The sequence below is a fragment of the Pinus tabuliformis genome, chromosome 6 (assembly GCF_031772625.1).
Source record: "Pinus tabuliformis cultivar Carrire ecotype Pingquan chromosome 6, CPIR1, whole genome shotgun sequence".
NCBI lineage: Eukaryota > Viridiplantae > Streptophyta > Pinopsida > Pinales > Pinaceae > Pinus > Pinus tabuliformis.
In genome coordinates, this window is record NC_142292.1 from 1,083,454,519 (window position 1) to 1,083,526,607 (window position 72,089).

General features: G+C 37.2%; 1 pseudogene; it reads left to right on the forward strand.

Annotated features, from left to right (window-relative positions):
* The first annotated feature begins 10,991 nt into the window (after positions 1-10,991).
* Positions 10,992-57,821, forward strand: LOC149262683 (subtilisin-like protease SBT3; annotated as a pseudogene).
* Positions 57,822-72,089: the final 14,268 nt, after the last annotated feature.

Here is a 72,089-nt window from a genome sequence, read left to right on the forward strand (position 1 = left end):
CAAAGTCTCTCGGACTAACAGAGGCAAAGGCAATCTGAAATGAGGACCAATCATAGAAACAGAAGAAGCCTTCATGAGTCAGAGAAAAAAAAACCAACACAAAATACGGTGATGGACCTAGAAAGAGGCTTAAGCATTGAAGTGAGGATTCTGCACCAAGGGAGAACCTTTGATTACTATAGGAGGAAGGGCTAGAGCACATGGTTCTTGCTCAAGAAAACTATCTAGTTCTGCTACCCAGAGATACCACCACTCTCGCCATCACCATCGCTCAGAGAAAAAGGAAAAGGATCATATGCTTAAATAATTTAAAAAGGAAAATCCACCCATAGTCAATGGGGATGTGAAGAAGGCAAAACACGTTGAAGCATGGCTGCTAGGGATGAAGAAGCTATTTAGAATACATGATGATTCCGAGAATATGAAATCCATAGTCACCTCTTACAACTTAACAAGAAAATTCAACATACAGTGGGAGGATATGAAGAATACTAGAGCCATTACCGAGAAGGAGTTGGCATGGGAGGAGTTTTAGAAGCTCTTTAGAGAGAAATAACTGTCTGAATGCTACTATGACAATAAGGAAAAAGAGTTTTATGAACTCAAAATGGGTCACATGACCAGTAATGAATATGTCACCAATTGTTTGGGACTATTGAGGTATGTACCATATCTCAAGGATGATAAGGTTAAAATTTAGAGGTTCATCAGTGGGTTTCATATGGTATTCCAAGATAAAACTGAATTATTTGAACCATAAACCCTGAAGGACGTGATCAAGAAGTTAGAAATGATCAAGAAAGGAGTAGGAATGAGATTAAAAGTAATTGGCCAATCAAAACCACTTCTGGATGAAATAGGAATTGGTCCAGAAAGAACCTAGAAAGGAAAGAGGGGAACCACCCAGCTCAGAAAAGACAATCTCAGCTAAAGGCCTATGTTGTCGTTAAGAGAAATGTGTAGCAATCAGTGTCAGCATAACCTAAGATTGAAGGCCATGAACCACTCAAGTGTTGGAATTGTGGTGGGAACCACAAGGGAAGAAACTGTCTACATCAGTAGTATATCGGGCCCAAGATCTAGAGTGCTAAGGAGGAAATCACGGTGGGTGAATTATCCCGAAGTATGCCAAGGGTTTATGAAACATTGGATAACCACCAAGAAGACTGCCAGGAATACATCATTGAGATGGAAGGTAAGCAACAAGAACAAGTTGTTTCTATTTTGATTTATTTGGGTTCTAATTATAGCTATGTCAGCCTAGAGCTTGTCGAAAAGTGTGGATTAGATAAGGAATTTCATAAATAACCTTGGTTGGTTCAATTTGCAATGGGGACAAGGAAAAAAATCAATCATTTGGTGAACTCATGTGCATTTTAACTCAATGGCATGCTCGCAATACCCCAATTGAATTTGCTACCATTGGGTGGGTATGGCATAGTACTGGGCATGGACTAGTTGTATATTCACATTACCAAGGTAGATTTCTATGAAAAGGAAATAGAATGCTTGGACGAGCAAGGAATAAAAGGCATGTTGTAAGGAAAGAAAAATCCCATATCAGTGAGGTTGATTACTTCTATGCAAGCCAAACACAGCAATAGGAAGTGATGTACATTATTTATAGTATAATTTTCCAAGAATGAAGGAGACAATAGTGAAACAGAAGATGAGGAAGTTGAATTGCTTCAAAGGTATCTTGTTTTGCAATACTATGAGGATGTCTTTTCAGTGGAGATTCTCGGATTACCTCCTCATAGAGAGATAGATTTTTCTATCAAGATGGTACCTGGAACAACATTAGCATCTAAGGCTCCATATAGAATGAGCACCCTAGATTTGGTTAAGCTAAAACAGCAGCTGAAGGAAATTCTTGACAAAGGATACATAAGGCCAAGTGTGTCTCCTTGGGGAGCATTGGTATTGGTTGTAAAGAAGAAATATGGAAACTTGAGACTATGCATTGATTACATATAATTGGACAAGGTAACCATCAAGAATAAGTACCCTTTACCAAGAATTGATGATCTCTTTGACCATTTCAGGGGAGCAACAATCTTCTCCAAAATTGACTTGAGGTCAGGCTACCATCAAGTAAGAATCAAGGAGGAGGACATTCGCAAGACTGCTTTCAGAACAAGGAATAATGAATTCGTAGTGGTACCCTTAGGAATTACTATGTCCCTGTCACGTTCATGTTCCTAATGAATGGGGTCTTATGATTGTACTTGGAAAAGTTTGTCATTGTATTTGGTGATGACATATTGGTTTATTCAAAAACAAAAGGAGAACATGAACAACACCTAGAATTCATGTTACAATTTTTTAGAGAACATAAGCTCTATGCAAAGCTTAGTAAGTGTAACTTCTTCTAGTCACAAGTACACTATTTAGGGCACATCCTCTACAAGGAAGGTGTATCAGTTGATCCTAATAAGATGAAATCCATAAGGGAGTGGCCAACTCCAAAGAAACGGATGAGATCAAATCTTTCATGGGATTGGAAGGATATTACAGGAAATTTATTAAGAATTTTTCCAAAATAGGATATCTCATTACAACTTTACAGATAAAAGGGAAAAGATTCGTGTGGACTGCATAATGTGGAGAAATCTTTGAAAATTTAAGGGTAAGAGTGTTTCATTTCCCAGGCCAGGGGTTTTATATGGTCCAAGTTCAGGTTAAGGGTGTTTCATTTCCTGGGCCATGGGTTTATTCTACGTAGTGCTGGTACATGTGTATGCATGAAACTATTACAATTCTGTAAATAGCTGCCATTTATATATCCTTGCTTTTGTGAGTGACAATGTCCTTTATTTTGATCTTCATCAATGTTTCCAAATTTCAAGCCATGTAACAAGATTTCTAATGTCACATGACTCAAACATAATGTATATGCGAATCAAATCTCGCTATAAGAGAAGATGTCAAATCTCACTATAAGAGAAGATGTGAATGTCACAATAGTAAAAAATGATGTAAATAGCAATCTAGACAGTTTATTGTATATATATATATATATATATATATATATATATATATATATATATATATATATATATATATATATATATATATATATATATATATATATATATATATATATATATATATATAATTTTATAATTAAATCATTTATTATAATATATAAATTTAAATTTAAAATCATTGTTTTAATATATTGCAACTAAATATTTAGATATTAAATATAAATTCAATTTGGGTGGCAATCAAAGCATCTAGGATCATTTGATAAAGGAGCCGACATACCACCAATTAATGAATCAATATATGTCTATGATGAACACATTAAGGACATCTTCCAATTGCAAATCGAAACTAGTGGTTTTGATATGAAAAGAAAAAGCACAAACATTGTAGTTCATACTAGAGGGTGTTTTAGGTACACCAACAAATTATATCCAACCATTCTACATACACCCAGTCAAGAGTCAAAATCCAGCACCCTAGTAATCGTTGATGCTCACAATAAAAAAAATTAAGCATCAGACCATCAAATGGGAAGGTCTCAGCTTTCCTGAAAACTGGGTAGTAGATCTACCTCAATTGATAAAATTTCAAAGCATCACGGCTGCTCAGATACAAGAAGGACCAGCTAAAGCTACTCTATCCTTCCCTAGAAGATTGACTTTGGATTGCAAAAGAATACAAGAAGCCTATCAAGCCACGAAATACCATATAAACTCAGATCATATTTCATGTCAGCCATCTACTTCCACATTTGTAAATACTCCATCTATAAGCTTCTCACATGTTGATTTATTTGAACTCACTCAGTTATTACATCTTTCTACTCCCGAAGTAAAATGTCATGTCTGCCAAACAATAGTTTGATTACAATCTCTCGTAGATCTTGTTCTCCACAAAAATCATAATCCCAAGACTGGAGAGGCCCCTTCTACTGTTACTACAAATTCATGTCCAAATCCAAACTCCTCTGACATTCCATTTCGTCATGACATTGTCCTAATGATTCATGAATTACTCACTCTCAAGATTGAAGACCCCTATCTCACTGAAATGTTTAGCAAGATGAGACCATCTGGGATTCCAAAATATGGCTTGGGATATCTTGAAAGACTAGATAGTTTCATTCAATATTTAATATTTCAAAATCTTATTCCACCAGATTGCAAAAAGCCATCAATCCCATAAATGTACAAATTCTTCTCCCTCATGGATGGGTGTCCCAAACATAAGATTAATAGATACTGGATGAAGAACATGCTAAATTGGGATCTCTATACACATCCTGAATCCAAAGAATTTAGTCGCGGCACATCTGTTGATGAAAATATGCTCTTTATTTGGAATGGAAAATGTACATGGAAGAAACAAACTCATGGATTTCTTTTTATGTCTATAAGAAATTAAAGGAACAACCAAAAGTACATATGGCAAATGCAAAACTTCATCTGCACAAAAACATTTATGGACAACTTGTGATGGAAGCAAGTTAGAAACAAATACCACATTCCCTCCATACAAGGGAATCATGCTAGGAGAGTCTAGCAACTTAACCAAGGCCATTCCTTTAGTATTAAAATATTATTCATCCCTAGGAATAGATGGAAGGATCCAGAAGACTAGTGAACAAATAAACTGGACAAATGCATCAATTAAAGGGCTAGAGATGAATATGGTAAAAACTTTTGAACAAAAGGAATGTTTTGACTCACTATCCGTCGATGCACATAGTGTGAATAAAACTTTGAATAATGTCAACTTTTCAGTTTCTGTATTAAAAGGTTTTGTCAAAGAATCAACAACACAAATTGAAAGCATGGAGAGAAAGGTAGTTTAAGAGTTGGAATCTACTCAAACTCTTATGGGTAAACTATCTGAAAAATTTGAGCAACTTGCAATATCTCCCAAAGATAATGATATCCCTACCTCCATGTTGTTTAGCCACCATGTACCCATTCAACATGCCACAAAACCTATAGAAAGGTTTTCGTTCCTATTTCCTCAAGAAAAACCAAAGCAACACACTAGCACCAAAGAATCTTTTAGTGAATCTTATCCTCATTTTACAGGGACCATGACCAAAGAAGAAGAGTCAGGATCCTTAGGACAACATCTTTTGCCTATATATGAACCTATGTCTAGCCAATTCACTAGATGTCCACCTCCTAGCCTCAATGGCAAGGGAAACATGCCAAAAATGCATACCTTTCAGTCTGGATCTTATAAAGAATGGAATATTGATGGCTTGAGTGCTGGTCAAATCAATGAAATGATTGACTAGATGTACACTAAACATAAGCTTATGTGTATGAGAGGAAAATCTGAAATTGAATCCTACAAAACACTCATCCAGTGCTTTACAGGTACCTTACAGAGATGGTGGGAAGTAGAATCTTCCCCTAAATTACTTGTAAAAATGCAAGCATAATTTGTTAGGGATGAAGCTGGAGATGTTATCCACAATGAAAATGGTGACCCAAAAACTAATATGGTTGTAGAATTAACCTCCTTTATCCTAAAACATTAGTGTGGAGCAACAATAGATATTGCAAATAAACATGATATTATCCTAATGAATCTGAAATGTAATAAAATGTCACAATATGAAAATTTCCACAGAGATTGGACACAAATAATTTACAAAGTAAAATAAAGTCAGAATGACTTCCGGAAACAAGTATATTAGCAGCATTACCCTTCGAATTTGTTGAAGACATCTAGCAACAAGAAGTGTTCCAAACATCTTTTGAAAACTACACATGGGGAGAGATATATTGCAACATAACAAAAGCCTTGGTAGGACTTTGCACCAGCATGGAAGTCAATAATTCCTTACAAAAGATGTCCAAACTACCTGACAGCAAATCCATCTGTAGTAAATATGGATTGATTATTGATGATCCACTTGTACAAAGAAGAAAACAAAGAAAAACCTGAAAGAAAGCTCATAAACAGTTGGCTAAAAGTCATCATCATAAGTCAAATAGGCACAAGAAAGGATCATATAAATTAGTGCCTAGAACAAACTACTATGAGCCCAAAGATATTCATCTTAAGTCTTAAAGAAAAAATATGATTACCTGTTGGTTATGTGGACAGACTAGACATACTACAAACAAATGTCCTCAAGGAAGAGAGTCAAGGAAAAATAGAGGCAAAAAGAAAAAGAATATGCCTCTAGAAGACCTAGAATCCACTTCAAGGAAGAAGTACGCCTAATGAAGTAAAATTGTTGCAGTTCATCAAAATAATATGATTCAGGGTTATCTAAGTCTGAACATAGTGAAGAACAGGGGAATGTCCAATAGTGCAATTGCATAGGTACTGATGAGTGCAACTACACCCCTTTTGAGACAGACTTAGACTTTAGCTCAGAAATAGAAACAGAAAAGACAGCAGCCAAAGAGAAAGTTTGTATGGCACACACTATTGATGATGATGAATCAAAAGTTCTAGTAGGAATCAAGATGCTTGCAGAAGGAGAAATGAAAGAAAAACTTCTAGAAACTTTTTTGAAATTCAGACATGGAGATCTTGGTAATACCTCAAAAGGTAATATTTATAAAGCACATTTAGTTGATGCTTCTAATGATAAAAATACAAAATATTTTCAAAGAAATCAACAGCATACAAAACCAATTTCTTTGACACTAGGAGAAGTTAGTCATGAGATTCATCATTTAAAAAAGAAGTAGTTGAGCTGAAAGAAAAAATCTCTCAGATAGAAAAGGGAAAATGGAAAGAACAAGCAGAAAATCATAATGTAGAGATTTTTAAAGATATGAAAAATAGTGGCATAGGGTTTGGCAATATGAATATCATGACCATTCAGTATCAACGACACCATGTACTATTAAATGTTAATATACAAGGAGAAAACTTCACTCTCGGAACATTAATAAATTCGGGTGCAGACATAAATGTTTTAAACAAAAAAGTGATCCCAACCAAATATTGGACACCTCCTGCATATAGGCAAGTCACTGGGGTAGGTACACATGATTTTCAATACGAAGTCTCCATTGAAACCCTTTGTTTTTCAAGAATTAAGTTTGCAGTCGGAAATATTCCAATTGACTATATTTTAGGCAATATTTTTCTTGTTGTTGTTGAACCACATGGATTGGCCAGATTACAAGATGGAAAATCTGGCTATTTTATATATGTCCCTGATAACGAAGGTTTCTTACAAACCGTCACATTGCCTTTTATTTCAACACCAAGAATATCCGCCATGGTTCAGACTATGCAGGAAGTTAATTTGACAGAAAGAAAATAGGGAGAATTAAAAGACTTCAAGTCCTCTCTCAAAATAAAAGAACAGCTACGGTCCCCAAAGGTACAACAAAAAATCTCAAAGCTGAGAGAGAAATTAGAAAAGGATTCTTGTTCTGAAAACACAAATTCTTTCTAGAATAGAAAGCAAGGCAGAGTTTCATTGATGTTCAAACAAGAATATGATGGAAAATCATGCAAGAGGCGAGCCATAACTATGAACAGTGAGTACTGAACTATGTGCCAAAAAGAAATCTCAGATATCTTAAAAAGAGGATTGATCATAGAATTGAGTAGTCCTTGGAACCGCTATGGGTTCTATGTAAATAAACACTCAAAACAGATTAGAGGTGTTCCCAGATTACTAAAAAACTACAAACCTCTAAATTTTGTACTAGCAGATCCTAGTCCCCACAAAGGAAGCCTAATAAGCCGAATAGCAGGAGCTAAAGTTTTCTCCAAATTTGATATGAAATATGGGTTTTTGCAAGTTGCGGTAAAAGAAGAAGATAGATTCAAAACTACCTTCAGCATTCCTGTTGGTCATTATGGGTGGAAAGTTATGCCCTTTGGCCTAAAACATGCACCATCCAAATTTCAAAAGTTCATGGACCATGTTTTCAAAAAATACTTTGATTGGTTCATTATACATATTGATGACATGTTAACCTTCTCTAAATCTGTATAAAAGAATATTTCAAACTTGTACAAATTTTTACACAGGAAGTCAAGAGAAGTGGGCTCATACTAAGTAAGAACAAAATTGATTTGTTTGAGACAAAGATCAAATTCCTGGAACTACTATTGAGGATGGACAAATCACATTACAAATGCATGCACTTGAATTTGTTGATAAAAGTTCAAATATGATCACAGATAAAAAAACAATTGTAGATATTTCTAAGCTATTTGAATTGCATCAACAATTTCTATGAAGGGTGTTCCCATGACAGAAAATTGTTAAATCAAAGATTGAAAAAAGATCCAACACCTTGGACTTCAGAACATACCAATTCCATAAAAAAAAAAAAATCTAAGGTAAAAATTTACCTATTCTCTACCTTGTAGATGAGGATTTGCCAAAAATTGTAGAAAGTGACGGCAACAACATTGGATGGGGAGGTATTCTCAAGCAAACTAAAGAAGGAGAAGAAAATGTTATACAGTTTGCTTCAGGCACATGGAACCAAGCAGAACAAAACTATTCTACAATTGAAAAAGAGGTAAAAGATACATGGAATTATATAGAAAAATTTGACATCACCCTCATACATAAAAAGTTTCTTCTTGGGACTGATGCTTCTGCTTTAAATAAAGTGTTAGAAAAGGACATCAAAAATCCTAGAGAATCCAAGTTTTCCAAATGGCAAGCTTTGTTTGCAAAATTTTGATTTTGATGTCGAGCATATAAAGGGAGAAAGGAACAGTTTGCCATATTTTTTGCGTGAGGAGTATCGAAAAAAAGAAAATCATCTAATGGTTATTGTTACTAAATGGGACCATAAAACACAACAAGAGGAACTTAGAAATATCTCAGACAACACCTCATGGCCAATCTATGTTGAAAAATGGAAACCCACTTGGTAATTAATAAACACCAAAGCTATGGATGCAAATCTATAGCCTCATCAGGACTTACAACACCTTGTACCAGAAAGAAAGATTTACCCTAAGTCCAGCACTTGGATACATGATATGGTGTATAAGAATTCAATGATGTATTATGATCTTGTAGACAAAGCATTAAGGGAAATTTTTCATGATATCAAAGACAGAGTTTGCAAAGCGCCAGGTATCCTCTAGAGTGCATGTTAATTTAAGGTGTAGTGTCTAGTAAATGCACAAACAGTCTATCTTTAATTGAAGTTTCTCTAAATATCTATCATTGTAATTCATCTTTTGAGATCAATAAAAGAGAGAAGTTTCTCAAAATGTTTCACATGAGTTTATGTTCTGTTATGCTATTTTAAATATTCTGTGAGAGGAGAGGTTCATCTGAGGTTCGTCGGAGGTTCACCGAGGATCGAGAGGCGTTTTGCTCATGTTGGCAAGAGGTCGTTGAAGAGAATTATTGCTTGAAGATCGAGAGATTCATGTATGGGTTCATGTAAGGTTCTTGTATTCATCACAGAAGACATAGAAATTACACAAAAAGCTTCATTTTCTCCTTCAAAAAAAGCCCCTACTACAAATTGGTATCAAAACCATTATAATATATCAAATACACTATAAAATTAAACATTTTTTATTAATATTTATTAATTTTAAAAACAATTTCCTAAAAATGATATTTTCCTTTTATATATTTTTATTTAAACCTAAAACAGTTTTCTACATTACTTTATTTTATTTAGTTTTCTCTTTCACTGACCATTTTTATTGGATTTGTTTTTTATTTTTCTTTCTCTCTCATCCTTTAATATGTGGTGTGTTTAAAATGATACTTGAGTTTAATTTTATTCTAAATTTGGAATATTTGAATGTGGAATTAGAAAATAAATCATTCACTTTGTGAATAAGTTTTTAATATTTATAATTTATAATTAATTCTAGTTTAAATTGAGTTAATGGGAAAGTATCGATTTAACGTGCAGTACAATAGTGGCAAATTCTAAAAGTGGCCATAGGTTTGTGAAAAGCTTCCGTTAAACAAAAATAGGATTGTTATGTAGCCTTATCAAACATGATGGCATAGGGAAGGGAAGGGAAGGGTGTTACAAAAATCGACAAACATGTGGCCAGGTATTCAGATATTTAGAAAGCGGCTAACAACTACCCCGGGAATTCATTTTCTAAACGAGTTGTTTAGGTTTCCGTCACAATAGGAAGTTGCATCATCTTTCTTCATAAAGCATGTGTGGGATAGCAGGATTAGTGCCGCCGATGGTTCCCCCTAAATACCTATTCCATGTTAACTATATCTCCTAATTCTCTGCTCTCCAAATGAAAGGGTGAATGGCCATCGACTGTTCCCCTAAATACCACTTCCACGTTCATTAAATTTCCCAATTTTTTGCTCCGTAAGTTATCTTATGTATTTTTGGTTTGGGCGCATCTCTGCCAACTAAAAATCCATGGATCCATCCAATCCATTCATGACTCTTGAATGTCTTGGTGCTTTTCGTGTTATTTACAGACCATCCATTCTTTATTCTTGAATGTCCTCTTGCTTTTGTTTACTTTTGAATTTGGCGAATTCTTATTTGGACGAGGGCAGGACTGATTCAAGTGTATCAATTATGATGAAAACAATACACGTAAAGTTGATGCTATGTTTCATATCAGCGGTGTCCACAGTAGCAGTAGCAGCAGCAGTCGAGGACGATGGGATGATTTACATAATTCACATGGATAAATCTAAAATGCCCCCTTCGTTTTCCTACCGCGAGGAATGGTATCAGTCTACAGTCTCCTCTATCACAAAAGGAAGAGAAGTGTACAAACAAATGAATGAATCGTTATTGTATGTTTATGATAAAGTAATGCACGGCTTTCGTTCTAAGCTGAAGTAGTCGGAGGTGGATGCACTGCAAACAATGCCAGGGTACGTCGATAATTACCCATACAGCAAGGGTAAGTTGGATACCACCGGCTCAATCAAATTTCTGGGGCTCAAAGGCAAATCAGGCATATGGCCCCACGCAGAATTGGGCAACAGATCAGATATTATAATTTAAATTTTGGACACAGGCATCTAGCCAGAGAGTGAAAGCTTTAAAGATAATGAAATGAGTGACATTCCTGCCAAGTGGAAAGGCCAATGCCAGCCAGGCATTGCCTTTAACTCCTCCCTGCCCATTATTTTAACAAAGGATTCCTGGCACAATACGGTTCTCTCAATACTAGTGTGGATTACGATTCGGCTGGAGACTATGAAGGCCACGGCTCACATATCTCCTCGACGGCTGCTGGAAACTTCGTTGACAATGCCAATTTTTTCGGGTATGCAGAAGGCACAGCCAAGGTTGTCGCACCGTGGGCTCGCATGGTCATGTAAAAGGTAGCTTGGTTCAACGACATCATAAACGAAGACGTTTTGGCAGTGATAAAGAGCACCATATTCGATGGATTCGACATCTTGTCTCTTTCGATGACTTTGGTCCCTTCGGATTTCTACAAAAACGTGATGGATATAGGAGCCTTTGCAGCGGCAAAAAAAGGCGTGCTTTTGTCGTATTCAGCACACAACACCAGACCGTACAACTATACTATACAAAATGGCGGTGGGATTCAACACTATTCACAGGGCTGTTATCACGAAAGTTAAGCTATGGAATAGACAAATTGTTGGAGGTACTACACACCTAGGACTTTCATTACTGGCACATGTGGACACTTAGTTAGAGCATGGGACTACATGCAAGATCCTTTTTGCATGATTTACTCTCTGATTTGCTCCTCCTTTCACTCCGCAACTGGCTAGTTCTTCTGCATGATTTACTCCCTGATTTTCTCCTCCTTTCACTCCACCACTGGCTAGTTCTTCTACATGATTTACTCCTTGATCTTCTCCTCCTTTCACTCCAAAATTGGCTAGTTCTCACTAGAACTTGTTGTAGGTGTTGAGTCCTCTCATTGATCACCACTATGGCACATTACCTTGGGATCTTCACCCAGTAATGCTATATCATGAGCATTGTAACCTATTTTCTGAATCAATCATTCTTTTTGTTCTTTCGATTCTTTTAGTGTTTTTGCTCTGCAAAGTTGTGTGTTCAACCTTTACTAGCTAGATTCATCTGTGCAGGTTTTCTAATATATTTACATGGTATCAGATCCCACAGGGTGCTAGATAAAAGGCGCACTAGTGCTTTATTTTGCAGGTATTACAACATGGAGGTCGAAGATCAACAGAAAAATGTAGTTTCTCAAAGCATCGATCCTAACACTGTAAAACTATCATGAATGGAAGGGCCAAATGGCTCGATACCTTCATCAAAAAGGGTTGTACAGGATTACCATGGCTGCAGATGTGGAACCCACTTTAGCCATAGAGAAATCCAAGAAACTCAACCGCATGGATGAGGCCCATGGATCCATATGCATGTGCATCTCCCCAGAGTTGCAGTTTCATCTATCTACCTGCAATACTTCCAATGAGATTTGAAAAAAGGTTGAAGAACTCTACAGGAAATAGGATGAGATGAAAGAACATCTGCTTGAAGTGGAGCTGCTCTCATTGGATCCATAGAACTATGACAAAATTCAAGACTTCTTCACCAAATATAATGATTTATTGTTGCAACTCAAGGGTTGTGGAATTGACAAATCCAAGGAGGAGAGTCACCAAGTTCTCTCTATTATATCAAAGCTTGGACCTGCATACTCCATCTCTGTGTCTACATTTCATTCTGTAAGGCTCAAAATAGGTAAATCCTACACTATGCCTTCTCTCAAAGAGTTCATGGAGTCCCTCACTTTTGAGCAAGATAAACTCATTGGCATGGGGAAAATCAAACCTCCAAAAGCGCATGCACTTGCTATACATGATGGAAACCACAATAAAAATCACATATTTGATTCAAATCAAAAAAATAAGCAGCAAAAATAGAAGGGAAAAGTGCATTCCCATCCAAAGAAGGAAGGGTACACCAAGCCCTTCAATGACTCCTTCCGCTCCAGAAATGAGAAAGGGAAGAAAGGAGACAAATGCACCTACTATCACCAAGGATTCCATCCGGAATCCTCCTGCATGAAGAAAAAAATTGACCAAATGGAAAAAATCCTTTAGAAGCACAACCTTGGGGACCACATCACTTAGGGCGCCAAGAAGAAAACTGAGGATCCGCCACATGGGAAAGGTAACAATTTTCATGCTTTAGTTGCAATTAACTCTTCCCCTGATGCATGGATTATAGAATTTGGTGCATCACATCATATGGCTGTTGTAAAGGAAGTCTATTCCTCTTTGGATGCGTGCAAAGGACTTCCCATCCTCATGGGAGATGACTGACCTATTGAGGTCACTTGAAAAGGTAGAGTGGAACTTTTACATGGAAGCTTTGAAGATGTGCTTCATGTTCCAAAACTTTCAGTAGACCTGCTTTCAGTTTATCAGATCACTCATTCCGACACTGGAAAGAGAGTGGAATTCACTCCAGATGCAGTGAACATATATGACCTACATAGCAGCTCCAAAATTGCAACGGGTGAGGTAAACAATGGAGCTAGACTGTGTACATTTTCTGAATTTATTGAATCTGAATCCTCCTTATTGCTTACACATGCTGATGATAGTAGTAGGGTTTGGCATGAGAGGTTTGGTCACTTAAATTACAGGTATATGCAGTAGCTAAGCATGCATGAGATGTTGGAAGGTTTGCCAATTATCAGTTTCTCCAAAGGAGTTTGTGAAGGGTGTGTCTTTGGCAAACATCCTAGAGAAAAGTTTGACACCAGCAAGACTCACAGAGCATCCTCTCCTCTAGATCTAATCCATAGTGATCTCATGGGGCCTTTTCCTCATCCTTCCATCAACAAAGCAAGGTATGTCTTCCATTTATTGATGATTTCTCATGGTATACTTGGGTGTATCTTGTCAAGGCCAAATCTGAAGTTTTTGCGCACTTTAAAGATTTCAAAGCACTAGTTGAGACACAGTGAGAGAGAATGATCAAAGCCCTCCATATAGACAACGGGGGGGGAATATGTTAACACAACATTTCAGAACCTTTTCCTTGAGTCTAGCATACAGTTGTATCACACAGTTCTATACACTCCGCAGCAGAATAGAGTTGCTGAGAGAAAGAATTGATCTATAAAGGAGATGGCTTCCTGCATGCTGCATGCTAAGTCACTACCTCATAAGATATGGGCTGAAGCAATTAATTGCATTAACTACATCCGGAATAGATCTCCTCATAGGTCTATCAAGGATCAAAACCCATTTGAGGCTTGGAGCGGCACTAAACCGGAGGTCACCCACTTCCGTGTTTTCGGATCCTGAGCATGGGCCAAGATCCCCTCTGAAAAGAGGAAAGCTCTTGATCCACAGAGCATTGAGTGCATCTTTGTTGGATACCCTGATGGTGTGAAGGGATATCGACTCTTGATTTCCTCTATAGCTAAGCTCATCATTGAGCAAAGTGTCAAATTTGAGGAAAGTCTCTCGCATGCACCTCAATTGTTGCATGCAAACACCTTTTATCTACCTCATGTCCGAGATGATGACTCAATACACTCAAATGCAGATACATAGCATGCAGTTGTTGAGGTAGAGCATGTAGATGCATAGACAGAGTCTTCAGATACAAATCTAGTGCATGCATATGATGATCCACATCCAAGCCCAGATTGGGCTTCCAGCAATGAATCAACTTCCCTTGTCATAAATCAGAGAACAAGGAGCTTGAGTGAGATATATGCACAATAACACCCAACTGCTAGAAATGGTCTTGTGGGGGATAATTCTGATCCTTTGAGGACTAGCTTAAAGTTTTTTGAGCCTCCTCTTGCCCTTACTGCCACTAAATCAATGCCATCCTAGCATTGTCATTTGGTTCAGTCTTTTGATCTGTAATCTTATGTTAAGGCTGTTGGGCATCCCTCTTGGGAGTTCGCCATAGAGGAGGAGTATAACTCCCTCCTCAAGAACCAGACCTGGGATCTGGTCCCTCTTCCTTTAGGTAGGAAACTTGTACGATGTAAATGGGTCTACAGGACCAAGAGAGCTGTAGATGGGCAAATCACCAAACAGAAAGCCAAGCTAATAGCCAAAGGCTTCCAGCAAGTGCATGGCATTGATTATGATGAGACATTTGCTCCAGTAGCAAAGACGGATTCCATATGCCTTGCACTTTCCATTGCAGCTGCCCAAGGGTGGGAAGTACATCAAATGGATGTGAAGAATGGAAGTACGGAATGGAGAAGATCCTAAGGGTGGAGAATGCTTGGTTTACAGGTACCTGAGTTGGGTTGATGGAAGGGGCCATGTCGTCACAAGTCCACTTGTGGTTCTATTCTGTTAGTAAAGAATATTAGTATGCAGTCTTCATAGTTTTAGCTTTAGATTCCTAGACCTATATTGTGGATAATATTATTTTTGTATGCAACAGGAATCAACATCGGCATCAGCAGGAAATAAATTATGCATTACTTCTATTACTTTGAATAACTTCAATTGCATTATAATGCATATTTTTTTGTATTTGATTTTTTACATATGTTATACTTATATGTAGTTTTTGGTGATAGTTTATATTACTATATTGACTAATCTGGTTTATTATATGTGAAAATGGTTCTCTATATTTCTCACAAGAATACTGGCGATTATGTTGTATATACGTAATATGGCCCATCATGCTATACATATGTAATATATGGCCCATCAATATTATATATTTATCTTTTTTCAGGATGAGAAAAAAAAAACACAAACAAACAAACAAAAAAACAAAAAAAAACAAAAAAAAATAAAAAAAAAAATAAAAAAAACAAACAAACAAACAAACAAAACAAACAAAAAAAACAAAACAAAACAAAACAAAACAAAAACAAAACAAAACAACAACAAAACAACAACAATAACAAAAACAAAACATAAATAACAAAAACAATAACAAAAACAAAACATAAATAACAAAAACAAAAACAAAACAAAACAAAACAAAAACAAAACAAAACAAAACAAAACAAAAACAAAACAAAAACAAAAACAAAAACAAAACAAAAAATAACAACAACTTTACATTCTTAGACGAGGGGTTTTATATGACGAAAAGCTCACAGTAACGGTGTTTCATCGCCCGAGCGTTGGCTTTATTCTCTGTCATACTGGTATAGTGTATGCATGAAACTATTCTGAATCAGTAAATTTATGCTTTTTATATGTACTGACTGCTTTTATAAGTGGCAGTGTAATAAGATTTTTAATATCACATTGGTGAAAAATGATGTTTAAATGTCGATGTCACTATAAGAAAAAATAGATGAGTTTATTTATTGTATATTGTTTATGAAAAATGACGTAAATGCCGATGTCACTCTAAGAATAGAATAGATTAGTTTTTTTTTTCTATACGCTTATCTGCCTATATCAATCACATTGGTAAATATGGTTGTGCTAGTAGATAGAGTGAATAAATTTAATAAGATTTTTAATGTCGCATGGGTCCAAAAAAATAATAATGTAAAGGTTAATGTCATTCATAGTTACACCAGTACCGTATTGGAGAGCACGTATCTGAAGCTCCCCGACTCCTGGGAGCTTGGGAGCTGATCGAAAATGCTCCAAAACGGCTAGGAGCTTCAACAGGTACTTTGGAGCTTTTCGAGAGCTTCACTACAACCAATTTTTTATGTTTTGGGAGCTTCACTGCAATGAATAAGTGCAAACATAGGTGTATTTGACATTTCCAGCTTGGGTGTGAATTGTGTGAAGGAAAGGGTATGTCGTTGGGTTTAAATTTGGATATGGTTCTGGAACTAAGAGAAACAACTTGTTTATGGAAAACCCTTCTATCCAAATGAAGATGAGGCCTCTAGCCAATCCTAATCTTTGTCATTGGAAAGTTATTCATTCTGCTCATGTACCCCGATGGTGGATGGATATAAAAGAATTTAGGAGGATTGTTGGCCACTGGAAAAACCATCATTATCGCCCAAGATGAATGGACAAAAGATGAAATACTAAAGAAAAAAAATAGTTGAAATTATGAAATATAAATATTATTAAAAAACAATTTTTAATTTAATTTTCATATTTATTTAAGTATAAAATATATATTAACTTGGAAATTTATAATTTTATCATACAGAGTCTTTTTAAAATAACATTGGATTTAAAATCTATTATTATAATTTTTTAATTACTATTAATATATATTTTATTTTTTCTTATCTCTATTATAATTAGGTGTAATATATATAATATTGGTGAGGCTACATCAAAGGCAGAGAATTGAACCAATGACTTAACATATAGCGTTGCAAGAAATCACCAAATAATCAAGTAATAACAATCTTTTTTCAGGGTTGGGAGTTCTGCATGTTTCTTTGCTCGGAAAGAATTTGATTGAGAAATTGTTGATGGATTAATATTTTGATTTTTTTTGGCAATGTTTCAAAATTCAATCTTTTACCTGTTTCTTTGCAAAATGAAATTTGATTAGCAAATTTTAGATGGAAATAAATAATATATATATATATATATATATATATATATATATATATATATATATATATATTAAATTTTAATATATTATATTATTGCCGCTCCCAATTTGACATTTCCTGTAAATTTAGGCAATACTTCTAGCCCTGCCAAATACTCGAGAAAGAATATTCAAAGTAACTCGTACATAAAACTTCTACAACATAAATGTCATTACAAGAAAAGTTAAAAAGAACATAACAATGTCAGATTTAATCCTTTTATTATGTATATATTAATAATGTAAATGTCAAAGGTTATTAGAAGAGAAGAACATAGCCGATGAGTGTATATATATAAAAAAAGCTTTAACGAATTTAGTAAATAAAAATATATATTTACTTTAAAAAAATTATAATTAATTTTTTATTTTTATTATAATATATAAATTTAAAATAATTATTTTAAAATATAGAGGAGGCAAGTGTTATCGTTAGGGTTTCGTTATTCTATCACCGAAAAGACGAATGGAAGATAAGCACCCTCTCTTCCTAGTTGAAGGATTATGATTTATTTATTTATTTATTTACTTTTAAGTTAACTTGATAGTAATTTCTCGTATATATATATATATATATATATATATATATATATATATATATATATATATCCAACTTCTAATTAATTAATTTTATTTTATTTTTATTATTATTATTATTTTATTTTTTTAAATCACTTATTTATTTATTTATTATTATCATTATTATTATTATTTTTCAATATTAGTACCTTTTATAACCATCTACTTTCTTAATTAATTTATATATATTAGTATTAATTTATTTGTATTTATTTATTTAAGTTACGTCGTTCCAATATTTTTATTAATTCTAACTAAATTTTATCTTAACAACCTATTATTATAATTTTTAGTTAAAAAATAATACTAATAATAATAATAATAATTAATAAATATATAAACAAATTACCTTTTTAACCAACCATTAACACCAATTAAAATTATTTTATTTATTTATATATTTTTATTGGTCACCTAATTTAACTAATTTCTATTAAATTAAAATAAATAAATAAATAAAAATTTGACCTTGGTCTTAAATTCAAAATTAGCGTTTGGAGACTCTGCTCAGGCTATTTAACATGCTAAGCTGGATCTGTTTCTTCAACTTGGATCTGTTTCTTCAACTTGTCCTGACGATGAACCACGTCTACAAATGAAATTTTATGTGATTTACGGTGAAGAATCTCTCATAAATTTGATATAGATCACGGCTCAATTCAACAATAATCAACCCTCTTAACTAAAACATTTTTTTATTTAAAAAAAATTAAAAACGATCTTTATTTTCCTTTTATATTTTCTAAATTCAACTCGAAAAAATTATCAATATTAATACCTTATATTTTATTATTATTATAAAAAAATTCCTCATAAACAAAAAAATTAGCTGTTTTTAAATATTATTTTATTTTCTTTAGTTTTCTTTTTCCTTGGCTATTTTTATTGTGTTTTATTTTGTTTTTTCTCTTCTCTTAATTTATAGGGTGTACCTTTCGGCATTTTTTTATATTTAAGATAATTTTAACATCTAGGTTTTCTATTCATGACTTTCTTTACTTTTCTTTTTCCTTGGCTATTTTTATTGTGTTTTATTTTGTTTTTTCTCTTCTCTTAATTTATAGGGTGTACCTTTCGGCATTTTTTTATATTTAAGATAATTTTAACATCTAGGTTTTCTATTCATGACTTTGATAAAGAAAATAATGTAATGTTGTTTTTTATATTGATATTTTTTATATTTAAGATAATTTTAACATCTAGGTTTTTTATTCATGACATTGATAAAGTAAATAATGTAATGTTGTTTTTTATATTGATATCTAAAATGATATTTGAATTTAATTTAAATGTAAATTTAAAATAATTCAATATCTATTTATAAAATAATTTATTGATTTTGTAAATGGATTTTTAATAATTGAAATTTGTAATCAAATTAAAAATAATCTAAGTTAATTATTATATATCTTTGAAAATGATTTTTAGTTTTATTATTTTTATGTTAAAAAAATAATATATTTAATATTTCTAAATATATTTTTAATTATTTTAAATATTTATATTTGAAAGTATATGATAAATACAATAGCATTTTATGTATATAAATTATTGCTGTACAACATTTACATTAATGACGGAAAAAAAACATTAATCATATCATATCTCGAAATAGTATGGGTATTTCATTTATTATACAAGTCTAACATGCTACCTTCTTATCAATGGAATGGTTATTGTGCCCATAGAATATGAAATACTATCTTTGCACATTACACTAATATTAATGCTGAGAAATAGATTTTTTTTTTTAATTATAGAAAATAAAAAAATTAGACAAGTTAAGACTTTTACAATATAAAAGAAATAAATTAAAAATGGAAATTTTAAATATAATCATAACAAAAAGAATTAAAGATACACTTTTAATGAAACGATTTTTTTATTGTTAGTTTATTTAAAATACAAAAAAACACTTTAAGAAATTGTGATATCCTTTAAAATTGTTTATCTAAAAATATTTTTTTTTATAATTATATATAAATGCATATCTAAATTATCAATTAACATATTTTATAAATGTGTATCACCTAAAATTTTATCACTAATAAAAGGAATTTAAATTAGATACTATTCAATTACATATTATTCACCTAAATGGTTTATTATTCTCATGGAATATAAAATATTATTGTTACGCGTTACACTAATTCTAATTGAGGAAATACGGATTATTTATTATAAAAATAGATGAAATTAGATGGATTCAGACTTTCAATTAATTAATTTATTAATATATATGTATATAAGAAATGATATGGTAAGGTGTGGTATAATATGAAATGGTAATGGAAATTCTAGAGTTCATAATAGGGTTAATTACATAATTTTTTAATTTTTTTTTTAATGTGGAACTGATTAGTGTTAAATGTTTTACTAAAATTTAGACAAACATATAATTTTAAATGTTTTATATATGTTTTCCATAAAATATGTGTTTTAGATATATATGGTATGTTTTATGTGGTGATAACAATGATGAAGATGATTATAATGACAATTACAATAATAATGATAATAATAAAAATTAATAGTTTTTTCATTAAACTTAAGACAATGCCAATGATAATGATGACATTGATGATGATAATAACTATGATAGCAATTATATTGATGTTGATGAAATGGTTATGATAATAGATCCAATAATACAAGAGAAACTTACAAAATTGAATCAATACAATATTCAAGGTCAACTATAACTCTAGATCTTTTGGGATTAGTTCTTTAATGTGTCCATATCCACAAGCAGGTGCTATGTGAATCCACGAAAATGTGTCCCACTTTTTAGTGAAATGTGGCAATGAAAATTTAACATCTTATATATATTGGTAAATATGACATTTAATTTATTTTTTTTCAAAATAGTTTTTCAAAATTTCACTTTAGTATATATTTTATCTTTCTATTTTTTTTTTAAATATTAACAAAATAAATTATGTTCCCAACAACTCATTCACTCTTCAAAGTTTAAATTATCCAACAACAACAAAAATTATACTAGCTTGAGTGTGATGTTCATATGGATCCCAAATCTACAATCTAAATTTCATCATGGGTACTAGATCTATTAGAGGTTGAAAAGAACTTATGTTTCATGAATGGTGGATATTCATCTTGTCAATTCAGGTCAATAGTTTAGAATCTGTCGTAAGGCCTATAAAAAATAAAATGTTAATGAATGGTAGATATTCACCTCATTGATTTAGATTAATAGTTTGAAAAGCTTAATGAGGAGTAAGATTCATTTGAGGGTTGGAAAGAGAATTAAGTGTTGTGAATAGTTGATCATAACGCTACTAAATTATTTCCATGGCTTAGAATTTACCATATGGAATGAGCAAAATGGTAAAAATAATAAAATTAACCTTCACAAATGATCAAGCTGTAACCAAAATATTAGATAAAATAATGCACAAAACTTCATATGGAAATCACCCACAAGTAATAAAGGTAGCAATGTCACAAAAGGAGAATATATACCATAGAGAATTTGGTATCTCCACATATACCAAGATTCCATGAGTCCCTCAAGGACTAGATCCCTTGTAACAATTAAAACATACCATATATATTGCCATGAAAGCAAAGGGAATCAACATATGCACAAATTTTCAATTTATGGAGCATCACATATAGTTAAGTCCCACATGAAGCTATGGTTCACCAAATAAATGTAGGAGAAGCCACCTTGCCTCTTCATTACACATGAAAAGCTTAAGTGAAAATATATCTACTAAAAAAGTGAAGATCTTGAAGCCACCACCTATTATTACAAATTGGATTTGGAGCCTAATACCTTTGAAGTTGCAACCCTTGATTAAAATCAAGTGTTGACATTAACTAGGTAAGTTGTATCCACAACCCAACATTCATGTTTCACTTTACTTTTAGTCTTTCATAGTCCATCATGCCAAAGGGTACTCAACTTCCTCTTCAGCATCCTCCTCCTAATATACTAGTTATCATTGAAACATAAGTAATGCATATTCCATTAATCCACTACCCTTCATAGATGAATCCACAAAGTTTACAACTCATGAATTCAATTCCTCCACCTCTCACTAATTAAGTAGGATCATATATGGTTGATTTCTACAAGGATAAGGAAGGAACCCTTACTAGGAATCTGAGTTTATGTAGCATGCCATCCTAGGTACTTATGATTTCATTGAGCATGTAGATACTATACCCAATTATATAACCCTTTCACATGGTCTATCATGTTTATAGATTGAAAAACTAAAAAAATTCAATCCATCTCCACCATGCTAGAAACCCTTTCTAAAAAATATATTGTTCTTCCCAAAACTATAAAGGAACAAGTATTTGAGCCTAAATAATGAGCAAAAAATACCATGTTACAAATATTTTTGTACAACCAAGGTATTAGCCAATTCCCACCTACCCTTCTCAAGACCAACAACTTTTCTAAGTGGGTCCAAAACTCCATACCCTTGTTTACCCTTACTCTAGGAAGTGATGATGGTTCCATAGTAGATTAAAGCATGTTTTCCATCTTGATCTCTTTCATGACTACCCAACCCCATCTTTTAGGTATGTCAAGGCCATTTCCATACACATGATGCATTACCTAGCTAAATTTAAGTTTGATAGGTTGTTACTCTACCCCTTCATACTTAATATACATGTTCATTTTCTATTTGAGGTTCTCTTTATCTCACATAACGATAGAAAATTTCCAATATGGAAATCCCACTATGTTCATTGACTAGCTTCCATGGTTTGAAAATGGAGAAGTAAGATCATCCATGTTTAATTTCATAAACAAATTCATGCCCATTTCATTCATAGTTATTATAGGGAAGAATCCCAAAAGGACGCCGAAGGAAATCTAGCTCCATGTACAATTGGGCGCTAGTCATTTTTGGGTGAATATTTTAATTTGATCAAGGTGTACATGATTGAATATGTTCCCTAAATACTTGATAAGATCCTCACTCTATTATTTTTGCATAAGTATATGTTCTATAGTTGGTGGAAATTGATGAAATTCATTTCTTAGTATACAAGAAGAAGAACTGCATTAACTATCCCATTTTTATCGGGGGTTATGATTTTTCAAAATAATAAAGGTGGGATGGAGGTTACCTACACTTAGACAAAATTATATTTTCCTCATACTAATCCCTAGAAGTATGACCCTCATTCCACCACCTCAATATAAAATGGAAAGAAGAAGCTAGATCTAGTTGATCATGAGAAGAGACCCTTGCAAGAGATTTTGGTTGACATGCACTCTTGGTTGTAGGTAAAGGAAAACTTGGAATATAATGTAGATAATTCTAATGAAATTTTTAACTCCTTCCCCAGTCCTCTATTTGATAGGCCAGAGGCATTGCCATATTACACATTTTCCAAGTTTGAGAATGTTTCAGTCATTAAGGTAAAATTCAAACTCACTACCTTAATTGAGAAAACTTGGATGAAGGAGATATTTGAGGATAAATTTAGCAAGTAGAAGTTTAAGGCATGACATGGTAGAGGATGAGGTTATACCTTTGTGCTGAAAAGATATATTATGGATAGAATTCCGAGGATCCAAAATTCTCCAAAATATATGCCACAGAAAAAAGGACAAGGAAGATAAGGAGGAGAGGGAAGGGAATAAGTGGCATAGATGATTCCCATGATGTGGTGCACTCAAAATTCATAGTTTGGATAGGAATATTTACCTACAACAACAACACTACCTGTCCTTGGAGAGGCCTAGAAATATGGGAAAGTTATGTCCATGTTGAAATACATGTGATTCTAGGGCACTGGAGGACTAGGAAAAGTTAATAAAGTTTGTATTCAAAACCACATTATGGAGGAGTAACCCAAAGGCCTGGACTTAGGAGTTTATCCCAATGGACCAATTATTGAAAAAGGGATTTATAGTCCACATTTTCATATAGTAGATAAAACAATGGAGGTAAATAAATTGGTTGAGTATCTAGTCCAAGGGATCCATTCTAAAATCCTAAAATAACCACTTTTCCTCAACAATAACAAAAAATAACATAATCAGGCTTGTAGGATTGTAATTTGCCCAACCTCCTACTCAATGATGCCATACCTCATCAACCTTGAATTCATATGATTTTGTATAGGAAGAGAACTTAGTTTTTAGATATAAATGTGGAATTATATAATGTCAATTGTATACTTATAATTCATAATAAACGTAATGGTACTAGCATTTAGCAGTGATTTGGGCATCTTAATAGATATCAAAATTAATAGATGTAAGAAATATAAGTGCAATGGAATTATCACGAGTTTACATATGACAGTAGAAAACCCCCAATTCTAGGGTTTTCATCCATTATAAAACAGTAGCGCGTGTCATAAGATAACCATGGAACACACATATAAACAAATCAACATAATTCTAATCAAGAACACTTATATTTGAAAGATAATCTAACAAGCTATGGGCTCTCCACATTCCACCCTGTCATAGACCACATGGTTCATTAATTTCAACCATGGGTCATCCCCAAGTTGGGATTGAAACTCCACAGGAAACATTAAACCAATAATAACTTAATCTTCGTGACCAAGCTGCCAACTCAATAGTCATGTTGCTCTAGGGCTACGGGCACCCTCTCGGCCATAACTGCTAAGGTGTCATCCCAACATCCATGTTGCTCCAAAACTATTCAGGAACCCCAAAGGGGCTTCACTCAATGAGCCTCTGACATATCATGTGCATGCGTGACATATTAAACAATACCCTTAATTTGACTAAATATTGGATAATACCTCTAAAAATCACATTATTTAACCCCCTACCAATACTAACCCAAATTTAAAAACCCCTACTTTCACTAGATATTATAGGTATCCATTTTCTCATTAACATTTTGAATACCCCTTTATATTTTTATGTTGACTTTGGGTTCAATTTTTTATACCTGCCAATATAAAAACCCTATACCCCTTGTATATCCCCTAATATATTATGTCATTTTTTCCTCAATAAATATCCCACAATATGAACCGACGTGGTATGTTATTTATCCTCTAGTGAAGCCCTCATGAGGCACCCTCCATGTCATCCTCCTTCAAATAATGCTCGTCCCAATCATAATCCATAGAGATCATGAATGAATAATAATCCCCCTTATCTATAGGCAAGTATGTACATACACACACACACACATATATACTCCCTACACTGTACAACCTATCCACCATGTGGCACACTAAAGCCACGTGGGCCTCAGTGTCCACCTATCACCACCAACTATCATCAATATTGTTTCCCATGTATATGGAGTTTCATGCCTCCAATAATCTTACCATGGAGTGGTATTGTAGCTTACCTGTTTCATATTATTTTATTATATAGAAAATATGTACACCAGTTACAATATGTACAATCTTGTTCATCTGGCCATATGATCAAAAAAGGCATATAAGCCTGGGAATATTGGCCCCAAAATATACCTAACATAAATTGTTGAGATTGCAACAAGATGATGGACCTTAGTGAAAAGAGTCGCCTTCACTAAGTGGGCCCGCAGGCAAATTATGGTGCAAGTTCTATTTTTTATCCCAATAGGGATGATCACAGTATGAGTGATCACAGTGTGGGTGATCACACTATGAGTGATCAAAGTCTATTTTTGGACTGGTTGTCAAAAATAGAAAAGTCAAATATTATTGTCTCATAATAATATTTGGACTATAAACTTGATCTTATTCTCTTGGAGCACTTCAGTTTGAGCTACAGATGTGGCCCATGCAGCTGTCAGAAGGAAGTACGCTTTTCTTATGAGTCAGTTGAGTTGTTGCATGCATGACTTCAGTTAGAACTCAATCAGTTGAGTTTGGTGGAGTTGATTGTGGAGTTGATGGAGTTGTGTTCAGTTTGACTCTGTTAAACTAGTTGTAGTCAGTCTAACTGCAAATATACTAATGATGAGTTGTTAAACTAATTATTAACTCATAATACAACTATAGAATACATCAGTTAACTCAGTTGCATGTCAATGCATGTTCAGTTCACCAGGGACAGGTGTTAGAGAATCAGATTGCTATCAGTTGTGACTATAGTTGTGCATCAGATCTTGCACAATCAAGGGATTGAGTATGCCAATGAGTTTGCTCATGTATTTGCCCAGTATTATAGCCTATGATCACGTCTTACACAGTGTGAGTGATTCTTTGGATGTGAAATACGAGTTTGGTAAACCATTCTCATTCATTCTTCAGCAGGTATTGAGCAGTGGAGGCAGGCAAGCAATGGAATAGATTTGGAGATCAGATCATAGTTGTATTGTGTGTAACAGGTGGAGCTGGTACTGGATTGCTTGTGATAAGCATTGTACTTTGTAATGTTACATGTTCTCAATCATTAATATATAGATAGTGTGGCGTTTTTAGCGAGATGCTTTCCCAGGGTTACATACTGTGTTAATGAGTGAATGCTCTTGATGTTTTATTGTTATTGATGCTGCTATATTGATGATCAACATAGAGGAGCTTATGTATTGTGTATGTATTCTGCAATAGTACATGATCAGGATAATCTATGTTGAATATGTGTTAAATTATTCAAAATTTCTACATAAATACATAAGCTCGCAAGCCTACCAAAAATGTCTCTAACTCACCAGCCTATATGAAGGTATACAAATTTACATCAGAAACTGGTGGGGGTATTACATTCCTTCCCCCCTTATTTTATGCACTGTCCTTAGTGCAACATATATACATGTATATACAGTACATTAGTGAAAAGGTTAAGGGTACTTTACCAAGAAACGATATAGACATAGGATTAAAAGGGAGATTCAGAAGAGTGGTAATGAGAGGAGGACTTAGCAACAGCTTCTAGTAGGAAACACTGAAGAGAAGAGAAGAGAAAGGGATTGGCTCTCAATCCCTGGAGGCTATAGGTTAAGTTGCTAGTCTGTGGAGCCTTGTAACAACTTGGGGTTCCTAGAGGTTGTGGGTTGATATAGGATCCCTGGAGCGTTATAACAGCTTGGGTCCCTAGAGTTTATGGGTTGAGATAGAGGTCTTTGGGGCCTTGTAACAGCTTGGGTCCTTGGAGGCTGTGGGTTGGGATGAAATCTCTGGAGCCTTGGGAAGATACCATCCTAGAGAAGAAGCAGAGGAAACTTGGAATGAAGACCTACGGTTATTTCCTTAATGGTATAGTGGTTTATGGACTCCCTATAAGGGGTTGAATCACTATGTGTGCACTTAGGAGTGAGGTTGGGTATCTCTGGACTCTCAGTGTCGAATAAGAAAGTCATTTTCAGTTGGGGGATTGAGGAAGGAAGACTTATGGATTCCGTGGAAATTGGTGTGTTGGTCCCAAAAGCAGGCAACCCCCCCAGACTCTTGAATATAACTTGGGGGTGATGGCTACAAGTAAGTGTGGGTGCACCTCTCCATGGTTGGGTGGAGAGTCCTTGTCCTAGACCTAGTTGCCCTGCAAGCTCCAAGATAAGTATCTATGTATGTCATTTATCTTCCAATGAATCATGTTGCTTGTTGTAGATAATGGTTCTAGATTCAAGAACTGCATTATGTTGATTATTCTTGCATATGTGGTACATCTCTGTGGAGATGATCATTAGCAATCATTCCACACATTTTTTTTCATCTTTTACACACATTCATCTATATATTCAGTTCATACATACATATATATATATACATATATATATATATATATATATATATATATATATATATATATATATATATATAGATATAGATATATATATGGGCCCTGACCCAGGTTCAACAATAGTTAGCCAAGAAAATCCCTACAATACTGGCCCTTTCGGCATCAACTCACGGAGCGTGGACCGAAGTCTCACCTGAAGCAGTATGGGGGGATGCAGGAGCCAAGTTTCCACACCCTGAGATGGTCATGATGTCGTTCTATACTTCCTGATCCTGCCTTCGTACAGATCAATAAGCTTCTAGGGCTTATCGATGTTCATTCTCTCGCATCCTTTAGTACCTCCGCGATGGTACCCAACTGATATTCGCGTAACCCTAACCCGAGTTCCAAGCACTTACGTGCCTATATGACTACGTTACTATATAAGTTCCCACGTTATCTTAAGTGTTGCCTAATCTACCATGCATTTACAGTTACCTTTGTGTAATCCTTTACTCTTGCTTGCGAACATTTAACATATATATTTGAATACATTAGCGCATTAAATAAGCATTATAATGTAAACCTAGATCGTATCATAATATAATCAGATGCATTAAATATAGATAAAATACACAGTGATATGTAAAATACTTCTCTTTATTGATATCTCAAGTTCAGTATAGATTCGATCCACCCTGCACACATAGCTACAGGGGTTCACCCACTTAGTTGTGGACTTCCACCCTAGGCTTCTCCACACTCAGCTGCAGAGCCTCTACCTATGCTAAGACTCGAAAACACTTATAATTTCTTACCCAAAATCCTTCTTACTATTACTACTCCTCTCTTAGACTCTTCTAAGACTCCCTTTTTATACAATTTCATGGTTCGCGGACCATTGGTATATATTTACAGCTGACATGAGACTTCACAAAACAAGGACAGACAACCCTTTGACCTCTTCATGCTCAAAATTCGAAGGCTTTACATCTTTATTAAAAAAATTGGGCCTTCTGCCCCAAAACATGGGCTTTTAGCCCCAAAACTGGCTCTTGGGGGAACCCATTCCCAACAGGCCCCCAACACAAACATGGTGACTCACCCTCGAGTCACTCTGCTAGCATGGAGATATTGACGTGAAGACCCCCCAGCTTGACCTGTACGACTGCTACCTTGCACGTTGCACTGTGTGACCGCCTGCTTTATTTCCTCGACCAACTGCTCTGTTGTTGGCCCTGCACTGTCAACCTGAAGCTTCTGCTAAGTCTCCTGCAGACTATCCAGCTTGCCTTCAAAGAAGGTGATGATCAAGTAGGCCTCGTCCAACCAAGGCTTCAAGTGCGCCTTCAGTACTGCCTCTTTGTGTTGAGCTGCATCTACCTTCTCCTTCAATGCCTTGGCCTCCTGCAACTTCGCGAGTCTCTGTGTGAGGGAAATATTATGCACTATCCCTTTTACCTCATCATAGCATTGTTGCAGCTCTCGCACCTTTGTTTCTAGCCTCTGCACAATGGGGTGTCCTTGTAGGCTAGTTAGTACTTCGAATGACTATTTAAAAAGCATTGTGCAGACTGCCACTACACTTTCTACTGTCGCTATTGCCTCTATTATAGCAATCGCGTGATACTTCTTCACTTTCGGTGGAGTCGAAGGTTGGGCCCTCAACTGCAATTATGAAATTTGGAGGTTCATCTCCAACTGAACATTTGCCAATTCTATGCCAGCGTCGCACACCCCCATAGCGAGTTTGTGAACACACATCTACCGGCTCATCAACAATAATGGTCAACTTCAGGACCATTCGGCATGCTTCCTCCATTGCCTTAATCATGTGTTGATTCGTGTTAGTGATTTCCATCATGGATGCAAGGGCAGAGTCTCATTGCACACCCATCTGAGTATTGTTGATCTTATGCTCGCTAATCACCTGAAAAGAATGTTGTTCTTGGGCCCTCAACTCCACGATCACCCCATCCTACAGTAGGTGGAGTGCCTCAATAGGAAGCGCTGCCAAGTTTAGCCCTACTCCCTTGAGTGCAATGACAGTGGGCCTGTTAGCTTCAATCTTTGTCATCAGTGCTCCATCTGGAAGCACTATGGTTCAAGAGTCCTTTGCACACAGAATCCTGGTGGCTTCTGAAGTACCAATGTCCAAATTGATGGATATTGTGCCAATATATGTTGCTCGAATCTACAACTCTCACAGATTCACCTGAATGGCCCCCAACGCCTACTGCGACTACTGCTCAAACTGCTACAGCAGTTCCGCGGTGACATCCCACACTTTATCCCCAATGTCATTCAAATCCCCCTCTATTAGGTTGATCAAGTCCATGGACATCTTGTTGGCCTTGGAACTCTTCTGTGGCCCTACATTTTCTTGTCCCCTTGGACACTTGATACAGAATGGAGGTGTATGCGGGTCCTCTCCTCCCTGTTCTATTGGATCGTCCTCTTCTTCCTCTTCTTCTGGGGAGGGCAACTTCTCTTTGTCGGATTCATGCTCCTCTCCTCCTATTTGTCCACCTGTCTCTTGTGTGGAAGTGTGGTCTGCCTTAGACTTATCCTCAACCTCCTTTCTCCTTTTCTCAAGCAGCTGCTCCATCTTGAGTTTGGCTTCATGTTGAGATTGCAACAAGATGATGGAGCTTAGTGAAAAGAGTCACCTTCACTAAGTGGGCCCGCATGCAAATTATGGCGCAAGTTCTATTTTTGATCCCAGCAGGGATGATCACAGTATGGGTGATCACAGTATGAGTGATCACAATATGAGTGATCACAGTGTGGGTGACCACAGTGTGGGTGACCACAGTATGAGTGATCACAGTATGAGTGATCAAAGTCTATTTTTAGACTGGCTGTCAAAAATAGAAAAGTCAAATATTATTGTCTCATAATAATATATGGACTATGAACTTGATCTTATTCTCTTGGAGCACTTCAGTTTGAGCTACATATGTGGCCCATGCAGCTGTCAGAAGGAAGTATGCTTTTCTTATGAGTCAGTTGAGTTGTTGCATGCATGACTTCAGTTAGAACTCAATCAGTTGAGTTTGGTGGAGTTGATTGTGGAGTTGATGGAGTTGTGTTCAGTTTGACTCTGTTAAACTAGTTGTAGTTAGTCTAACTGCAAATAGACTAATGATGAGTTGTTAAACTAATTATTAACTCATAATGCAACTATAGAATACATCAGTTAACTCAGTTGCATGTCAGTGCATGTTCAGTTCAGCAGGGACAGGTGTTAGAGAACCAGATTGCTATCAGTTGTGACTATAGTTCTGCATCAGATCTTGCACAATCAAGGGATTGAGTATGCCAATGAGTTTGATCATGTATTTTCCCAGTAATATAGCCTTTTCCCACATCCAACACAGTGTGAGTGATTCTTTGCAGGTGAAATACGAGTTTGGTAAACCATTCTCATCAATTCTTGAGCAGGTATTGAGCAGTGGAGGCAGGCAATCAGTGGAATAGATTTGGAGATCAAATCTTAGCTGTATTGTGTGTAATAGGTGGAGCTGGTACTAGATTGCTTGTGATAAGCATTGTACTTTGTAATGTTACATGGTCTCAATCATTAATATACAGATAGTTGGGGTTTTTAGCGAGATGCTTTCCCTGGGTTACATACTGTGTTAATGTGTGAATGCTCTTGATGTTTTATTATTATTGATGCTGCTATATTGATGATCAACGTAGAGGAGCTTATGTATTGTGTATGTATTCCACAATAGTACATGATCAGGATAATCTCTGTTGAATATGTGTTAAATTATTCAAATTTTCTACACTTCATCCTTCTTCTGTTGTGCGACTGTCTTGCTGGATCCCATCGTTAAGTCTGAGGCAGTGTGCCATTCTGTTGGACAATTGTTAATAACTACTTGAATCGCATCATCCGTAGCTAATTAAGGCAAGTCATGCCGCTTCTGCTCGGGGTACTTCCACACCCTTATGGATACATGGTGGAAATCAACCTTAAATTCCACGTATAGCTGCAATTTATCAAAGACAGTAGGCAACAATTGTAGCTTATGGTTGATGGCCATGTGCACGTTCATCTCCATCAATATCCAAAAGATCTTGCTGTCCTTGATCTGCTGAGGATCCTTAGTCGCCCATAGCGAAGCGTACTTCGTGGCCTCAGGCAGGTCCAACACAACCGAGGGAAATTGGTTGTCTTTGGGTAGCTCCCAGGCTACCAGCACGATGGACAGCAAGAGCCACCCATAGTGCAAGGTCTTGTTGAGATCCTACGCCTCGCAGCAGTTCGCAAGGAACTCACCGCAGAGGTAGTGGGCCTAATTAAAATGAGCTGCCTCTAAGGATTGGGCTGCCAGAGCTACGATAGGCGCTAGTACTTTGACACTTCTGCATGACCTTCCCTGCCAGTATTTGTGTGGCCACTTTGACCGCAGGGTCGGAAATACTTGTAATCGCATAGCCACGCGACTTCTTTACTAATTCGAACTTCTTCTTCATGGCCTTCGCGAGGGCTAATTTGCGGTGGCCTCATGATTCTATGGATCAGTCTATCAATGATGGGTATTGTCTCCTCCAGCCACAGACACCCATCATGTACCAAGCACAGTAGTTGCTTGATTACCAGAAAGGTAATAGGTGTGCAATTGTAGTGTGACACCCATAGCAAGTTGAGCAAGCCTACCTTATCCACTCCTTTCAGCTACTTCCATGGTTCCAACACAGTCACCCCGATGGTCTTATGGAGGACGCGGTGCATCAGTTGGTCTATTGCCAAGTGAGGGAATCGCTCGGTATCAGCTAAGTCCTAGTCCTCCAATTTCAACAATGGAATCCGTGTCAAGCATGGTCCTTCAAAAACAAACTTATCTGGTTGCAGAGGTGTGTATAAGGTGACCTTGTTAATGTCCTTAGGCACCTTGGCCTTGCCCCTATGCAAAGGGATGTACTCAAGTAATTTAGTGATGGGGTCATACTCCTCAACTTCAACATCCTACCTGTCTATCCCAAGATCCTCATGGTCCATTGGGATATCCTCAATTTCTTCCCCCTCCGGTTCTAGGTTAATGGTTTTTCCGTTTTCCTGAGCAGTGGGCTTGTCCTTCAGTGGGTTTTTCCTAGGTGACATGCGCACCAGTGGTGTCGTGGCATACTTTCCTTTCTTGCCTTTCACGCCTTCCTAGGTCTAGGTTAGCCTTGGTCTAGGAAACCCTGGCGACTTGGGTATCTCTACAACCTCTGGAGCAGTTCCCTTTACTTCCATAACAACCTCTGGCATAGCCCCTTCGACTGTCACTGCTTCCTCAATACCTACGATTTATACTAGTGTCGACATGATGCTATTCAACGGTTCTTGTGTCTCCTTTGGTAATTTCTCAAATGCTGAACTCGCTATCAGAGCTTTAAAGAATTCACGGTGCATACATGTCTGAGAGCTCAACAACTCAATACTCAAAATGCCAAGTGTTCTTCATTGGGCAATCACATGTAACTTATAGACCATTTTGAATTCAAATCGGACTGTTCCCCTCAAAATCAATTCATTAATGCTAGATTGGCAGCAGATTTTCAAGGATCTTGCCCATAAATTTCGTCTGAAATGCCACACCCCCACTCCATTTGGCCTTTTTTTCGTCATAAAATCATGAACAGTGACTTTAACAATCACGTTTTGGCTGACCTATGTAGTTTTATCCTCATTCTATGTAGTTTCTTCATCGCGTAGTTCCCCGACCGGGCAGTGTAGTTTATAGTCCACACCTCCTTTCATTTGCCTAGAGTGTTAACATTGTTCTTCCTTCATATAGTCACCTAGTTGGATTACCAATGTATGGCTTCAATTGACTACCATTCACTTTTCCTGGGAAGGGCTCCCCATTTAACTTAACCAATTGAACTGCTCCACCATCAGTAATCTCTTTGATGACATAGGGCCTGAGCCAGTGAATCCTAAATTTTCCTGGAAATTTATCAAACTTGCTCTCATATAGAAAAACCATATCATTTACCTTGAAGGTGCGTAGTTTAATGTGTTGATCATGCCATGCCTTTTCGCACTCCTTTTGAACTTGTTGAAGAAATACAGCTAGAAATCAATCCTCCTCAAGCTCTGTTAGCTGCATGAGCCTCTCTTCCAAGGCTCCGCGATCCGCCATTCCTGTGAGTGTTGCTATGCATAGACTAGGTACAATGTATTCCATTGGCATCACAGCTTCTACGCCATACACAAGTCTGAAAGGCGTTTGCCTAGTCAACTTCTTGCAAGTCGTTCTGTAGGCCCATAGCACCACTAGTATGCGCATATCCCAGTCACTTCTCTGAGCATTACAGACCTTTATCAGTGCATTCTCTAGTATTTTATTGAATTCTTCTGCTATCCCCATTGGCCTACGAGTGATAAGGCATGCTCTTCTGATGATACACTTGAAATTCTTCCATCAATGCATTGATTGTTTCATTAAGGAAGTGCGTACCACGATCGCTCATCAAGATATTTGGACAACCAAATCTCTTCAATACGTATTGAAGAAGAAAATTCGCTACTGTCGAGCCAGTATAGTCCTTCAAAAGTTGCACCTCTACCCATCTAGTCAAGTACTTGTCGCAGTGATGATGTACCGCGCACCTGTTATCTTTCCTAAAGGCTGAATTGGTCCCACAAAGTCAATCGCCCATTTCTCGAACAATTGTAATGTCACATGCAGTGTCAACGTAATTTCATACCTTCATGATGGCCTACCAGTCCTTTGGCATGTATCACATGCCCTACAATATGCTTTCACGTCCTTATGCATAGTTGGCCACCACAATCTAGCATGCAAAACCTTATGCATTGTCGCTTTTCCTACATAATGTCCTCCTACAGCTCCTCCAAGAGCCTTTGCGAGGATGCTGCTTCGCTCAAAGTCAAGTACATAGCATCACAATATTTTTTCAAACCTCATTTTGTACAGATTTCGTGCAATGATGGAAACGCCTGTTGCACGCACTATTAACTCCTTCTTCTGTTGGCTCGTATACACTTCCGGAGCAGTCCTCGTTGTTAGGAATTGTATGATATCCTCAAAGTGATTGTCCGTGATTCGTACTGAAAAGCGCTGCATGTCAGGCAGTCCTTCCTCCAAATTAGTGGGCTCCTCTCCAGTTTCGATGTACGACAGATGATCTGGTCCCACGTTCAATCGTCCATGCTTCACAATAACTTCAAAATCATACTCATGGAATAATAAAAACCATCTGTAGATCTTCCCCCCCAACACATGCTTATTATCTAGGTATTTTAACGTAGAATGATCCCTATAAATCTTAAAATGTCCACCCAGCAAATAGTGCCTGAAATTTTGGAGCACATATACCATGGCTAGTCCTTCGTGCTCTGTAATGGAATAGTTATTCTCAGCCTTGGATAGCTTCCTACTCAAGCATGCTATAGGATGGTCTAATTCCCCCTCGTCCTCCTGTGTCAGCACATCCCCTAGCACAATACATGAGGCGTCCACATGCACATGAAATTCCTTCTTCCAGTCTGGAAAGACTACGATTGGCGCGGTGACCATTTTCTCTTTCAGCACATCCAAGCTCTTCTAGCATTCATCATTCCAATAGAACGTAGCATCCTTTTTCAACAACTTCTCCATGTGTGCAATGATCTGGGCATAGCTCTTGATGAACTTCCTATAGTATCCAATATGCCCCAAGGTCGCGCGCAGTTGTTTCACATTCCTTGTTTCCTCCAAGTTGATTATCACCATCATCTTCGTGGGGTCTACCATCAATCCTTGTCTGCACACCACATGGCCTAGAAGGATCCCAAAAGGGACACAAAACAAACAATTCTTTAGATTGAGTGCAATCTAGTACCTTCGACACGTATCTAACATTAAGCGCAAACTTGCACATGACGCTTGACCAATCCAAACATTGTCCAATCATCAAAGTACACTTCCAAGAACTCATGAATGAAGTCTTTGAATGCCGCAATGACTATGCACGAAAAGAGGATCTAATCCAAGGGATCCATTCTAAAATCCTCAAATTAACCACTTTTCCTCAAAAATAACTAAAAATAACATAAGTAGGCTTCTAGGATTGTAATTTGCCCAACCTCCTACTCAGTGATGCCATATCTCCTCAACCTTTAATTCATATGATTTTGTATAGGTAGACAACTTGGTTTTCATAGATATAAATGTGGAATTATATAATGTCAATTGTATACTTATAATTCATAATAAATGCAATGGTACTAGCATTTAGCAGTGATTTTGGCATCTTAATAGATATCAAAATAAATAGACATAAGAAATATAAGTGCAGCGGAATTATCATGAATTTATATATGACAGTACAAAACCCGCAATTCTAGGGTTTTCATCCATTATAAAACAATAGCGCATGTCATAAGATAACCATGGCACATACATATAAAAAAATCAACATAATTCTGATCAAGAACACTTATATTTGAAAGATAATCTAACAAGCTATGGGCTCTCTACATTCCACCCTATCATACACTACATGGTTCATTAATTTCAACAATGGGTCATCCTCAAGTTGGGGTTGAAACTCCACAAAAAACATTAAACCAATAATAACATAATCTTCGTGAGCAAGCTCCCAACTCAATGTCATGTTGCTCTAGGGCTCCGGGCACCCTCTAGGCCATAACTGCTAAAATGTCATCCCAACATCCATGTTGCTCCAAAACTATTCAGGCACCCCACAGGGGATTCACTCAATCAACCTCTGACATATCATGTGCATTCGTGACATATTAAACAATAACCTTAATTTGACTAAATATTGGAAAATACCTCTAAAAATCACATTATTTAACCCCCTACCAATACTAAACCAGCACACCTTCCCAATTTAAAAACCCCTACTTTCACTAAATATTATAGGTATCCATTTTTCATTAATATTTTGAATACCCCTTTATATTTTTTCGTTGACTTTGAGCTCAATTTTTTATACCTCTGAGTATAAAAACTCTATACCTGCTATATATCCCCTCATATATTATGTCATTTTTTCCTCAATAAATATCCCACAATATGAATCAACGTGGTATGGTATTTATCCCCCAGCAAAGCCCTCGTGAGGCACCCTCCATGTCATAATAGAAAGAGCTCCAAGTTGGTATCAGAACCGAAACTCAGGGCTCACCAACTGTCACCCAAGACAAAATTCCAAACTATCATCCTCCTTCAAATAATGCTCGTCCCAATGATAATACATATAGATCATGAATGAACAATAATCCCCCGTATCTATAGGCAAGTATGTACACACACACACACACACACATATACTCCCCACAATGTACAACCTATCCACCATGTCGCACACTGAAGCCACGTGGGCCTCGGTGTCCACCTATCACCACCAACTGCCATCAATATTGTTGCCCATGTCTGTGGATTTTCATGTCTCCAATACTCTTACCATGGAGTGGTATTGTAGCCAACTTGTTTCATATTATTTTATTATATAGAAAATATGTACACCAGTTACAATATGTACAATCTTTTCCATTTGACCATATGATCAAAAACAACATATAAGCCTGGGCATATTGGCCCCAAAATATATCTAACATAATCAGAAGCCTGCCAAAAATATCTCTAGAAAACCAGCCTAATATGAAGGTATACAAATTTTCATCAAAAACTAGTGGGGGTAATAGATTCCTTCCCCCCTTATTTTATTTATTGTCCTTAATGTCGCATATATACATGTAAATACAGTACATCAATGAAAAATTTGAGGGTACTTTCCCAAGAAAAGATAGAGACACATAATTGAAAGGGATATTCATAAGAGTGGTAATGAGAGGAGGACTCAAAAAGGGCTTCTAGCAGGAAACGATGAAGAGAAGAGAAGATAAGCAGATTGGCTCTTGATCCCTGGAGGCTGTAGGTTGAGTAGCTAGTCTCTGGAGCCCTGTAACAGCTTTGGGTTCCTGTAGCTTATGGGTTGATATAGGATCCCTGGTCCCTAGAGGTTATGGGTTGAGACAGATGTCTTTGGGACCTTGTAACATCTTGGGTCCCTAGAGGCTATGGGTTGGGATGAAATCTCTGAAGCCTTGTAATAAATTTGGTCCCTTGGAGGCTGTGGGTTGAGATAGTAGAATTTGGAGCCCTGTAACTAATTGGGAAGATACCATCCTAGAGAAGAAGCAGAGGAAACCTGGAACAAAGACATGTGGCTATTTCCCTAATGGTACAATGGGTTCTAGACTCCCTAGAAGGGGTGGAATCACTATGTGTGCACTCGGGAGTGACGTTAGATTTCTCTCAACTCTTAGTGTCGACCAAGAAATTCGTTTTTAGTTGGGGGTATTGAGGAAGGAAGACCTATGGAGTCCCTAATTCAGTGGAAATTGGTGTGTTGGTCCTAGAAGCAAGCAACCCCCCATACCCTTGAATCTAACTTGGGGGTGATTGTTGTAAGTAAGTGTGGGTGCACCTCTTTGCGGTTGGGTGGAGAGTCCTTGTCCTAGACCTAGTTTCCCTACAAGTTCCAAGATAAGTATCTTTGTATGTCATTCATCTTCCAATGATTCATGTTGCTTGTTGTAGATAATGGTTCTGGATTCAAGAACTGCATTGTGTTGATTATGCTTGCATATGTGGTACATCTCTATGGGGATGATCATTAATAATCATTCCACACACATTTGCTTATATATATATATATATATATGAATGTGTGTAAAAGCTGAAAGAAAAAATGTGTGGAATTATTGCTAATGATAATCACAGAACATCTGATGCATAATAGGCATAACAAACCGCATGATAACAAATGTTAAGCCACAACACTGACTTGAGCCTGGATCTACATACATGTTTAATAGTGTGGAATTAGCACATAAATAACTTATTAAGGAATATATATAACTCATCACATGCCAGGGACGAGTTGTGAGAGCTTGGATTAACACTTGAAAAATAGTGGGTTTTGATACCCCTATTATTAATATGAAGATTAAATGGAAGACCCTCTACAATAGTAGGGTTTTTATTTTCTTATATGTCATTTTTTGTCATCTTACAAGTTACTGTGTTACATGGAAAATGATGCATTAATGTCAAGCGGAGTTTTCCCCTAGGACCATTCGAGCTACCAGTTTTGCATGAATATCCTTCAGCCTAGCATTTTCAACAGGTTGGATACATCTTGTTGGCATCATAGGGTGGTTTTCAAGGCATCCAAAGGCTCTTCATACCACCACGAAGTTGTTTTCAGGCTTGACACGGAGTCTGGCACCGTCGGTGTGTGGGAAGAGAGGTAGGAACCTCTCAGGGGTCTGCACAAAGCCCATGGTAGGAAAGAGACTCAGGAGCAGCTATGCCACCATTGGTGGAATTCCCTCCCATTGGGAAGGGAAGACTCACGGGCCAGGAACCCATTGGAAAATCTATATCCCAATAGTAGCAGTGATAATATCATTGACAACCCTAAGTAACTAAGGGTATCGTCATTAAATCGTGAAACATGGCTGGGAGTCTACCATATTCTTAAGATGGATCTATAGTCAGTAATATTAGCTTAGAGAAGCATGTGCGGCAATAGAGCTGGTATTCAGGGAGGTTGCAGAGCTCTCTGTCTAAGATATTGTGTGATGCAGAGTTGAGGTCCCTTGACTGAGTCATGGAAGGAATGAGTGATATGTATATGCATGTGCTTGAGGATTATGTAAATTGAAAGTTAATAAAATGAGTTTTTATGGTTCTTTAAGTTGAATTCATACACATATAAAACATGAATTTAACTCATAAATTGTAGAAAATTGCAAAGAATAAAACCATAATAGTAACCACAAAACAAAAAGTGATGGAGTTCACCCCTCTTGGGCTATGTCTCCTAGTCCAACTTCCAATGTTTGGCCCTCTCTCATTATGCTCATAAAATGGTGATTACAATGATTTAAAGTGCTAAAATGGCTTCAAAACCTACTCCACCAACTTTCAAGCTATCAAAAACCCATATCTAGCCTCTTTTTGCTCCCAAAAACACCAAAAACTGAGAAAGTTATGAGCTTCCCACATTTTGCTGCTAGTTGACCCACAAATTTGCCAAGTCCATCCAATTGTCCTACAATTTCACCCCATTTTTCACTAACGCGGCCACAAATTGGTGTACCTCCAGTGCAAATTACGGGACTATTAATTTCTCCCTTAACTCTTGTGTGTGTCAGTGGTCACACGGGTGCTCCATGTGACCTGAGGTTGGCCCCCACAGTCTATCTCCTCTCCGTATCGGCCCTTGGTCTCGATGCTATGGTCGCATGGTTTTTTTTAAGGTTCGGGAGGGGGAGGGCTAAGCCTTGGCCCCCGGTCCCACCCCTAACCCTTGTGGGTGTGGTGATCGAGGCTAGGGCTAACCCTCTACCCTTTTACCATACCTCCGCCACTTTAATTTTAAATACCATATACATGGGTCCTTTAAACAAGGACTACCCATGGTGCAATGGTGATGGCGGTGTTTAGTTTCCAAGAGGATCTATTTTCGAACCCCATGGAGTTTAATTCAACCTACCAAAAGTTTTTAGTGGCCACTGAGGTGCCATTTGGAAGCCTCTCACTGGGTCATGTGGCGATCTCTAGTTGGTCCACATAACCAACACCAAATTGACAAATAAGACACTGCCAACTTAGCACCACTACAAACTTGACAAGTGGCACAATGTCATTGGCTCTTTTTGAAGCCCAATTATTTTCCAAATTTTTGGCCCAGTAAGCATACCACGTCAACAGTATAGACTACTAACTCGGCAACCCTGCACAAAATTTTGCATGTTTTCCAAATCGATCAGAACTCATTTCTAGAAGCATATGACATTTGTTTTCTGCAAAATGAGTTGTGCCAGATTTAGAAGGATGAGATCTATCCAGTCATTCCATTTTCGAGCCATTCCAACAACTTTCATTTTTTAGCATATTTTTTATCCAATGGATCACTCCTCCCAACTGGAAGCTTTTGGACCCAAAAATCTCTTTATTACTGAACAATTAGATGAGGGTACAACCCTCTCACCCTTCCAGTCTCAACCCATTAGAATTTGACTGAATTCAACAATTTGAGTTTTTCATGAAAACTACTCTTTTTCCTTGATTTTGGAGACCCTGTCTTGTTGTTGTAGATACTATCTTGCTGGAATTTCCCAGAATTTACAGAATAACAAATTATCCTTGAAGGAACAAACATATTCCTTCCTCGGTCGTCAATCAAAGGAAACTTAAACAACTTGAAATTCTTCTCACCTCGAACACTGTCGACATGATGATGTTTAGCTTGTCTTGCCTTGTACTTGGCTTGACTCTTGACCAAGTGTTTTCGCCATTGCCATGCACCATTTTGGAGCCCCAAAGAATAACTTGTGGAAGCTATGCCTTCTCTTTCAAATTTCTTTGGCACTTTCTCGTTGACCTTTTCACTCTTTAGCACCGGCGTCTTGTTCCCATCACTATTCAACAATGATGTATGTTGCTGCAATGTTTCCTCATCTTGTTTACCTCTTTTAAGAGGCAACATGTTAGAACCCTGAAACAACTTATTACAACCATTGGAAACCTTAATGAAATCCGATTTTTCATTTGATTCATTTCCTTGAAATGACTCATTCACAACATCTTGATGCTTGAAAAATAACAAAGAAAACATTTGACTTGCATTCACAATTCTCTTCATTTGTCCAACATGCATAAGAGACAAACTCATCTTCTTTCTATGAGCTCTAACTATGTACTCAATTCCATTCTTTAATAAGTGATACTTATTCTCATGGCAATGAAATATTTCTCTCCTATCATAAAGATATGGTCTTCCCAAAACTATACCACGTATATATAATGGCACTACATCAAGATCTACCTCATCTATGAAATTTGCAGTAATTGTGAATTTCAATTTACACTTTCTAGTTACTTGGAACTATGCATTGTCACACACCCAACCCAAAGGATAGGGCCTATGATGTGGAATAGTTTCCAAGTTCAAACTTTTGACAATGTTTTCAGAGATGAGATTGGCCTGAGAGCCACTATCAAAAAGAGTGTCAATTTTGGTATGCTTTGAAACAAATCTATCATGGAAAAGCTCAATTCTTGTTTCATCATTTTGAGTATTATTGGAACAACTTGAAGAGCTAGTGCTTGCTATCTTCTTACCTTTCAAACCCATTGCAGTAATATTGGTTTCATCTCCTGAATCTGAACCTAAGTCGTTCTATAATTGTAGTTGTTTTCTCCTTCTCTTTGCTTTTAAATTTGTTGGGTTTCAACTCTGGACTGAGTTTCCAATAGTGGTCTTCATCATGGCCATTTTTCAAACAATGTTTTCATGTGATTTTTTCTTTTTCCATTTTAATAGAAACGTTATTCTTCCCTTTTCACCTAAAACTTACCTTTTCCTTTTTCTTCATACTCAAGGGAACTCTCACTTTTCTCATATGAACTATGTTTCCCTCTTGCTTCTAGATGTGTGGCTTGAACACAAAGCTCATCTAAGTTTGTGGGATTGAACATGAGAATAGTGTGCCTAAGGTAGCTATGTAAACCTCCAATATATTTTAAAAAAGTGTCTTGAGATGAAAAATTTACACCCAGTACTAGTGATATTCTCCTAAACTCTTGATTATAAATTCGAACACTTTGTACTTTTCCTTGTCTAAAATTCTGTCAATCAATAATTTATTTCTGCATATAAGCTAATGGATAAAACTGTCTTCTAAGTACAACAATAAAATCTATCCAAGAAGTTGAGACCTTACCATACTTTCTCATTTCCTCTTGTGCTTTGGCTTCCCACCAAATCAATACAACACTCTCCAACCTTAATGAAGTAAGCTGAATCTTTGTTCCATCATCCTTGATGTTTTGAATCCTGCAATATACTTCAAATTGACGAACCCAATTATCAAGTCTTTTAGCATTCACTTCACCATCATACATAGGCAAATCAAATTTAATATCAAGTTTCAATAATGGAGTTTTACCATGACCCTTTGGGATATGTGGAGGTGTTTGAGTAAAGGTTGTTTTGGAAGAGGAAGAAGATGAAGCTGGGGATGGAGGTGGAGATGACGGTGGAGAAGAGGGTAGTTTGCCACCATTTCCTTTGTAAGTCTTGTCATCATCTCCTCCTTTTCCTCCAAAAGAACCCTCTCCTTTTGAAGCCTTGGAACTCTCACCCTACAATCTTTAATTTCTCTCTTCATAGAGAACTTTCACCATCTCAGTCATGTAAAAGAATTCTTTTCTGAAAGCCTTTTCATCCTCTAATATATTATCATTTCCTCCTTCATGAGACATGCTTACTGAAGCTTCAAGAAAAAGAGGTGAAACTTGTGGTGGAGATTATGGAAATTGTTCTCTCCTTGTCCTTGTCCCAAATTAAGAACACTCACCCACAAGATTTCCCTCTCCTCTCTTGAGCCTCAACCTTGTAAGCATAAGAAACACTTGTAAACAATTAAATCCTCACAGCAACAAAGAAAAACCTAATCTATGATACCAAACTTGATATGTATATGTATGTTCTTGAGGATTATGTAAATCACAAGTTAATAAAATGAGTTTTTATGGATCTTTAAGTTGAATTCATACACATATTAAAACTTGAATTTAACTCATAAATTGCAGAAAATTGTAGAGAATAAAACCATAACACTAACCACAAAACAACAAGTGATGAAGGAGTTCATCCGTCATGGGCTATGTCTCATGGTCTAACTTCCAATTCTTGGACCTCTTTCATTATGCTCACAAAATAGCGATTACAATGAGTTATAGTGCTCATATGGCTTCAAAACTTATCCAAGAGCTTCAGAGTTATCCAAAACACCTATCTAGCCTCTTTCTTCTCCCAAAAACACCAAAAATGGACAAACTTATGAACTTCCCAAGTTTTGTTGTTAGTTGACCCACAGGTTTGCCAAGTCCGAGCAACTGTCCTACAATTTCGCCCCATTTTTTGCTAACAAAGCGACAAATTTGTGTACCGCTGGTGCAAATTATGGGACCGTTAATTTCTCCATTAACTCCTATGTGCACCAATGGTCACATGGGAACTCCATGTGACCTGGGACTAACCCACATGATCTAGCTCCCCTCCGTATCGGCCCTTGTTCTCACCACTATCGTCACATGGTTTGTTTTAAGGTTGGGGGCGGGCTAAGCTCTATCCCCTGGTCCATGCTGGCATAGTGACTAGGGCTAGGGCTAGCCCTCGGCCCTTTTACCATACCTCCACCACTTTAAATCGAAATACCATATATGTAGGTCCTTTAAAAAAGGGCCATCCATTGTGCAATGATGATGGCGATGTTTAGTTTGCAAGAGGTTACATGTTTGAATCCCACGGAGGTTAATTTGACCTGCCAAAAGTTTTTAGTGGCCACCAAGGTGCCATGTGGTAGCCTCTGACTGGGCCACGTGGTGGCCTCCAATTGGTCCACATAACCAACACCAAATTGCCCAATAAGACACTTCCAAATCAGCACCACTACAAACTTGACAAGTGGCACGATGTCATTGGAGCTTTTTGAAGCCCATTCATTCGCCAAATTAGAAGGCCTAGTCAGCATGCCATGTTAGCAGTACGACCACGTGGCAGCCTCTGAATGGGCCACGTAATGGCCTCTAGTTGGTCCACATAACCAACACCAAATTGACTGATAAGACACTGCCAACTCAGCACCACTACAAGGTTGACAAGTGATGCGATTTTGTTGGCTCTTTTTGAAGCCCAGTCATTTTCCAAATCAGTAAGCCCAGTGAGCATGCCATGTTAGTAGTACAAACTACTGACTGGGCAGCCCTACAAAAATTTTTGCATGTTTTCCAAATCGATCAGAACTCATTTATGGGAGCGTACAATGTTTTCTTTCTGTGAAATGAGTTTCACAAGATTTAAAATGATGAGATCTATCCAGTCATTCCATTTTCGAGCCATTTCAACAACTTTCACTTTTTAGTAAATTTTTTTATCTAACATATCAATGAGGAGGAAGGCGTTGTTCGATACAGAGGATTGAGTCCATGAACTTATAGAAAAAGTGTGGGCTAACCTTACCCTTTGTTCAGTCAAAACCCTAGTCAAGGGAGGCCTCCAATTGGTGGAACCAGATTCTCCTCGTGTGATTGGTTAGAGTGATAGGCAGAAAAGTCATATACCCTGAAGTCTAGAAGAAAATTCAATTTGCAGTTGGAGAATCGATGGTAAATGGAATCAGGGTTCTGTCAAGAGACGATGATGGAAATTTCTTTTGTCACTCGGATCCGTCAGGTAAGGAAGCTGTCAAAATTGGCCACCCTATAATTCTGGAAGGTCGAAACCTCAGAGTGTGGATGGAATGATTTCTTAAAGGGCACTAGGTTCGAGGGATCTCGTTTACTAATTAAATACAAGTGCAAACCCAGTCACCAAGGAATCCCTCATTCTCCTTAAATGAGACGGATGGAGACTTATGTCAAGGAGGAGATGATGTCAGTATGATATCATGAAGGACATGTGGCAAGCAGTTTGGGAGTTATGGGTAGCCAAAGTAACCACATACAAGTGACGCATGGACCTCTCGCGGGTCAACATGTGGCATGGATGATTTTGGCATGGCATCCCCAGGGTGACAGTTAGACCTCGAAGTTTGTAAAACTTGTAAACATGGATGGCTAATTGTCTTGGGAACCACAGGTAATAGGGATCGTCAGTTGGCAGTGCACTGGTTGATGGAGAACTTCTCTATCGCTTTGTGTCATTACCTTAGAAGGTTGAATTATTGGGGGGGAGGGGGTTCTCACTTGTGTGCTTGAGATATGCTAAGGGCCTCAAAGCCTTGATACATCAACCGGAAGGTCAGATTCTACAGGGGTGTCCACATTGAGAGTTGAGATGTCATGAGGGTCGCAGAGTCATGACACATCAGACAGAAGGTCTGATGGGGGGGTACAAGTTGAGAGTTGAGACATCATGAGGAACCCAAATTTGTGATACATCAGCTGGAAGATCGATATTTTGTTGGGGACTCAAGATTGCAAGCTCAAGGTTTGTCGGGGTCCTAGAGCTGCACTGAATTAGTCAACAGAGAGAAAAAAATAAAAATAAAATGTATTACCCCATTCCTCAAATGTGAAGCGAAGGGGTTGGGTACGTTACAAAGTGGTATAAGATCATCCAAGTTCAATACTTGGATTGGATGGGTTTTTTCATGGAATGCGCTTGTAAGCTACTGAGTCAGTCTGGAATGTGCTTGTTGTTTATTAATAAAATTATGTTAAGGTAAGTTAAGAGATGACTAACAAATTGATGGGAGTAGAATTATGGATGTGAATATGTTGTTATCATTAATTACGTACCAATATCATAATTGAATGACTGATGCATATGATTGTAAATGCATTTTATGTTAACATAGTTGGTTTTTTACCATAGGAACCCCCATGACAAACCCATGAATGCAAGCTCATGATCCTGATTTTGTGTTTAATTACTATTTTAAAATATATAACAATGTGTGTGATTGATAGCACATCACAAGCAACATAATTTAGAAAAGATATAGTGATGAGAACCAAAATGTTTGAATATAGTTTCAATCAGCCCTAACATGGAAGTGATGGAGTCAGAGCCAATGAACAGGAGAGATCAATTGGCAAAGAGGGAGGGAATCACTCCCCGGATTGGATGGAAACCTTAAGAATCCTTCGGGATGAGGTGAAGAGATTTAAGGCCAATAATGAGAGGTTGGTAAGATCCCAAGAAAGGTAGGTTGAGATCAATTAGTCACCCTACAAAGTCTCTCAGACTAATAGAGGCAAAGGCAATCTGAAATGAGGACCAGTCATAGAAATAAAAGAAACCTTCATGAGTCAGAAGAAAAAACCAACACAACAGATGGTGATGGACATAGAAAGAGGCTTAGGCATTGAAGTGAAGATGTTGCACCAAGGGAGAACCTTTGAGTACTCTAGGAGGAAGGGCTAGAGCACTGGGGTCTTGCTCAAGAAAAATATCTAGTTTTGCTACCCAGAGATACCACCACTCTCGCCATCACCATCCCTCGAAGAGAAAGGAAAAGGATCATATGCCTAAATAATTTAAAAAGGAAAATCCACCCACATTCAATGGGGATGTGAAGAAGGAAAAAAACGTTGAAGCATGGTTGCTAGGGATGAAGAAGTTCTTTAGAATACATGATGGTTCTGAGAATATGAAATCCATAGTCACCTCTTACAACTTAACAAGAAAATTGAACATACAGTGGGAGGATATGAAGAATACTAGAGCCATTACCGAGAAGGAGTTGACATGGGAGGAGTTTGAGAAGCTCTTTAGAGAGAAATAATTGTCTGAATGCTACTATGACAATAAGGAAAAAGAGTTTTATGAACTCAAAATGGGTCACATGACCAGTAATGAATACGTCACCAATTTTTTGCGACTATTGAGGTATGTACCATATCTCAAGAATGATAAGGTTAAAATTCAGAGGTTCATCAATGGGTTTCATATGGTATTCCAAGATAAAACTGAATTATTGGAACCCTAAACCCTGAAAGTCAAAATGACCTCCAGAAACAAGTATATTTAGCAGCATTACCATCCAAATTTGTTGAATACATCCACCAACAAGAAGTGTTCCAAACATCTTTTGAAAACTACACATGGGGAGAGATATATTGCAACATAACAAAAGCCTTGGTAGGACTTTGGATCAGCATGAAAGTCAATAATTCCTTACAAAAGATGTCCAAATTACCTAACAACAAATCCATCTAAAGAAAATATGGATTGATTATTGATTATCCAATTGTACAAAGAAGAAAACACAAAAAAACCCGAAAGAAAGGTCATAAACAGTTGGCTAAAAGTCATCATCATAAGTCAAATAGGCACAAGAAAGGATCATATAAATTAGTGCCTAGAACACACTACTATGAGGCCAATGATATTCATCTTAAGTCTCAAAGAAAAAATATGATTACCTGTTGGTTATGTGGACAGACTAGACATACTACAAAAAAATGTCCTCAAGGAAGAGAGTCAAGGGAAAATAGAGGCAAAAAGACACAAGAACATGCCTCTAGAAGACCTAGAATCCACTTCAAGGAAGAAGTACACCTGATGATGCAAAATTGTTGCAGTTCATCAGAATAATATGATTCGTTTTTATCTAAGTTTGAACATAGTGAAGAACAGGGGAATCTCCAATAGTGCAATTATAGAGATACTGATGAATGCAACTGCACCACTTATGAGAGAGACTTAGACTTTAGCTCAGAAACATAAACAGAAAAGGCACCAACCAAAGAGAAAGTGTGTATGGCACACACTATTGATGATGATGAATCAAAAGTTCTGGTCGACATCAAGATGCTTGCAAAAGGAGAAATGAAAGAAAAACTTCTAGAAAGTTTTTTTTAAATCAGACACAGAGATCTTGGTAACACCTCAAAAGGTAATATTTCTAAAGCACTGTTTGTTGATGCTTCTTATGAGAAAAACAAAAAATATTTTCAAAGAAACCAACAACATACAAAACCAAGTTCTTTGACTCTACGATAAGTTAGTCATGAGATTCATCATTTAAAAAAAGAAATAGTTGAGCTAAAAGAAAAAATCTCTGAGATAGAAAAGGGAAAATGGCAAGAACGAGCAGAAAATCCTAATGTTGAGATTTTTAAAGATATGAAAAATAGTGGCATAGGGTTTGGCAAGATGAATATCATGACCATTCAGTATCAGCAGCACCATGTACTATTAAATGTTAATATACAAGGAGAAAACTTCACTCTCAGACCATTAATAGATTCGGGTGCAGACATAAATGTTTTAAACAAAAATGTGATCCCAGCCAAATATTGGACACCTCCTGCATATAGGCAAGTCACTGGGGTAGGTACACTGGGTTTTCAATATGAAGTCTCCAGTGAAACTCTTTTTTTTCAAGACATTGTATGAAAATGAAGTTTGCAGTCAGAAATATTCCAATTAATTGTATTTTAGGTGATATTTTTCTTGTTGTTGTTGAACCACATGGATCGGCCAGATTACAAGATGGAAAAGATGGCTATTTTATATATGTCCCTAATAAAAAAGGTTTCTTACAAACCATCACATTGCCTTTTATTTCAACACCAAGAATATCTGCCATGGTTCAGACTATGCAGGAAGTTAATCTGATAGAAAGAAAACAGGGAGAATTAAAAGACTTCGAGTCCTCTCTCAAAATAAAAGAACAGCTACAATCCCCAAAGGTACAATAAAAAATCTCAGAGCTGAGAGAGAAATTAGAAAAGGGTTCTTGTTTTGAAAACCCAAATGCTTTCTAGAATAGAAAGAAAGGCAGAATTTCATTGATGTTCAAACAAGAATATGATGGAAAATCATGCAAGAGGCGAGCCATACCTATGAACAACGAGTACTGAACTATGTGCCAAAAAGAAATCTCAAATCTCTTAAAAAGAGGATTGATCAGAGAATCTAGCAGTCCCTGGAACTGCTATGGGTTCTATGTATATAAACACTCGTAACAGATTAGAGTTGTTCCCAAATCACTAAAAATTTACAAACCTCTAAATTTTGTACTAGTAGATCCTATTCCCCACAAAGGAAGCCTAATAAGCCGAATAGCAGGAGCTAAAGTTTTCTCCAAATTTGATATGAAATCTGGGTTTTGGCAGGTTGCGGTAAAATAAGAAGATAGATTCAAAACTGCCTTCAGCACTCCTGCTGGTCATTATGTGTGGAACGTTATGCGCTTTGGCCTAAAACATGCACCATCCAAATTTCAAAAGGTCATGGACCACATTTTCAAGCCATACTTTGATTGGTTCATTATATATATTGATGATGTGTTAATATTCTCTAAATTTGTAGAAGAACATTTCAAACTTGTTCGATTTTTTACACAAGTAGTGAAGAGAAGTGGGCTCCTACTAAGAAAGAAGAGAATGGATTGTTTCAGACAAAGATCAAATTCCTGTAACTACTATTCAGGATGGACAAATCACATTACAAATGCATGCACTTGAATTTGTTGATAAAATTTCAGATATGATCATAGATAAAGACAATTGTAGAGATTCCTAAGCTATTTGAACTGCGTGAGCAATTTCTATGAAGGGTGTTCCCATAAAAAAAAATTGTTAAATCAAATATTGAAAAAAGATCCAATGCCTTGGAATTCAGAACATACCAATGCCATCAAAAAAATAAAATCTAAGGTAAAAATTTACCTATTCTCTACCTTGTAGATGAGGATTTGCCAAAAATTGTAGAAAGTGACGACAACAACATTGGATGGGGAGGTATTCTCTAGCAAACTAAAGAAGGAGAAGAAAAAGTTATACAGTTTGCTTCAAGCACATGGAACCAAGGAGAACAAAACTATTTTACAATTGAAAAAGAGGTAAAAGCTACATGGAATTATATAGACAAATTTGACATCAACCTCATACATAAAAGGTTTCTTATGAGGACTGATGCTTCTACTTTAAAGAAAGTGTTAAAAAAAGACATCAAAAAGCCTGGATAATCCAAGTTTGCCAGATGGCAAGCTTTGTTTGCAAATTTCAATTTTGATGTTGAGCATATAAAGGGAGAAAGGAACAGTTTACCATATTTTTTGAGTCGGGAGTATCTGAAAAAAGAAAATCATCTAATGGTTATTGTCTCTTAATGGGACCCTAAAACACAGCAAGAAGAACTTAGAAATATCTCAGACAACACCTCATGGCCAATCTATGCCGAAAAATGGAAACCCTCTTGGCAATTAAGAAACACCAATGTTATAGATGCAAATATATAGCCTCATCAGGACTTACAACACCTTGTACAAAAAAGAAAGATTTACCCTAAGTCTAGCACTTCGATACATGATATGGTGTATAAGACAATGATGTATTACAATCTTGTAGACAAAGCATCAAGGGAAAGTTTTCATGATATCAAAGATAGACTCTGCAAAGGGTCAGGTAGCCTCTAGAGTGCATCTTAATTTAAGGTGTAGTGTCTGGTAAATGCCCAAGTTTGATTGAAGTTTCTCTAAATCTTCCAGCATTATAATTCATCTTTTGAGATCAATAAAATAGAGAAGTTTTTCAAAATGTTCCGCATGAGTTTATGTTCTGTTATGCCATTTTAAATATTCTGTGAGAGGAGAGGTTCATTTGAGGTTCGTTGGAGGTTCACCGAGGATCGAGAGACGTTTTTATCGTGTTGGTAAGAGGTTGTTGAAGAGCATTATTGCTTAAAGATCGAGAGATTCATGTATGGGTTCATGTATTCATCACAGAAGACATAGAAATTACACAGCAAGCTTCATTTTCTCCTTACCCCTACTACAATTTGGTATGAAAACCATTATAGTATATCAAATATACTCTAAAATTAAACATTTTTTAATTAAAAATTAGTAATTTTAAAAACCATTTCTTAAAAATGATATTTTTTTTCATATATATTTTTATTTAAACCTGAAATAGTTTTTCTACATTACTTTATTTTGTGTAGTTTTCTCTTTCACTGACCATTTTTATTGGCTTTATTTTTTATTTCCTTTAATATGTGATATGTTATAAAATGATACTTGAGCTTAACTTTATTCTAAATTTGGAATATTTGAATGTGGAACTAGAAAATATATCATTCACTCTGTGAACTAAGTTTTTAATATTTAAAAATTATAATTAATTATGGTTTAAATTGAGTTAACCGGAAAGTATCGATTTAACGTGCAGTACAATAGTGGCAAATTCTAAAAGTGACCGTAGGTTTGTCAAAGGCTTGGAAAATTTTAAAAATGACCGTACGTTTGTGAAAAGCTTGCATTAAACAAAAGGAAGATTGTTATCCAACACGATGACATAGGGAAGGGAAGGGTGTTACAGAAATCGAAAAAAATGTGGCCAAGGTATTCAGATATTTAGAAAGCGGCTAACAACTACCCCGCGAATTCATTTTCTGAACGAATTGTATAGGTTTCCATCACAATAGGAAGTTGCATCATCTTTCTTCATAAAGCGTGTGTGGGATAGCAGGATTAGTGCCGCCGATTGTTCCCCCTAAATACCTATTCCATGTTAACTATATCTCCTAATTCTCTGCTCTCTAAATTAAAGGGTGAATGGCCACCGATTGTGCCCTAAAATACCACTTCCACGTTAATTAAATTTCCTAATTCTCTTACTAGTAAGTTATCTTGTGTATTTTTGGTTTGGGCGCATCTCTGCCAACTAAAATTCCATGGATCCATCCAGTCCCTTCATCCATTCATGACTCTTGAATGTCTGGGTTCTTTCCGTGTTATTTTGGGACCATCCATTCTTGATTCTTGAATGTCCTCCTGCTTTTATTTGCTTTTGAATTTGGCGAATTCCTATTTGGGCGACGGCAGGACTGATTCAAGCGTATCAGTTATGATGAAAACAGTACACGTAAAGTTGATGCTATGTTTCATATCAGCGGTGTCCGCAGTAGCGGCAGCAGCCGAGGACGATGGGATGATTTACATAATTCACATGGATAAATCTAAAATTCCCACTCGGTTTTCCTACCACGAGGAATGGTATCAGTCTATAGTCTCCTCTATGTTGGAATGTAATTTCAACTGCAGCAATAGTTGAACAGAAACCACACCCTCACCTGCAAACAATCCCAGCAGTCCATCTGTCTTTAATCCAACAGCCATTATTTGTTTCGGCTTATTCACGCCACCGCCATAAGTGTCTTTTCACCGTTTGCTTGTTTGTGTTCCCAAAGGAGGAGGAAGATCAGATCTGGGCTCTGTGCCATAACTGCTCACCAAACAGCATTAAAGAAGAAGCATGGCCGAGAAGGAAAGTACCAGCCTCGAGCCAGCCGCAGCATTTATCAGTCTTGGGTTTCAGCACAACCGACTCAAGAAATATAGCAAAAGATCAGATTTGTTCATTATGTGCAGCAGAGACTCTGTCAGAGAGTTGAGGTGGTTGATGGATAAATTATGACCGCTTCCTGCACTATATATATGTGTAGAGCCACAGCAGTGTTAGGTACTCAGCAATATAGCACAGCAGCGCTGGAATGTAATTTCTGTGTTTTTAAGAAAGAATGTGCAGCAGCATGAGCTCACATGAATGAAGCCCTTTTGCACAGCAGTGCATGGATTGAAAAGTAAGAGAGAGGAAATAGATTGAAAGTCCTTTTGTAACACACAGCAGTGTAGAACAAGAGAGTTTTTTTTTTATTGCACAGCAGTGCTGAAATTTTCTGAGATAGTTGTTTTGTGGAACTGAAGCGTTCCTGTTGTAATCCCTCTGTCAAGAGGAAGATGCTCTTTAGCATAATATTTTGTGAAGATCCCTCTACGTGAGGAAGACTTATTTTATCAGTTAGTTTATCATTCATAAATAGAAGCTTCTTTTTGCCTGTTGCTGTTACACCGTAAGTCGAAAAAATACTTGACGTCAAAAATCCCCGTTGCTGTTACACCATAACTCAAAAAATACTTGACGTCAAAAGTTACGTTGTTGCAACACCAAAAATTTACGTTGCTGCAACACCACGAACAGCAACTGAAAAAATTTACATTGCTGCAACACCACGAACAGCGTTGCTGCAACACAAGTTACAGCAACTGAAAAAAACTGTGTTGCTGCAACACCGTTTCCAGAGAACGAATTTTTCTATTTTTCTGAGTTAAAAACAGAGTATTTTTCTGTGTCAAAGACAGAGTATTATTTTGATCAGTTTTTTATCCTGAGGCAAAGTAGAGTATTATTTTATGCTCTGTTCTTGTGTTTTTGAATTATCAGAAAACAGAGTATTGCTCTCTGTTCATATTTTTGTTGTTTCAGAATTTATCAGAAAATTCTCAACAGTGGAAACAGAGGATTTTTCCACTGTATTTTGTTTGGAATAACCAGAAATTCCCGACATGGTATCAGAGCTAGTCCAGGCTCTTTGAAGGCATCAAAGAAGCTGAAGGAAGATTTCTTGTTGCAGCAACTTCTCCAGCAGCGTGAAGACTCAGCCAAGAAAGAATCTAAGGTATTTTTCAAGAATATTTTTTTCTGTGTTACTGTTGAAGACAGACAGTGATTTTCAAATACAGTCAAGTATTTGAAGCATAATTTAAAGTGCAAGGAATGACGAGCATTAGCACTAGCATGGGTATTTTTAATACTCAGCTCCCACTATTAAATGAGAAAAATTATGACTATTGGGCAATAGTTATGAGAGCTTTTCTTTTCTCAGAAGATTTATGGGAATTTGTTGAAGATGGTTTTGAAGAACCAGCAAATGAAAATGAGTTTAATAGCTTAACTCAGGCAGAGAAAGAGTTGTTGAAGAACTATAAGAAGAAAGATGCTTTGGCCCTCTACTTCTTGTATCGAGCAGTGAATGAAAGTGTGTTTCCAAGGATAGCAGCAGCTAAGACATCCAGAGAAGCATGGGATACTCTCAAAACTGCCTATCAAGGCATGCAGAAAGTGAAGACAGCAAAACCTCAGTTCATTAAGGAGAAAGCTTGTGATGAAAGCTTAGAGAAAACAGTGAATGATAAAATCTGTTTGTCTCGTGATGAAGGTGATGAGGAGATGGCTGAAGTACATCCCCAAATAGCGGAGCCAACACAAGGGCAGCAAGTAGCACCCTTGAGGAAAAATGAATGTGCTTCTCCAAGCACACCACAAGAAGCAACAAATGAAGGTATGAATTCTTTGTTTGCTTTATCTAGTCATGTTGATGACCCTGTTTATTTAGAAGATGGAGTTCAAGATAGGAAATGGACAGAACCCATGAATGGGAGAAAGGAATTGAAGTTCCTTGAAGATCTATTTAAAGAATATGGAGTTCGATATGTAACTCTTGCCAAGATCGCTGAGATGGGCTTCACTGCCAAAACCCTTGTCAATATGACAGAGGAAGAGATTGAAGATCTGATGAAGACCCTGGTAGAACTCTATCAGATGGATCTTCCTAAAGGGGAGAGATATGAAATTAAATCTCCCATGAGAGCAGAGAAGGAGCACGTTGCTGATATTCTGACCAAACCGTTGGATCAGAAAAGTTTCGAGTTTTTGATGAAGTGTCTGGGTATGACTGATAACCCAGCAGTTGAAATTAAAGGGGAGTGTTGGAATGTAATTTCAACTGCAGCAATAGTTGAACAGAAACCGCACCCTCACCTGCAAACAATCCCAACAGTCCATCTGTCTTTAATCCAACAACCATTATTTGTTTCGGCTTATTCACGCCACCGCCATAAGTGTCTTTTCACCGTTTGCTTGTTTGTGTTCCCAAAGGAGGAGGAAGATCAGATCTGGGCTCTGCGCCATAACTGCTCACCAAACAGCATTAAAGAAGAAGCATGGCCGAGAAGGAAAGTACCAGCCTCGAGCCAGCCGCAACATTTATCAGTCTTGGGTTTCAGCACAACCGACTCAAGAAATACAGCAAAAGATCAGATTTGTTCATTATGTGCAGCAGAGACTCTGTCAGAGAGTTGAGGCGGTTGATGGATAAATTATGACCGCTTCCTGCACTATATATATGTGTAGAGCCACAGCAGTGTTAGGTACTCAGCAATATAGCACAGCAGCGCTGGAATGTAATTTCTGTGTTTTTAAGAAAGAGTGTGCACCAGCATGAGCTCACATGAATGAAGCCCTTTTGCACAGCAGTGCATGGATTGAAAAGTAAGAGAGAGGAAATAGATTGAAAGTCCTTTTGTAACACACAACAGTGTAGAACAAGAGAGTTTTTTTTTTATTGCACAACAGTGCTGAAATTTTCTGAGATAGTTGTTTTGTGGAACTGAAGCGTTCCTGTTGTAATCCCTCTGTCAAGAGGAAGATGCTCTTTAGCATAATATTTTGTGAAGATCCCTCTACATGAGGAAGACTTATTTTATCAGTTAGTTTATCGTTCATAAATATAAGTTTCTTTTTGCCTGTTGCTGTTACACCGTAAGTCGAAAAAATACTTGACGTCAAAAATCCTCGTTGCTGTTACACCGCAACTCAAAAAATACTTGACGTCAAAAGTTACGTTGCTGCAACACCAAAAATTTACGTTGCTGCAACACCACGAACAGCAACTGAAAAAATTTACGTTGCTGCAACACCACGAACAGCGTTGCTGCAACACAAGTTACAGCAACTGAAAAAAACTGTGTTGCTGCAACACCATTTCCAGAGAACGAATTTTTCTGTTTTTCTGAGTTAAAAACAGAGTATTTTTCTGTGTCAAAGACAGAGTATTATTTTGATCAGTTTTTGATCCTGAGGCAAAGTAGAGTATTATTTTATGCTCTGTTCTTGTGTTTTTGAATTATCAGAAAACAGAGTATTGCTCTCTGTTCATATTTTTGTTGTTTCAGAATTTATGAGAAAATTCTCAACAGTGGAAACAGAGGATTTTTCCACTGTATTTTGTTTGGAATAACCAGAAATTCCCGACACTCTATCATAAAAGGAAGAGCAGTGAACAAACAAACGAACGGACCCTTATTGTATGTTTACGATAAAGTAATGCATGGCTTTAGTGGTAAGCTGAAGCAGTCGGAGGTGGATGCACTGTAAACAATGTCAGGGTACATTGCAAGTCACCCATATAGCAAGGGTAAGTTGGATACCACCCGCTCAATCAAATTTCTAGGGCTCAAACGCAAATCCGGCATATGGCCCCGAGCAGAATTGGGCAACAGATCGGATATTATAATCGGAGTTCTGGACACAAGCATCTGGCCATAGAGTGAAAGCTTTAAAGATAATGGAATGAGTGACATCCCTCCAAAGTGGAAAGGCCAATGCCGGCTGGGCACTGCCTTTAACTCCTCCCTTTGCAATAGAAAACCGATAGGAGCCCGTTATTTTAACAAAGGATTCCTGGCGCAATACGGTTCTCTCAATACCAGTGTGGATTACGAGTCAGCCCGACTATGATGGCCATGGCTCACATGTCTCCTCGACAGCCGCTGGAAACGTTGCTCTTGACAGCGAACAGAACCGAACCTGCTGGTGTGATAGTCATTGACTATATTGGCTCGCAATTCCCTGAAGCCTTTTGGATGCCTACGGTGTCAGTGACTTCAGAGCAAACACGCTTAATAGCAGATTATGTTATGAGTACTGATGCATCAAACGCCACAGCGGACATAAAATTCGTGATAACGCAAAGGCTGGAGCTAACCAGCCATATATTAGGTATTTAATGTCTTCAGAACAGTACGCCACACGAGAACGGGCAAATATTATTTAATGCCAAATTTACCCGCTCCCATGTTATCGTGATAAATCGTGTGCTGAAGACATTAAATACCCAATTAATATAACGCAAATGGGATCCAAGCCTGCACCGACGGTATCTTATTGGTCGTCAAGAGGCCCAAATAGGCTGATTCCTGGCATCTTGAAACCCGACGTGATTGCATCGGGTGTGAACATACTTGCCGCCTGGGTACCTAATGTTGCTGCTTCTTACATGGGAACATTTCCATTGGAATCCGCCTATGGCCTTGCCTCCGGGACGTCTATGGCCTCTCCCCATGCAGCAGGCGTTGCAGCTCTGGTGAAAGCCATCCACCCCGACTGGAGCCTCACCGCTATAAAGTCTGCTCTCATAACGACGGCCCACACACACGACAACACCACCGGCCACGTTATGGTAAATCAACTCTATCCTCCTGTCGTCCCAGCGACTCCCCTGGATTTCGGCGCCGGTATTGTGAATCCCAATAAAGCTGCAGATCCTGGTCTCGTCTGCGACTCTGACATGAATGACTATATAAATTACCTTTGCGCCCTCAATTATACGAAGAAAGAAATCCGGATAGTAACAAGGAGGGGATACTCGTGCAGCGGCCATGCCACTGTTGGCGATCTCAACTATCCGTTATTCCTTGCAAATTTCACATCATCAGCCGTAGCAGCAAAGGTGAAGAGATTTAAGAGAATTGTAAGCAATGTGGCGGATGAAAATAAGATACCATATTTGTATAAAGCAATAGTGAAGGCTCTGTGGAAGTGGAACCTGACTATTTGCTATTCAAAGAAAGGAATGAAAAGTTCGGATTTTCTCTCAGCTTGGAAGTACGGAATGGAGAGGATCCTAAGGGTGGGGAATGCGTGGTTTATGGGTACCTGAGTTGGGTTGATGGAAGGGGCCACGTCGTCACAAGTCTGCTTGTGGTTCTATTCTGTTAGTAAAGAATAGTAGTATGCAATCTTAGACCTATATTGTGGATAATGATATTTTTGTATACAACAGGGATCGACATCAGCATCAGCATCAACCGGAAGTATTATGCATTACTTCTATTACTTGGAATAGGTCAAACAGCTTCAACGACATCATAATGCATATTTTTTTTATCTGATTTTTTTACATATGTTATACTTATATGTAGTTTTTGGTGGTAGTTTATATTATTGTATTGATTGATCTGATTTATTATATGTGAAACTGATTCTCTATATTTCTCATAGGAATACTGGTATAAATTCCTCGTGATTATGCGGTATATATGTGATATTGCCCATCAGTATAATATATATCTAGGTTTTTTCACGCTGACAAAAAAAAAATTACATTTTTAGACGAGGGGTTTTATATGATTCTAAGAATAGAACATATTAGTTTTTTTCTTCTATATGCCTATCCGCGTATATCAACTACATTGGTAAATATATGTTGGCTCCAAAACCCTCGGGAGCTTCAACTGGTACTTCCTTGGGAGCTTCAACGGGTACTTTGGAGCCTTCCTTGGAGCTTCAACGGGTACTTTGGAGCCTTCCTTGGAGCTTCAACAGGTACTTTGGAGCTTTTTGGGAGCTTCACTGCAACCGTTTTTTTACGTTTTGGGAGCTTCGCTGCAATGAATAAGTGCAAACTTCAGCTTGGGTGCGAACTGTGTGAAGGGAAGGGCATGTCGCTGGGTTTAGATTTGGATATGGGCTTGGAACTAAGAGAAACAACCTATTTATGGAAAACCCTTCTATCCAAATGAAGATGAGGCCTCTGGCCAAGCCTGATCTTTGTCATTGGAAAACTATTCATTCTCATTGGAAAACTATTCATTCTCGTCATGTACCCCAATGGCCGATGGATATAAAAGAATTTAGGAAAATTGTTGGCCACTGGCAAAACCATCATTATCCCCCAAGCTGAATGGACAAAAGATGAAATACTAAAGAAAAAATAGTTGAAATTATGAAATATAAATATTATTAAAAAAACAATTTTTAATTTAATTTTGATATTTATTTAAGCATAAAATATATATTAACTTGGAAATTTATAATTTTATTATACAAACCTCTTTTTAAAATAATAGAAATAGATGAAATTAGATGAATTAAGACTTTCAATTAATTAATTTATTAATTTATATGTATATAAGAAATGATATGGTAAGGTGTGAGTATAATATGAAATGGTAATGTTAATTCTAAAGTTCATAATAGAGGTTCATTACATAATTTTTTAATTTTTTTAATTGGGAATTGATTAGTGTTAAATGTTTTATTAAAATTTAAATAAGCATATAATTTTAAATGTTTATATATGTTTTCCATAAAATATGTGTTTTTAAATATATATTGAATATTTTATGTGATGATAACAATGACGAAGATGATTATAACGACAATTACAATAATAGTGACAACAATAAAGACTAATAGTTTTTCATTAAACTTAAGACAATGCCAATGATAATGATGACATTGATGATGATAATAACTATGATAGCAATTATATTGATGTTGATGAGATGGTTATGGTAATAGGTCCAATAATACAAGAGAAACTTACAAAATTGATTCAATACAATATTCAAAGTCACCTATAACTTTAGATCCTTTTGGATTAGTTATTTAATGTATCCATATCCACAAGCCGGTGTTATGTGAATCCATGAAAATGTGTCCCACTTTTTTGTGAAATGTGGCAATGAAAATTTAACATTTTATATATATTGGTAAATATGATATTTGAAAATTATTAAAATAAATAGTTTTTCAAAATTTCACTTTAATATATATATATATATATATATATTATCCTTCTATTTTTTTGTAAATATTAACAAAATAAATTATGTTCCCAACAACTCATTCACTCTTCAAAGTTTAAATTATCCAAATCTTCATGTGGCTCCCAAATCTACAACCTAAATTTCATCATGGGTACTAGAACTATTAGAGGTTGAAAAGAACTTAAGTTTCATGAATGGTGGATTCATCTTGTCAATTTAGGTCAATAGTTTAGAATCTGTCATAAGGCCTATAAAAAATAAAATGTTAATGAATGACAGATATTCACCTCATTGATTTAGATTAATAGTTCGCAAAGCTTAATGAGGAGTAAGGTTCATTTGAGGGTTGGAAAGAGAATTAAGTGTTGTGAATAGTTGATCATAATGCTACTAAATTAGTTCCATGGCTTATAATTTACCGTAGGGAATGAACAAAATGGTCAAAATACTAAAATTAACCTTCACAAATGATCAAAGTGTAACCAAAATATTATATCAAATAATGCACAAAACTTCGTATGGAAATCACTCACAAGTAATAAAGCTGGCAATGTCACAAAAGGAGAATATATAATATAGAGAATTTGGTATCTCCACGTATGCCAAGATTCCATGAGTCCCTCAAGGACTAGATCCCTTGTAACAATTAAAACATACCATATATCTTGCCATGAAAGCAAAGGGAGTCAACATATGCACAGATTTTCAATTTATGGAGCATCACATATAGTTAAGTCCCACATGAAGCTATGGTTCACCAAATAAACGTAGGAGAAGCTCCCTTGCCTCTTCATTACATATGAAAAACTTAAGTGAAAAGATATCTACTAAAAAAGTGAAGCTCTTGAAGCCACCACCTATTATTACAAATTGGATTTGGAGCCTAATACCTTTGAAGTTGCACCCCTTGATTGAAATCAAGTGTTGACATTAACTAGGTAAGTTGTATCCACAACCCAACATTCATGTTTCACTTTACTTTTAGTATTTCATAGTCCATCATTCCAAAGGGTACTAAACTTCCTATTTAGCATCCTTCTCCTAATATACTAATCATCATTGAAACATAAGTAATGCATCTTCCCTTAATCCACTGTCCTTCATAGATGAATCCACCAAGTTTACAACTCATGAATTCAATTCTTCCACCTCTCACTAATTAAGTAGGATCATATATGGTTGATGTGTACAAGGACTGATTAGGAGCTCAAGAACAAGTGTCGAAAAATTCTCAAAAATGAAAGTGCTCAGAACTAGTTTGAACCTGAACAACCGGATAGATCTCGTCCTCTTGATTCTGGTGCCACAAATGGTTCGAAAAACAGACTCTGTATGCAGAAGTTATTCCAATTTTAAAATTGCCCAATATCCTCCATTTTTTGAATTTAAAAAAAATTAATTAATTAATTAATTAAATAAAATAGAATATTCCACAGAATATTCTTTGAAATATTCTAGGGAATATTTTTAAAATATTCTCAAAAATATTCCCAAAATATTCATTTATGGCAACCAATAAAAGGGTGCCACGTGGTAAGCCCAAAGGCCGCCACGTGGCCCCAAGGTGGATGAAGAATGGCGTATTAATATTTTTGGGTGGTGGATCTGTGTTTTGAACCCACAACCTACCATTAACAGTGCATCGCCCTACTGTTAAGCCACGTCGGCAGGACTTAACAAGCAACGAGAAGACAGGGATGATAATGTGTTAAACGTCCAGCTCCGACCATAACCATAACCACCCACCTGCCCGATCACATGCGCTAATTCCGCCAGCGGTTAAGGGCTATTTGATAGTTTAGTTGGCGAAAAACTTGGTGGGGCACCATTTTTGTCGAACCCGCCATCTTTGGTGGACTTAACTACAGTTAACTAAAGTTAGCTGGAGTGGTTTTAAGGGCAAACTGGCAGTGGTATTGAATATGCCATATCTTTGGCTAGGAAAGGCCTTTTGAGATGAATTTTTTATTTATTTTGGGTCTCTTCAACATTCTAAATCCATTGGCATAGGTTTCACAACCAACAGAGGTCGTTTGTAGGTGTTTTTTCTTCGGGAAATTTCTAGGAGTCACTAGGGCCATATCAGTTTTGGTGCTGCATTGGGATGTGTGCAGCCATTGAATGTGAAACGAAGGTCATTTATGAATGTATTCAGTGTTCTCAGTCCATTTCTACAGCTCTTTTTGCCTGTTGAGGCCTTCTTCACCTCGAATTTCTTCAGGAAGCTTTCAGGGCCACAAGGTCTATTTCAGTGCTTGAGCTATTTGGGGGCTATATTCATCTGTTTTCGGTGATTCAAAAGCCTACTTCTGTTGTCTTCGACCTTCTGAGTCCATTGGCAGAGGTTTAAAAACCATTGGAGGTCATCTTCACCTCGAATTTCTTCATAGAATTTTAAAGGGCCACTATGGCCATTTGGAGAAAGTATTATTTAAGGTACAATTTCACTGTTTAGTGCTTGGGGAAGAGAATTCTTAGTTGTTTCCTATCTTCTGATTCTATTTTTACAGTCAGATTTGCCTTTAGAGGCACTTATTTACTTGTATTAGCCTTTGCATCTTTCTTAATACAAGAGGACAAGCCCATTTTGGGAGGCTTGGTCCAGCAAATGTAGCCCAGGAGGGGTGAACTGCTTCATCATCTTTGTGTCATTATTTGCTGAAGGTTTCATGCTAAACAAATCTGATATAATGTGTTAAACAACAAATTTAAATAACTTGCCTTCACACATAAACACCTAAACAACTGCTCAAACTTATTTGTTTTATTCCGCAAGACATCAAGCTTCAAGCATGAGTATTTTAATGACATCTGAGTGTTTACTTCTATTATTTCTTTAGGCAGAGCCTGTAGAGGGCTAGGTAGCCTCTGGATCTCATCCTCTCTTTAGAGGTGACATATCCGGTAAATGCCCCTACAGTCTATCTCTGTATTAGAAATAAGAAGTTCTCACATTTTTAGAGTTAACCTTGGAGTTGTTTGCACATTTAAAATTATTGGAAATGGATCCCTTGCACCCCTTATTCAAGTACATTCCATTTCCAGATCAAATGGTATCAGAGCAAGTTTTTGTTGTTTATATGCTCTAGGAAAAGTTATATAAACTATGGAGTCTGAAGCAAGCCAGGAAGCCTTTGAACCGCTCTTGTTATACAATTGTGTAGCAGATAAATGCTACTTCAGTCAATCTTTGGTTTAGTTTATATTTTGAGCATTTGTGTAATCAACCTTGACCGTTTTATTATGTTCATGAGTTTGATTGAGCTCATTTTCAAATAGCTGGTGTTAACCCTCTCCAATAGTTGAAGGCATTTGGTCAACAACTTGTCATTGTTGAAAGCTTTGAGAACTCTGTTTGAAGTTCTTTTTGTTATTTAACCATTCACATGATGTCAATTTCTTCTGCAATTGAAGTTTCCTCCTTCACAAGGTTCTTCGATGAGGATATGAAGCATGAATTCCTTATATTGAAGGATATGGTGCAGACCTTGTTTGAGAATAGAAGAGAAATCATGAAGCTTCATGAGAAATTGTTTGCCATGAAGCAGGAGAAGGAAGAAATTCTTCAAAGATTGCATGATATGGAGTTGCAGCTTGAGCAAGCCCAAGAGGCTTTGACCAAGAACATGCGTGAGAAAGAGGTAATCCATTCTGATTTGTCTTCAGTTTCCTCTTTAGAAAGATGTGTTGGATGTTTTGAAAAGCATCCAAGGGGAATAGGATCCAAGTTAATGATTAAGATGGGTTATGAAGGCAAAGGATTAGGAAAGCATGCACAAGGCATGATTGAACCCCTTTCTGTTGAGGAACGACCCAAGAATATTGGACTTGGTTATGTGCAATCTAATGGTGAAGACTCAAAAGCCATGAAGGCATGTGGGGCTAATTCAAAGAGAACTTTTGTTCCAAGTTCCATGAGACAAATATGTCAAATTTGTTTCAAAGATGATTGCCATTGCTTTAAACCTTTTTTGCAGCAAGAAGATGGTAGACATGCAACTTATGGCAAGCATGCAATTTTAGGCAGTTTTCAAGACAAGAACAATGATGTTAGTTTGCAATTAAAAGCTGGAGCCTATACTAGTTCATCTCCTCATGGAGGAAAAAGGATGAACATGCAAAGCAGCACAAGAGGTATAAATCTTATCATGATCAATTCGATTATGTTTCTTCAAGGCATGATAATTTTACATGCTTTAATGGAAGAAAGATTTGTTGTACATATTGTGGTCGATTTAACCATCATGTTTTGAGATGCTGGATGAGAAAGAAAACACACAAGAAGCAGATGAAGCAAAGACTACCTTCAAAAAAGGTGCATAAGATTTGCACTTTTTTCCAAAAGAGGGGACATGTTGTCTCTCACTGTTGGAATTTACATCCAACTTCTCGTCCCACACACATGCAGTAAGAGGACAAAAAGATTGGAAAAGGAGAAACCACAGATGCCATTATTGATGTGGAAAGGGAAGTTTCACATGAGGAAGAATTGCAGCAGCAAAAATCGCCATGGAAGTGGCTTGGTGAGAAGTGGATGGACTTCTTGACATAGTAAGACGTACTCCTTTTGTACATATACAAACTTTGGATGTATGCATGTTTTTTTTATGTTGTTGCAAAATTTCGCCATGGAGGTAAAAGATGAGTATGGTACTCACTATTATTGCAGCAATGTCTTTCATTTCAGCTCTTGTCACCCACATGTTGTTTTTTTGGGTTGATGTACTTATTGGTCTTTGAAAAAAAGAGTTGAAGTTGCACCTGTACATAGAGGTTGTAGGTGTATTTGTCGAACTGTATATAGTTCATTGTACATGATACATGCATATGTGGTTGTAAATGTATCTTGTTGTTGGTCGACTCGTGTCGCTCGTGAGCACACTTTTTACATTGTCGATTGTTTCACACAATGCTTATCGACTTGTGTCAATTGTGTCGCACCTTGATTATCAACTAGTGTTTATTGTGTTGCATATGTTTTGTCGACTTGTGTCGGTTGTGTACACACTTGCTACTTTATGGTTGAGTCCATTGTTCAACACATTTCAGGTCAACTTGCCGTTGATGATTGTCTTGTTGCACAAAGTACCTTTGGTGTCATTTGGTGCAGGGAAGGAAATTGGTGCAAAGCAGTGCACAATTCCGTGAGCTGGAAAAGCATGCAAGAAAAAAGGCCTCAAATTTCAGCATGGTTCTCTACTTGGTTCATTATGGTTTTCTTACTTTTATTGTTTGTGAACAGAACCATTGTACTTCTTTTTGGAGAAGTTTTTGCAGCACGTATCCTAATATTTTGGGATGAGCATTTGCATTACTTTCAGCATGCTATAGCTGGTACAAGAATTCTTCTACAGCTACTTCATTTTTGGAAGTTGTTATGGGTATTGGCCTAAGTCACCTTCAATTTTCCTTCTAGAGAAGGAGGTACCATTGATGGGCATAGTGGCAGTTGGCAAGCCCGCATGTTCAGTGGAATATTTTAGCTCATACATCAGCAAGTGTCATTGCTGGTTTCTGTAATTTTCAGATTTTTCTAGCGAGAAAGCCTGGTCAGGATTTGACAAGTACTTGGCTTATTCAGCAAAAATTCGCCATGATGACAGTTGACAAGGCAGGAGATTTTGGTTATATTTCTGCTCATTTGGCTGAATGGAAAAGGATGATTTTGTTCTCTCATTTGCTATACAATTCAGTTTGGAGTTTTCAATAAGCTTTTGGGGTCCAAAAGCCTCTCATTTGGGAGGTGTGATCAAGAGCTCAAGACCAAGTGTCGAAAAATGCTCAAAAATGAAAGTGCTTAGAATTGGTTTGAACTTGAATGACTAGATAGATCTTGTCCTCCTAATTCCGGCACCACAAACGGTTCAAAAAACAAACTCCGTATGCAGAAGTTATTCCAATTTTAAAAGCGCCCAATATCCTCCATTTTTTGAATTTAAAAAAAAAATAATTTCAAATAGAATATTCCCAAGAATATTCCTAAAATATTCTTGGAATATTCTATTTATTACAGCCAATAGAAAGGTGCCACGTGGCAAGCCCGATGGCCTCCACGTGACCCCAAGGTGGACGAAGAATTGCGTATTAAAAATTTTTGGTGGTGGATCTATGGGTCGAACCCACGACCTACCATATAAAAATGCAACGCCCTACCATTAAGCCATGGCGGCAGGACTTAACAAGCAATGGGAAGACAATGATGATAATGTGTTAAACGGCCAGCTCTGACCATAACCATAACCGCCCACTTGCCCGATCACATGCGCTTATTCCACCTGCGGTTAACGGCTATCTGACAGCTTAGTTGGTGGAAAACTTGGTGGGGCGCCATTTTCTTTGGACCCACCATCTCTGGTGGACTTAACTACAATTAACTAAAGTTAGCTGGAGGGGTTTTAGGGGCAAACTGGCAGTGGTATTGAATATGCCATAACTTTGGCTAGGAAAACCCTTTTGAGATGAATGTTTTATTTTATTTTGGTTATCTTCAACATTCTAAATCCATTGGCATAGGTTTTACAACCAACAGAGGTCGTTTGCAGGTGTTTTTGCTTCGGGAAAGTTCCAGGAGCCACTAGGGCCATATCAGTTTGGGAGTTGCATTAGGATGTGTGCAGCCATTGAATGTGAAAGGAAGGTCATTTTTGAATGTATTCAGTGTTTTGAGTCCATTTCTACATCTCTTTTTTCCTGTTGAGGTCTTCTTCACCTCGAATTTCTTCAAGGAAACGTTTAGGGCCATCAAGTCCATTTCAGTGCTTGAGCTATTTGGGGGTTGTATTCATCTGTTTTCGATGATTCAAAAGCATACTTCTGCTGGCTTCGACCTTCTAAGTCGATTGGTAAAGGTTTCAAAACCATTGGAGGTCATCTTCACCTCGAATTTCTTCATAGAAGTTTAAAGGACCACTAGGGCCATTTGGAGAAAGTACTATTTAAGGTACAATTTCACTATTTAGTGCTCGGAGAAGAGAATCCTTAGTTGTTTCCTATCTTCTAATTTTGTTTTTACAGTCAGATTTGCCTTTAGAGGCACTTATTTACTTGTATTAGCCGTTGCAGCTTTCTTAATACAAGAGGACAAGCCCATTTTGGGAAGCTTGGTCAAGCAGATGTAGCCCAGGAGGGGTGAACTACTTCATCATCTTTGTGTCATTATTTGCTAAAGGTTTCATGCGAAACAAATTTGATATAATGTGTTAAACAACAAATTTAAATAACTTGACTTCACACATAAACACCTAAAAAACTGCTCAAACTTATTTGTTTTATTCCGCAAGACATCAAGCTTCAAGCATGAGTATTATAATGACATCTGAGTGTTTACTTCTATTATTTCTTTAGGCAGAGCCTGTACAGAGCCAGGTAGCCTCTGGATCTCATCCTCTCTTTAGAGGTGACATATCCGGTAAATGTCCCTATAGTCTATCTCTGTATTAGAAATAAGAAGTTTTCACATTTTCAGAGTTAACCTTGGAGTTGTTTGCACATTTAAAATTATTGGAAATGGATCCCTTGCACCCTTTATTCAAGTACATTCCATTTTCAGATCAAAGACAATGAAGGATCCCTTGCTAGGAATCTGAGTTTATGTAGCATGCCATCCTAGGTACTTATGATTTCATTAAGTATGTAGATACTATACCCAATGATATAACCCTTTCACATGGTCTATCATGTTTATATATTGAAAAACTAAAAAAATTCAATCCATCTCCACCATGCTAGAAACCCTATCTAAAAAATATATTATTCTTCCCAAAAGTATAAAGCAGCAAGTATTTGATCCTAAATAATGAGCAAAAAAGACCATGTTACAAATATTTTTTACAACCAAGGTATTAGTCAATTCCCACCTACCCTTCTCAAGACCAACAACTTTTCTAAGTGGGACCAAAACTCCATTCCCTTGTTTACCCTTACTCTAGGAAGTGATGATGGTTCCGTAGTAGATTAAAGCATGTTTTCCATCTTGATCTTTTTCATGACTACCCAAACCCACATTTTAGGTATGTCAAGGCCATTTCCATACACATGATGCATTACCTAGCTAAATTTAATGTTGATATGTTTTTACTCTACCCCTTCATACTTAATATACATGTTCATTTTATATTAGAGCTTCTCTTTGTCTCACATAAGGAGAGAAAAGTTTCAATATGGAAATCCCACTATGATCATTGACTAGCTTCCATGATTTGAAAAAGGAGAAGCAAGATCATCCATGTTTAATTTCATAAACAAATTCATGCCCATTTCATTCATAGTTATAATAGGGAGGAATCCCAAAAGGATGCCAAAGATAATCTAGCTCCATGTACAATTGGGTGCTAGTCATAGGAAGAGTGGTTGTTTTTGGGTGAATATTTTAATTTGATCAAGGTGTATGTGATTGAATATGTTCCCCACATACTTGATAAGATCCTCACACTAGTATTTTTTCATAAGTATATGTTAGATCCTGGCTAAATTTAAGGTTGATAGGTTGTTACTCTACCCCTTCATACTTAATATACATTTTCATTTTCTATTAGAGCTTCTCTTTGTCTCACATAAGGATAGAAAAGTTCCAATATGGAAATCCCACTATGTTCATTAACTAGCTTCCTTGGTTTGAAAAAGGAGAAGCACGATCATCCATGTTTAATTTCATAAACAAATGCATGCCTATTTCATTTGTAGTTATAATAGGGAGGAATCCCAGAAGGATGCTAAAGGAAATCTAGCTCCACGTACAATTGGGCGCTATTCATAGGAAGAGTAGTTGTTTTTGGGTGAATATTTTAATTTGATCAAGGTGTATGTGATTGAATATGTTCCCTACATACTTGATAATATCCTCACTCTAGTATTTTTGCATAAGTATATGTTAGATCCTGGCTAAATTTAAGGTTGATAGGTTGTTACTCTACCCCTTCATACTTAATATACATGTTCATTTTCTATTAGAGCTTCTCTTTGACTCACATAAGGATAGAAAAGTTCCAATATGGAAATCCCACTATGTTCATTGACTAGCTTCCATGGTTTGAAAAAGGAGAAGCAAGATCATCCATGTTTAATTTTATAAACAAATTCATGCCCATTTCTTTCATAGTTATAATAGGGAGGAATCCCAAAAGGATGCCGAAGGAAATCTAGCTCCAAGTACAATTGGGCGCTAGTCATAGGAAGAGTGGTTGCTTTTGGGTGAATATTTTAATTTGATCAAGGTTTATGTGATTGAATATGTTCCCTACATACTCGATAAGATCCTCACTCTAGTATTTTTGCATAAGTATATGTTCATTTAACAGATATATTTGAATACATTCGCACATTAAATATGCATTATCATATAAACCCAGATCGTATCATAATGTAATCAGATGCATTAAACAAAGACAAAATACACAATGATATGCAAAATACTTCTCTTTGTTGATATCTCAAGTTCAAGATAGACTCGATCCACCCTGCGCACATAGCTGCAGGGGTTCGCGCACTTAGTTGTAGACTTCCACCCTAGGATTATGTGCACTCAGCTGCAGAGCCTCTACCTACACTAAAACTCAAGAACACTTATAATTTCTTACTCAAAATCCTTCTTACTATTACTACTCCTCTCTTAGACTCTTCTAAGACTCTCTTTTTATACAATCACATGGTTTGTGGACCATTGATATATCTTTACGGCTGACATGAGACTTCACAAAACAAGGACAGACAAACTTTGACCTCTTTATGCTTCGTGACCACAAAATGCATACGCTTTACATCTTTATTAAAAAAATTGGGCCTTTTTCCCCAAAACATGGGCTTTTAGCCCCAAAAACTGGCTCTTGGGGGAACCCATTCCCAACAGGCCCCCAACACAAACATGGTGACTCACCCTCGATTCACTCTGCTGGCATGGAGATCTTGGCGTGAAGAACCCCCATCTCGACCTGTACGACTGCTACCTCGGCAGTGCACTGCGTAGCCACCTACTTTATTTCCTCGACCAACTGCTCCGTTGTTGGCCCTGCACTGTTAGCCTAAAGCTTCTGTTGAGTCTCTTGTAGACTAGCCAGCTTGCCTTTAATGGACGTCGTGATCAAGTACGCCTCGTCCAACCAAGGCTTCAAGCACGCCTTCAGCACTGCCTCTTTGTGTTGAGTTGCATCTACCTACTCCTTCAATGCCTTGGCCTCCTGTAGCTTCACGAGTCTCTGTGTGAGGGAAATAGTACGCACTATCCCTTATACCTCATCATAGCATTGTTGTAGCTCTTACGCCTCTGTTTGAAGCCTCTACACAATGGGGTCTTCTTGTAGGCTGGTTAGTACTTCAAATGAATGTTTAAAAAGCATTGTGTAGTCTGCCAATGCATTTTCTACTGCTACTATTGCCTCTATTACAGTCGTCGTGTGCTACTCGTTGAATTTCGATGGAGTCAAAGGCTGGGCCCTCAACTATAATTTTTCAATTTGGAGGTTCATCTCCAACTAAACCTTTGCCAATTCTATGTGGGTGTCGCACAAACCTGTAGCGAGTTTGTGAACACGCACATCTATTGGTGCATCCACACGAATGGTCAATCCGAGACCATTCGGCATGCTTCCTCCACTTCCTTAATCATGTGTTGATTCGTGTCAGTGATTTCCATCATGTATGTGAGGGCAGAGTCTTGTTGCACGCCATCTAAGTATTGTTGATCTTCTGCTTGATAATCACCTAAAAAGCACGTTGTTCGCGGGCCCTCATCTTCGCGATCATCCCATCCTAAAGTAGGTGGAGTGCCTCGCTAGGAAGTGCTGCCAAGTTCAGCCCTACTCCCTTGAGTGCACTAACAGTGGGCCTATCAGCTTCGATCTCTATCGTCAGTGCTCCATCTGGCAGCACTATGGTTCGGGAGTCCTTTACACACAGCATCCCGGTGGCTTCTAAAGTACCAATGGCCAAACTAATGGATGTTGCATCGGTCTATGATGCCCGAATCTACAGCTCTTGAAGATTCACCTGAATGGCCCCCAACGCTTGTTGCTACTGCTGCTCAAACTGCTACAGCATTTCTGCAGTGGCATCCCACACTGTATCCCCAATGTCATTCCAATCCCCCTCTGTTAGGCTGATCAGGTCCATGGACGTCTTGCTAGCCTTGGAATTCTTCTATGGCCCTACATTTTCTTTTCCCCTTGGACGCTTGATACGGAACGAAGGTTTCTGCGGGTCCTCTCCTCCCTATTCTATCGAATCGTCCTCTTCTTCCTCTTCTTCTAGGGAGGGCGACTTCTCTTTGTTGGAGTCGTGCTCCTCTCCTCCTATCTGTCCACCTGTCTCTTGTATGGTAGCACGGTCTGCCTTAGGCTTATCCTTAGCCTCCTTTCTCCTTTTCTAAGCCAACTACTCCATCTTGAGCTTGGCTTCATCCTTCTTTCGTTGTGCAGCTGTCTTGCTAGATCTCGCCGTTAAGTCTGAGGTAGTGTTCCATTATGCCAAACAACTATCAATAACCGCTTGAATCACATCATCCGTAGCTAAGTAGGGAAATTCATGTCACTTATGCTCGAGGTCCTTCCATACTCTTATGGATACATGGTGGAAATCAACCTTAAATTCTACGTACAGCTGCAATTTATCAAATAAAGTAGGTGATAATTGCAGCTTACAGTTGATGGCCATGTGCACGTTCATCTCCATCAAGATCCAAAAGATCTTGATGTTCTTGATCCACTTAGGATCCTTAGTCACCCATAGCGAAGCGTACTTCGCAGCCTCAGGCAGGTTTGGGAGAACCGAGGGAATTTAGCTATCTTCAAGTAGCTCCCAGGCTACCAGCATGATGGACAGTAAGAGCCACGCATAGTGGAAGGTCTTGCTAAGATCTTGCACCTCGCGGTAGTTTGCAAGGAACTCACCATAGAGGTAGCGGGCCCAATTAAATTGAACCCCCTCCGGACATTCGGCCACTAGAGCTACGACAGTCGCCAATACTTCGACACTTCCACATGACCTTCCCTGCCAATGTTTGTGTTGCCACTTTGACCACAGGGCCAAAAATACTTGTAATTGCATAGTTGTGCGACTTCTTTACTAATCCAAACTTCTTCTTCATGGCCTCCATGAGGGCCAGTTCACCCGCCTTTCCACCAAACATCATAGCTAGATTCTCCCTGAATATGGTAGCCTCATGAATCTGTGGATCAGTCTATCAATGATGGGTATTGGCTCCTCCAACCACAGACACCCATCATGTACCAAGCACAGTAGCTGCTTGATTACCAACAAGGTAATGGGTGTGTGATTGTAGTGCGGAACCCATAACAGGTTGAGCAGGCCTACCTTATCCACTCCTTTGAGCCACTTTTGTGGTTCCAATGTTATCACACCGGTGGTCTTATGGAGGAGATTGTGCATCAGTTGGTCTGTTGCCAAGTGAGGGAATCGCTCGGTATCAGCTAATTCCCAGTCCTCC